This window comes from Calidris pugnax, unplaced genomic scaffold, assembly GCF_001431845.1.
Source record: "Calidris pugnax isolate Ruff unplaced genomic scaffold, ASM143184v1 scaffold42, whole genome shotgun sequence".
Classification (NCBI taxonomy): domain Eukaryota; kingdom Metazoa; phylum Chordata; class Aves; order Charadriiformes; family Scolopacidae; genus Calidris; species Calidris pugnax.
Window position 1 is genome coordinate 3,849,247 of NW_015090920.1, and position 72,089 is coordinate 3,921,335.

A 72,089-nucleotide genomic window follows, 5' to 3' on the forward strand; every position below is an offset into this window, starting at 1 on the left:
AATTACCCTTGAATAACTGAAACTGATTCAAGAAAGGGAAAGAAATAGGTTAACCCAAATATGAGGGAAAAACAACATGGGAGGGTCAACTCCATGTTCACCACCTCTCCTTCACGGTATCAGGTTCTGCTGCAAAAGTGTGCTTCCTTCTGATTAGTACTGCCACAGCAAGAAGCAGATGTTCAGCAGGCAAATGGTAGAATAGAATAGAATAGATTAGATTAAAAATCGATTTCAGCTGGAAGGGGTTTACCACGATCTTCTAGTCCAGTTGCCTGACAACTTCAGGGCTGATCAGATTTCTTACTGAGAAGATATACATTATAAATATGATAATATCAGAGAGTGAGAAATAAGCTGAAAGGGTTTGCACAATGCAAAATTGTGAACTTACCTGGGGAAAAATATCTTCAAGATTTTCCATATAGGCATCCCATATTTGACAGCTTTCCCCTAAGAAGTCACTTGAAAGTCTCTAAATGGGGCTGTTGCAAAATTTTAACATAGTTAAGTAGCATTTTATTTCCATTTTCTGTTGATTGCTACCTGCTGTAACAAACAGCTATTTGGTTGTGCTGCATACTTGACTGGCAAAAAAAATCACATTAAAATGTTGTAATAGATACATTTTTGATGACTAAATTTATAGTTTTATTGACTAACTAAGTACTTAATAGTTTGTATAGCCCTTTACTCATATTTCCCAGGTAAAGCTGCTCAGATGAAACTGAAGGAAAAACAGAGATGTTGTTTTTTCCTATTGGGAAAAAAATAACCCAAAAGGACAAACTGCACTACTGTTCATTGTATGTTCTGCCTAAAAACAGCTAAAATGGTGCATATTTAGAAGCATGTTCTTGCTTAAAATATACATAGAACCAGTTTTAAAATCTTCAGTGGTTCTGAATTACTTCAGCTTTATTAATTCACGCCTCCTTCCAAAATCCCAACTTAATTCTTTGTTGTTCCATAAAGGAAAAGAAGAAAAGTGCAAGATAAAAGTGCAGGATACCAGAAAAGTATTTATTCTGCTATGACCGAGGTATTGCGTAAACCAAATCCTGTAGAACGGTGTGAGTAACCACTAGGATGTGCTGTCGGCCTAAAATTGAAGCCCTGGTATTTGCGAGACTGAAGTTTCAAAATTCTCAAGTCTGGTGTAAACATAACCCCCTAGTATTCTCATTTCAAGATTTCAGAAAAGAAGTACAAAATATAGGTTTATTTAAGGGAAGGAATGGGCTATTTGAATGATAGGAAAATTTTCCAATCGTGCAAATATCCTTAGCAGGCATACTTGAAGTGAGAGTTTACTAAAGGAATATCACAGCCATGACCATATTCAATGTATTGAATATCTAACATTAGAACTTTTATTGCTGAATATTTTGTGTATTGTTGCAAAGTGTGGTCTCTGTGGTAAGACCTCATGTGCATATCGTACGTGCGATACATGCAACATCTTTACACAAAAAAAAATATTGTGCTCTAACAAAATTGTATTCGTGGTCTTCTGTTACTTGTTGTAAACGTAAACATATCTCAAACAGTGTTTAACTAAGATTTGTGGATTTAAACTGAGAATTACTAGTTGTAAAACTATGTTTATGAAGATGTAGAGTTTTGAAAATTGTTTTGATGGAAATATTTGAAGCATGGTTGTTAAAGCTTGCCAGTTGGCATTTCAGTAATAGTGATCTGTTTTATCAGTTTTGGTACTTTAACCTACAAATTGATTCATACGTTAGGATTTTCCAGCACTTGCCACTTTATAGTGGCTAACATACTCTTTAAGTTGTGTATGTAGAAAGTGGATTGATAAGCCATGCAAGAGAACAAGAGAACTTATGGAAGGATCTGTTTCAACCATTCAAGCCAAGAATATGATGTGAAGGGGTTGGTAGCTGGCAATCCTTTCAAGCCAGCAACAATTCTTGTAGGCATCCAGAATCACAGAATTCCTTCAGCAAGGAAGGGAGAAAGCATCCTACTTCTGTTATTTTTTTGGTTCATTTCTTCTGGATTTTCCGTCTTGAAAAATATAGCAGGAGCATAAAAAGTTAAAGATTCCTAAAATACTTAAGTATTTGCGTAGTATAGACAATGCTGTTTGTTATTGTTATGTTGAGGCGAATCAATCCAGGATGAACTTAACTAAATTTTATTAAGGTAAGAAAGCAAAAGCAGTGTGCTGGGCAGCTCCACCAAGACTTGCGAGTTTAAGTCAGCGGTTCTGTCCCTTTTATCCTCATAGGGTTTGGTTTTCGAGCTCTTTCAGTGTGTTTCCATTCCTCTATTTCTTCCGCTATTGTGGTGCTGGCTTCAGGCGGGTTTTATGAGTGGTGGTGGCATTATCAGCTTGTGCTATCTTTTCTATGTATTACTTTTCTATGTATTCGGTTAGAACAAGAGTAGAACATTATAACAGAAGATTGTAACAGAACATTGTGATTAAACATTTGCTTGCAGAGGCGCATCCTGGTAGCATTGCGGTTTGTACAAGACAGGACGTAAAATTTTGTCTTTTTTCTTTCCTCTGAAAGGCATGAGCTGAGTTCTAGTCTGAGAGCCAGGAATTTCTCCATTCTAATTCTGATACTGACTCACTTGTAGCCTATGGCAATTTATCACACATTTTTATATATGTAAAATGAAAATATTTGTCCAGGGGCAATCTGAAGATTAATTACTTAATATTTATAAATCGTTCTGAAAATCAGCATTATGCAGATATTATGATTATTTCTGAACAGTTGATTCTAATCTGGGATGAGGTCCAGAAAAGGACATAAGCACCTGATGCTGAAGTAGGTGGAATTTAGATGCCCTGGGTCAAAATTGCAGTCCTAAAAGTGTTTATGCATCTACCACATAACCCTGGAGGTACCTACATTTGATTGGAAGCCCAAGGATTTTTTTATTATGAGGTGCATAAAGTACTCCAGCAGTGCTTATTCATGTTCTCAGAGGTACGTAAGCCTTAATAGGACTGAGCAGCCTAGTAATTAACTCAGACTAATGCCCAGTAGGTGTCCAGAAATGAAGCATTCCTCTGCATGTTTCCCTGGAGAGCTCAATCCAGTAGGTGAGCTTTGAAAATGCTTACTAGGCCAGGACCTTGCAGCAACAGCTGGCCCCACAGTGGAAAAATCTGTTTCCCTTCAGACTGCAGCTCAGTGCTTAGAACAGACAGAAATGTGGATGAGATCCAGGTTCAATTCCCTTGTCTGTCTGAAAGGACTCAACCCCTCCTTTGGACTGTGCTTTAGTCAGCAGGCAGCAGCCTTTTTAGAATGTAGGAAGGATTCTCCCATCTCCAATTTCACTTTCCAAAGGAGATACTCACTATTCACCGTCAGCTTTTAAGTCTTGCAGTTATGGCACATTGGTGAGAAAGAAAGAAGATCTGCTGTCAAATTTTACAGAAAATAGAGAAATAGTCAGTCCTGGATAAGTATGGAAATAATTGTAGGAGTTGGGACTAGAACTTAGGCAGAGAGCTCTTCAGTGAGTGCCTGCTTCCATTAGTCTGCTCCCTGTACAACATGATGACTTTTGTGGGTGTACCGAATCCAGAAACTTTCCTCCATGCACTGTAAAAAGACTAAACTCTGGATTCGTTTATGCAAGCAAAGAAAATGAAAATCAGATGGTGTGACAATTAGGAGTGCAGTGCTTTGTCTTTTTCTAGATCTGTCCTATGTTCAGAAACGGGGATCTGTCAGATACGATACAATGAACAGAATCTCCCTTTCTCTTTTGCTTGCTTTATTCTCTCCATACTTGTGGTCAGTTCTTCAAATGACCAGATAAGAAACATAGTCTGACCCAGATCTTTTTCTTCAGTGGTCAAAAGGAAAAGTCCTTGTAATGTTAATGAAATCAGAATTGGGCTCCAACTATTAATGGAAGGACTATTTTTTTACAAGCTTCTTGCACACTACCTATCATACCTAAATCTCATGCATTTCTGCTGTGATTTTGTCAAAGTTGCTATTTCTGCCAAGTCAGTACCTGTCTCAAAACTTTAAAACAAATTAATTAAAAGGAATTTTATAGTGATTTAAATTCAAATGCTCGGAGATGTGGTCTGTTAAGTGGGTGAAAAGACTGCTAAAAAGAAAAAAGATGAGTAAATAGGCTTTTCTTTCCTAAATACATGCATGATTTTGCTAAAGATGAGTAAATAGGCCTTTCTTTCCTAAATACATGCATGATTTTGCTTTTATCCTTGCATGGATATGTTTAGCAAAAATATTTCTAACAGCTTGTGCATTGACTAGGCAGTCATCATGGAACAAAATTTTCACTTTTTGAGGAATGTTGGTATATAGAAACATGAAGAGCTGTGAAGACGAAAATAGACTTTGATCCCCACCAACACGTAAACAGTAATGTGACTGGAAGATAATCTTCACACTAAATACATTTCTACATATCTGCAAATAGATAGCTATTAGCTATTAGTGAGGGGAAAAAAAGAGGTTTTCAATAACCATGAAAAATGATAAAAGCAAACCCTTTCCTTTTCTAAAGCAGCACTGTTGTTTAAACATGATAATGTTAGAGGGGGTTTGGGTGGCTGTAACAAATTGCTTGGTTTTGTGCTGCAGCTTAAAAAAATCCATGAAACAGACTCAAACCCCCTGAACTGGGCCTCTGGAAAAAAAAAAAAAAAAAAAAGCTTTTCCATATTTTAAAGTGGCTTTTTAGGCCTCCCGAGTCTTCCTGGCACATCATTCTCAGACCCTTATGGACTGGGATGCTGCCAAACATCTTTTTTCCCACAAAACTTTAATAAACTCTGAGTGCTGGACAGAGGAGTAGTGCAATTCCCAAAGAGAGATTTCTCTACAGGATTCCAAAATACCTACAATATAGAAACTAGCCTCTGAGTGAACCCAGCAATATTTTTCCTTCATTTTCTTACAAACACAAGAAATTCAGTTCTGTGTATTACACTGGTTTAGCACTTTGCTTTTCTCTGTTTAAGGAATTGTTTTCCTTTAGCAGCAATATGATTCCTAATATTTTATAAATTAGACGTGCTTATTCTAATGCAAGTATAATTTGATTTTGCCAGGCATTAAAACCTACTGACATTTACTTACAACCACATCAAAATATTTTGTAACTACAAAGTTTAGACGCACATTTCCCAGAAGGGGAACACACTGGAGGAGTCATGGGCCAAATTCAGCCCTTAGTTACGATGGTTAGAGGAAGTGAATCTGAGCAATTTCTTTGTAGCATGTAGCATTTCTTTGGACCGTAATCCACTGCTAGACCTTCTTAAACTTTAGCATTCTCTAACATTAGAAACAAAAATATCAGCTGCCATTGAAAATGGAGCTCTTCTATATAATTGCTTTTTTTTCTCCTACTCTTGCCTTTAACGCCTGTGCTACTTGGAGTTTGGCATAAGCTCATTTCCTGTTGCAGGTAGGAATATTGTTTGTTCTGTGTGTGCTTGAAGTAGTTCAAAGCTAAAGTAACAGCTAATTTCTACTGATGGATTTTGAAGAAAGTCGACAGGAGGTGGCAAAGAGAGAACTACAGCAAAAAGGTTCACATTAGTCATCTCAGACTCCTAGTCAGAGGGCTACAGCTGGTATTCCAGTCATGGGCCTGGAATACCAGACTTGATTTTTTCAGTTAATTTGTAGAGTGTTTATACTTCAATAAATACAGAGCTTTTATACATCAGGGGATCATTATCACAACAGGCTTGGTCCTGTTCTCTAAGCCAGCACTCCCAGGTGCGTGTAAGCACTCCCATGGATTTGGCTGGGAGTTGTTTTCACAACTTGGTGATCTTGAAGGTCTCTTCCAACCAAAACGATTCTATGATTCTATTCTCAGATGCTATGAATACCAAAGGATTGCATAGGTTCTAAGATGCTATGAATACCAAAGGATTGCATAGGGTCAAAAAGATAAATTCATAGAGGAATACCCATCATTTACCCCAAATGTACTGGTTCTCACATCAGTTTGGTGAAGACTTGGACAGTCTATCAGTGAAGTGTAACTGTATACTTATATTGTCCTTACAGCCTTCCCTAGACATCTGCTATTGATCATCCTGGGTGACAGGAAGCTCTGACTCAGTATAACTGCTTTAGATTTTTAGATTCTCATGATCATTAATACAGAGAGACTGCTCATACGTATACAAAATAGAGCTGACTCTTCCACTGGGCAGGAATGTGTTAATTTTACATAGAAAATTCTACAGTAATCTATTTTTATAGCATCAATTTTTTCTTATACCATTTTTTAAAAATTACTTTTACTTCTGAAGGATCTCTCAAGAAATTGGCATGTCCACTCCGTAAACTATATGCTACCAAAACTGAATGGTTTAGATCATGATTGTATATTCTGAATGCAATTATTCCACATATAATCACACTACAGTCACATATTAAATCCTACCTTGTGACACTAAATGTCTCTATGTACTCATTCCAAACTGCATTTCTCTTTTTTGCTGCAGTTTCTAGGGAACACTTCCACTTGAACAATTTCTCAGGGGAACCCAGTCCAGTGTCTCACCACACTCACAGTAAAGAATTTCTTCCTAGTTTGAAGAAATTCCCTCTTCCAGTTTGAAGCCATCACTCCTTGTCTTATCAATTTATTCCATTGCAAATTAGACTTCAGAATCTTCTATAACATGTATATCTAGAAGGTAAAAATTTTATTTATAACTCTTAGTTTAGTACAAGGATTGCATAAAACCTTTAGCTGCCTTGATGTGAGACAGAAGCATTCATCTTTTTATTGATTGTGATTCTGAAGAGGCTTTGAGAGTAAAGTTGTGGAAAATTGATAGCAAAGCCTTTCCTAAAGATGGGAAACTTATTTCAGTACCAATATTTAATTGCTTTTTTCCCCATTAATTTTGTTCTGTTTCCAATAATCACTTGCCCTACAACTGTTACATTTTAATTACTTTGTCTTCAGGAACTACCATGAAAATTCAAGGTATGTTCACATTGAAACTGTTGGTATACAGCTTTAGCCTGGATAACGTTAACATTTGAAGTAGTGGAAGTAGTCTTTGTCTTCAGGAACTACCATGAATATTCAAGGTATGTTCACATTGAAACTGTTGGTATACAGCTTTAGTCTGGATAATGTTAACATTTGAAGTAGTGGAAGTAGTCAAAAGTTCAACATAACTTAATTCATACTGCTTATTTGTAGTGATAAGACAAGAATAATAAAGGATCTCAGAGAGAACAAGATAATAAGAGAGATGCAAGGACAAACTGTAAGCACTGAGTCAGAGAAATTGGAATTCAACACACAATTTCCAATTTCTCTAACTTGTGTATGAGACTATTTAGAGAAAGTTTCTGTTATCTTTTGAATTTGCAGAGTTCTCAGGTTTCTGCGGAGTTTGGCTAACAAAAAATAGTTATCACTCAAAATTTCTTGCAGATCACTACTCATCAAACTTTTAGCATTAAATATTTTAAAGTTTCATCTTTAATGTTTTGTAAAATTGTTATGCAGCCTAGGCTTGCAGAGCATAGTTTTGGAAAAAAAATTATTGGAGTATTTATACAACCCGTAGTTGAAGCAGCACTTGGAATAGGTTTTCAGCTCCCTGGTGAGCTCAGAATTGTTCTTGAATTGCATTGTCTGTTTATTTGGGTTGGTCAATCCTTTCCATTTTCCATCTTGGCACCCGCTGTAACAAACTGGTGCTAACACGTCTGGAACTGTTAACCCGCTCCAGGCAAAGCATGGCAGTTTGGGTTACAAACTAGTGGTGAAGTTATCTTACCTGAATTAAGACATAAACAGTATATAATTAATTACATGTGTTCAATTTTGAGACTTTACAAGGAAAAAGTTAACCAATTATGCAATAAATTAAGCATTGTGTGGTGTTCTTATTTTCAATTCAAGGGAAGGATTAATGAAATTTACTAGCAGATTACCTAAAAAGTAGTTACTATTACCAAGTGGAGCAAGTATGGCAGGTTGGCTTAGTTATAGAGAGCTCCTTTTCTTGTGATTTCTAATTCCTTTTAACTTCATACATTTTCCATATTATTTTACTTGATTATTTTATTTGCATAGAGAACAACATTTATGAAATCACATGGCAAAAGCTGCAAAGTGGGAATGACTGTACATGACAGTTCTCATGCAGTGTTCAGTTAGTGCAAACTGTGTTTTCCCAAAGCCTAGAAAATACATCCTTAGAACAGCTAAATATGTAATCAACTACAGAAGATGAAATTTTCTGAAAGGGGGCAGATCCCAGAGGTCTGTATATGAGGAGAATTGTAAGGGTTTTCAGCTTGACTCAGCAGGGTAAACCCCCACAGAGATACTTTTCTCTCATATATATCAACTTCTTCAGGAATACAGCATACTACATCCCCTGCAGTAATAAATATTGATTCTATGATTCCTCTGACATAGCATTGCTATATTTCTGAGAGATATGTGCTCACACTGTAATATGTCCACATTGATTTCAGTGTAGACCAGAATTGTTTCAGTAAAACTGATCTGCATAATTGCAGTAGGCATGTCAGGGACACGGAATGTTAGGATATTCCCGCCAACTGTACATTTCCAGTATCTGCCTGAACAGTGGACACATGCAATAATATCCAGCACGTTGACAGTCCCACCCAACTTGGTGTCATCTGCAAACTGACTGAGGGTGCACTCAGTCCCCTTGTCCAAATCATGGATAAAGATGTTAAAGAGAACTGGCCCCAATACTGAGCCCTGGGGGACACCACTCGTGACCGGCTTCCAATTGGATTTAAATCCATTCCCCACCACCCTCTGGGCCTGGTCCTCCAGACAGATTTTTGCCCAGTGTAGAGTACTCCCCTCCAAGACATGGGCAGCCAGTTTCTCCAGGAGAAAAACTTGAAATTATTTTAATGGCTGGTTTTAACTTTGATTGAGGTAATACCTTCAGCTGGTGAATGTAGATGCATTCAATTCTTGTGTGAACAAATTATAATCTCGGCTGAATAAAGCTAGCCTGGCTAAATCTTCATGCCATTTTCATACTTTTCAAGCAGATTATTAAAAAAAAAAAACCCCAAACCCACAAAAACCCCCAAACTCCAAAATTGATAAAATGTACAAAAGGCCTTAATTGGAAACATACATTAGTTACAAAACACAGAACTGGGATACAGTTCACATGTAAGACCACTTCTAGTCTGAAAAATTTGGAAATATTAGAAGTGAATTTGATCTTTCTTTAGCTGCTTTTTTATACTGAAGTTGTAGCTAATAATTTTCTTTGTCAATTAACCTCATGCCTTTACCTCAGTGGCATTTCAGACATAGGCTTAAACAAATTTGGGTGTCCAGGCCAAATTCTTGTGTTTGTCATCAAGTGAATTTACCCAATTTTTAAATTTACTAATGTGCTAGTCTCTTTTCTAGAGTATTGAAAGAAACTTTGATTGTGATTAATGTATTTGTTCTTTTCTATTTCTCAACAAGCACTTTTAGGTTAAAATATATTGGTCTCTGATTGCCCAGTGGGCTATTCACATCTTTGGTTATCATAGTGTACAGTCGTGTGTGGTATGAAAGTGCTCATTGTTAAATGACACAGTATTTTTTTCTGCTTTCTCTCGAAATGGCTCACACTTTTTAAGCAAATGCAAGAGAAGATCAGGGTGGGGGTTTTTTAATATAAATTCACTTTATATGGAAGAACAACCACTGCTTAAAGTTCTGTACAAGCAAATTCTCATATATACATATGATCATAAGTATTTTATTCCTTGATTTTTGAGAAGTCCTTGGCATTGGAGTTGCTGCAGTTCATTTGTGATATAGGAAATCCACAAGATGCTGATATAACAAAAAATATTAGTCAAAAGACTTTTTTGCAGTGCAAGAAGGCAATGTTAGTTAACACTCAGTAAGCCATCTCCCTTTCTTCAGAATTATCTCTGAATTCTCTTGGAGAGTAATACTTTAGAGAAACATTGCAGGGAAATCAAAGAATCTTGCATTGGGTAGTTATGTCTTCCTAATTCCCAGAATTTAGACTTATTTTATATACCAGAGCCTAATGATTTATAGCCCTTACAGTATTTTATTCCAGCTCATGTAACCATGGAAATTTCCATTATTCATGTAAACATCTACTCTTTTAATTAGAATTTTAATTCTGGCTGAATTTGCAGAAGTAATACAGGGTTGTGTTGGGTTTTTTTCTGTAAAAAAATCAATACATTTTCCACTGGTAGTACCGAACTGTAGTATTCACTTGTCCTAAGAGTAAGATGTTAATTTTTTGCTAAAACTTGACCCTAAAAATTTTTTACATTTCTGGTAGTGTGGTTCAATTGTGCTTCTGTATTGGAACATATCATGTATCCGGGGATGGATGCTTTATTAATACTGTGTAGATATTTGAAAGAAAGCTAATCCAAATGTATACTTTATTCAGAGGCAATACCAAGGAGGCCACTGTACAAAAATTTTGGAGGGGAAAAAAACAAACTTTAGACACAGAGATTTCAATAAATATGAAGTGTGGATACAGGATGGCACAGTGGTGTCTAGTAATGATGGATTTCTAATCTTCCCCTATGTTTAAAATATATAGCAGAATGCATGTTCTCTTGGATGGCTTCTCATTAATCATTTTGGATGCTTGATCCTGTAACTTGTAGGCTCAGTCTTTTTACTCCCAAGGATTAAGGCAGCATGAGACTAAAGTAAAAGCCTTTTTCTGAGATGCACCAAGTATTTCCGAATCATTGATTTCAGAGCGGTTTGCAGATACTCAGTTACTCTGAAGAATGTGGGCAGAGTGCTGCTGAGGAATGGAATAAATTAGTTTTTCTTATCAGTTGTTTGAGCTTTATTGTAATAATAAGCTACTGTAACTAATGAGACTGCAGAACTGGGACTCCAGCAACAGTTTGTTTCAGAAGCAGTGGTATCTGTACAGGGCAAAAGCTGATTCTAGATGAGATACTAGAGGTCATTTAATTTCATCTTCCTTTAGAGAAACTAGAGATGACCTAAATTTTTTTATTTAGTTAGTTCTTATCTTCCTTTCCCAGACTTAAGACTAATGATAAGCTGTTTCTTTTAGAGCCATATTTTAAACATGCCTGGGTTTGATTGGCGTTTTTTTCCTATGCAATTTGGAAATTGTTTCTGTTCTGTAAACATTTAATGTGTCTTCTCTTACTCTGATTTTGGAGGTAATTGCCTTTATTTCATCTTTGCAAGGGTGAGAAGTGTAAATTAGGGAGACTTTGCTGAGCCAAGCTTTCCACAACTGATTGTCTGGAAGAAATTTTGCAAGGCAATGTTAGCATGCAGTCCGAGTGTGTTTCTTCTAATGAAAATGCATGCTTTGCCTCGGGGACACTTGAGCAGAAATCCGTTCATACAAATGTAGCAGAATTTGAATTGAATGCACCATGTCTTCTCACAAACTGAAACCCATAAGGCTTCACAGAATCAAATGATACAGTAACAAGATTGTGGTAAATATGTAAATGATGAAAGAGAAACAGCAAAATAGCAAGTAATTCCACACTCAATGGAACTTACAAATACTGGCTTCCAAGAATTTGTGTGTTGTGGTTTGATTCTCAGATGTCTTACAAGTTGCAAGCCCTGATCAAAGCTTTTTCTGCATCTGTAATGCTTGTAACACCTATCATGTGAATTTGTTGAGTACATATAAACTCCATTTCAGCGATTTTCTGCATAGAGCACGAGTAGGATCTTGTTCTCCTACCCATCCTGCAGTTTTTTTAAAATTCTCTGTAATTTCATAATGATGATAACTCTGCTCTGTAAAATTTATTGAAATTGGGTAGGGGGTTTATAGTTGTTTTTGAAAGATGGAGGAACAGACAGGTAAACACTTTAAACTGGCCATATTAAAAGCGAAAATAAGCATATTCGGACATGAGGGTTGCATAAGCCTCCTTTTACAGAACCAAGCTAACAGTTCAGTCAGGTGACATTCATGATGAACTACTACATAGGCACTTATTACCAAAGCACAGGAACTGGCTAGGTCAGGTCTGAAGCACAGTTTCATATGTAAATACATAAATGCAAACATGAATATAAGTGAAAACATATGCATGCTGTATCTTTGAAGCAAACAAGTATAAAACATACCAAAGAGAAAATGTTTAGTGAGGTAGTTTGAAAAAAAAATGCATATTGAAAACAAGGAGGATAACTGGGTTCTAAAATTAAAGAAAACTCTGCAAATTGTTTGAAGTTGAGATGTGAGGCTGTATATAACAGGAAACAGTTAAATTTTACACTGACTGGACTGGAAAGAGTTGTGAATCGTGAAGTCCACAAAAAAGATGATAGTGATAGTTAAATGGATTTTGGTTATCATAAACAGATGTTACAAAAAGTGTAAAAAATTAATCTGAAACTTGTGGAATAGAGATCCTGTCAGCTGCAGAGAAAAGCTAGACTTGGTTCAGCTGAGAGGAATGCAAACAGCAGACATAAAAACGTCTATAAAATAAGGGGAAGAGATACTTCTTGTCATTCTGATGTACAAGAGAAAGCTGTGCAACAGCAAAGGAAAATCCCAACTAAACCTACACTGCTTTTGATTCACAAGGAGAAATGCTAGAGCACTTTTTTGCAGAAATTGGCAGAAAAAGGTAAAGATTAAAATTAAATATGGTTAAATTTCAGAATCGTGGAAGACTTTTGTTGGTTCTTTTGGAAAGGTAGCTTTTTCAGAATTGAGGGAAGATGCAACACTAGAAGGAGTATTTACAATTATCAGTGGGAAGAATAGGAGAGAACTTAAAAAAATTAAATACATTAGTAAGTTTTACAGAAAAAGTTCCACCTTCACCATAATTGTCACATCATAACACCCTTTGTCCTTATGATTGGTTTACGAGTGGAAGCAGCAGCCGCAGTGAAAATACAAAATATCACGTATGGCGAAAAAGAGTCTGAGATCTTTGGGACCTCACTTGTCACTGCTATTTACTGTCTGTCCTTCCACTGGCTGGAAGATACAGATTGAGGATCACAAATTAGTATTTGCAGGCTTTGATCCCCAAGTAAGCTTCCAAAAATCCTTCTAAAGCATTCTAAAAAAACACCTCTCACATCTGTTAAATACTTTACCCTCTTTTTTTTATTCAGTTAAAAGGTTTTGTATTTTATAATGCTGCCCCTAAGGTCAGTCAGCTCTTTGGGGTGTGGGAAGATGTTTTTTTCCATGTAGGCTGAACTAGTTTAAAGCATGCTTTGTGTGTCCACATACATGTGTCTTTGCCATGTAACGGAGCCAACTATTAGTTTGAAAGCAATAGATGTCTGAAGTGTTAATGCTGAAAGGAAAATTGTTCTCTTTTCATGACTTGTGGTTGGTATCAGTGCTGGTGAAGCCTAAAAATGGTCCATTTGAGGGTCTGAAACTTTTGCAAGTAGATGCTTTTTTTTGGTAGAAGTTAAGAGTCCTAAAGTTTCTGTCCCGATTGTCTCTACTTCTCACTGGCTTATGTAGACTGGTAGAAAAGATTGTCTGTGAACAATCAGATTATTGATTTGCTGGTATAGTATGAATTTTTTTATTCATCTAACCATCACATAAATAACAGAAGAGGGGAACGCACACAAAGCTTTTTCATGCCTTGAAATAAAGAAGGGGCAATTTGTAACTTAAATCCAGTCTTTACATCTGTTTTCTGTTTACCTTTATCATCTGCTCAATACATTCTGTCAATGGAACAGTGAAGGTGTCAGGATGTAAAGAGACAGTAATTCAACCTTCTCAAAGGAAAGCATTTTTAGTCATTTACTATGGTTTTTGATACAGTTTAAGGATGAAATGTTTTGCATAAAATTCAGCCAAATCTTACTCAATACCATGCTCCCAAGCACTACTACAGAGCACTGTCAGAAGACTGTATATAGGTTTATAACATATGAAGATAAATTTGTATGTATTTATACACGCATATGTGTCACAGAGACAAAAGCACACAAAAATACATAAACCAATTTCAAGAACTTTTTTTTTTTAATATACTTTAGAAGATTTCTGTGAATGTAAACATTTGGGAAACTTGTGCAGCAGAAGTCACTATAGGCACTAGCATTTTGACCTCGTAAATAAAAATATGCAGGATTATGTCTTTTACTTGAAATGTAACGGATGTTTTAAAATTTGTGGAATTTTAATTACCGTTGCTTAGACTGGCACAATACATGCTATAAATTTCCTAGCAGATTTGTGCATGAGGCATATTATATATGACACCACATGATTGAATTCCACTATTTAATTAAAAATTTTTATAACCAAACAAGGAATCCCTTGCCATGTAACCATAATGGATGGAAATAATAAGTAAATCACCAGTTTACATGTATGCAAGCAGTATGTTCTATATATTATTCATAGCATTTGTATGGTTAACAATTCTAATAAACTATCAAACCCCATTAAAATCTTGAACGTTGTGAGAGTAAGACAAAGAACTCTGTATGCATAAGGCACAAAATATCCTTGTGCACATCCAGCTGTTATGGACTTCCATAGTTCTGCACCCACTATGGCTATCATCTCATGCTTACAAGGTGCAAGTAGTGTTGTGTATAGTTGCTATGATAATAACCATATTCTCAGAACTCTTTGGACAGCTTTAATAATGTTTCACTGTGTTCCAATGATCGTTTCGACTTCGAGATTTAATGCAGCTATAATCTAAATAGATTAATAGGTTCATATAGTTTAAGAATTAACATGGCAGGTTAATTAAAAACACATTGTAAGGTGCCCCTCTGTGGGCATCTTTCATTCTTTTTGCAGATATAGATTACATTTATTATGTTCATTTTGTACAGAGCATTAGAATAAATAACACAGTATAGTACTGTATTATTAATACCTCTTTTTTGGTATTAATCTGTGCTTAAGTGCCAAATGTTGACGCTACTTTAAATGGTCTCTTCCTATTTTTGAGTACTGAAGTGCTACAAATGTGAACTGCCCAGCTAACGTCCTGACCCATGGTAACGTCAGTAAATAAAATATTGGTGTGGACCAAAACATTTTCCAACATAAACCTGATAAGCAACAACAACAACATGCAAAACATACTGGTGCATGGAATATATCCACCACACAAATAAAAGTAAAAAGACAAATGGGCAGAGAGAAAATAAAGTCACAGACAGATTCTATTTTGATATCCTCTGGAAAATTCTGGAGTGATTAATTCTAGGTGACAATCAGGTAAAAAGACTGTATTGTACCAGTCACAGACACTGGACAGTTCCTGCTTGGTTTAGAAGAGCAAACCACCTCTGTAGTTCAAGACAGTTTTTTCATTTTTATCATTTTCAGAGACACAATTACCATCCAGTGGATCTCAGTTCACAGAACATCACAGTTGAAGTCAGTCAATCTACTCGGTCACCTCTAGAATTAGGTACAAGTGTGCACGTCTGAATTGATTATGGAAGAGTCACTGGGCTTCCTGTTGAAATAGCTTTGTTGTGACTTTTTTTTTCCTGTTTGATGCTGAAGTGGTATCAGAGTCCTTACTTTTCAGTTTATGCTGTCTTTATGGCTGCTTCGATCTGTATTGTGATTGTTTAGTTCTTGATTTTTCCACTGAATGCTTGTTCCATTCATGGGCACTGAAGTCACTAAGCTTTTAGATTGGGAGCAGCAACAGCAAAGACAGGACTGGAAATTAAAAAAACCAAACAGTTTACATGTTTATATATGAGGACTATGTGAAACTTACTGGCTTAGCATTTTAGTTAAGTGGATTGTTCCACTTCTAGTTTGGTATGTGTGCTATGCAAGCTGCTAGCAGGTAAACTAGACAATTTATAATCACAGAATCATAGAATAGTCTAGGTTGGAAGGGACCGTAAAGATCATCTAGTCCAACCATCAACCTAACTCTGAGAAAAAAATAAATAAGAAATAAGCAATTAAAAATCACTAAACCATATTCCTTCCATAATCTTTCATTCTTCTGCATGCCTCTTCTCCCAGCTGCTAAAAATAGATAATAACTATGTGGTTTAATACAGTTCATTAACTGGACAAAAATCTTATCAAAAAGATCTTACCTGGAAACAGTTTTTGAACTTCTTGCTCACAAAATACAGAGCTATTGGGTTTATACAAGAGTTCATGGTTGCCAGGTTGATGCTGATATAATCCAATGGCAGCAAGAAACTAGGCAACAAAAGAGAATGGAAAACATTTAAGCTGTTCATATACTGTAGCAGCATTTGTGCTCCTTGTGGTTACAATCTCTTCTGTCACAGAAACGAATTCTCTCTTACCTAGCTCTAATCTTGTACCATGTATATAATAACCTGTCTCACAGGAGTTCACAAAAGCCAGAGGAAAGTGATTGCAATGGTAACAGGCAACATTTAGTGAAATTATGCTACCCCTTTAAAACTGAAACTCCTGAAAGTGAATGCAGCTGAAAAGTCATAAAATACAGTGTTTGCTCTTCTAACATCACAGTCGCATGCACGAACACACTTCTCACATAAAACTCCAAGTGTGCAGCATTATATATCTTCAGTTGTAAATAAATCAAAATGTAAATAAATCAATTATAAATCATTTTTTTATACAATTGATTGACATTGAAAATGAAATACCTTAGCAGTTCACATCTGCCGGGATCTCTTTCATTGTATACCATTTTCTTCAAAATTCGGCTCAAATGGAGAGGGAACCAGCAAAGAGCAAAAATCACCACTAAACAGAAAACCGTCTTTGCAACTTCTCGACGCTAGAAAAAGAAAGATAACTATGACTGAGTGCCTAATTCATGTTGGTAAGTGATTGTAGCGTAGTGATATTGGCAGCAAAGTAATCCAGATAAAGCATGCAAGGATTCCCAAAGTGGAGCTTCCAGACTACCTCTTGTGCCTGAACTGGTTTTTGTGGGGCTTGTCGTGTTCTTGATCCTGGCCATCCATAAAAGTTCCATTCAATCATGTACCTAGTCAGGATGTCAAATTCTGTCTGCTGTATTATTTTATATTTAGTATGCATAATGTTACATAAAGGGACACTGCATAGTATATTAATTTTGCTTTGTGATCCTTGCTATGTGATCTTGATGGTCTTAAGTAAATAGTTCCTCTACAAGCAAAGTTCTAGAAACGTCTGTATTACAGCTTAATCTCGTAATACTTACTCAGGAAATAATTTAAATTTAATGGATATTTTATATGGCACTAGAGAATTACAGTTATTTTACTGGATTTTTGACAATGCATACCAGTGGTGTTTGGTAGGCGTACATCAGTACTGCAAAAACAGCAAAGTGAAATCTGACAGTTCTGTGAGTGACTACTCTTATGATCATTTGTTTGTACTATTCTCCTGTTGCTCTTTTCAAAGCAGCTACAGTCCTGGTACTGCAGCAGTGCAATAACCCTGGAATAAAAAATCCCCTCTATCCTAAACCGGGTTATTTTACAGTTGCTTTTCGTATGAAACTACAGTTGCATATCAAAGCGTGCCAAAAGTAGGGAGGACCCATGGAGTCATATCTTTATGAATAAAAAGAGGTTATCCTAAACCAGTTGCTTTTGGTATGAAACTAAAGTTGCATATCAAAGTGTGCCAAAAGTAGGGAGGACCCATGGAGTCATATCTTTATGAATAAAAAGAAACATTTTTTTTTTGTCAAATCTTTGTAGTTAAATTTCAAAGCTAGTGATTTGGGGTTAAAGAGCAGGCGAGCACAACTGTCGTACATAGGTAAGAAAAGAAACAGGCTAGTTTCCTGAACATCCTGTCTTCGGTAGCTCCTTCAAACTATGACTTAGTCTTGTGTTCCAGGTTTGAAACAGGCTAGTTTCCTGAGCATGCTGTCTTCGGTAGCTCCCTAAAACTATGACTTAGTCTTGTGTTCCAGGTTTAACTGAATACCTTAACGTCAGAAATAACCTACATCCTCACTTTCTATTTCTGTAATTTACTGTATTTAAGTACACTTGGAAACATTTCTAAGCTAACCCAAAGAGAAAAGAACACTATTTTCAAACAATGGTGTTCTTAATATTTACCTGCTTAAGGTGTTCACTGAGAGCGATTCTCAAGTTGCTGTTTCTTCTGTTTAACATTTCACAAGTCATTAGTGTATAAAAGATGGCAGTACACGCCAGTGGCATGCAGAAATAGAAACCAAACAGCCACCAATCCTTTGCGTCTTTGTAGAACTGTAGAGAAGGTAAAGCAAAGAGAAGATATTTTCTTGTGATTCAATGGAAGGTACCACAGAAATGTCTTGGAAAGCATGCAGCTGTTACGTTCATATTACCAACAGGTAAACTGCACCAGTTATGTAAATTTTCTTATTATTGATCCATTTTGGGCTAAAATAAAAATGGGAATTGTGGCAGTGTAAACATCTGTTTTACCTTACGGATGGCCTGCCTGTGCATTTGTTGCAATCTGTCTTGAATTGCAATTAATTTTTTTTAGTTGTGTTTTCTGAATATTCACTTTCATTCATGAAAACTGGCATCCAGTTTCATGAAAAAGACATGCCAAAATGTAGACAGTGTCAGTTTGAGATAACAAATCTTACTAAAAGCTTGTGTCAGGAAATGCCATTTACCTCTATGGCTTCTGTCCTGATTCCAAAAAAGGAAAATTCAAAATGTCTTCTAAGTTTAATCACCTTTTGTTATCAGTGAAAAGATTGGTAGTTGGTTTACTTATGCACTGGGCAGATAGGAGCCACTTCCTAAGTGTTTGTCTGATATATGTAAAGCTTAGGGATGCCTTCTAGTAGTACAGTTATTTTTAACCCTTTGGCTGCCGTTCATACCATTTGCCTTTTGTGAGAGAACACTGAGGGACTTGATGAAGTAGCAGTACTTTGCTGTGTAATTTTAAGTGTTAGCTGTGATTTAAGCTGTGGTTTATATTAATACATTTTTGTATTATGGGAAACACTACATTTGACAAAACATTTAAAATCAGTCTTTTCTGTAGATAATATTTTCAGACTTGAGAAAATATTGTGTCTTGTTTTTTAACTTTTATGCTCAGCAAAAATGGTGCACTGAAATATGACATTTTAAATACTTCCTGTCTCTATGTTATTAGTCACTGAGATGGATGTGTGTAAAAGGGAACCTTCTTTCTCATAATCTTTCCCCCAGCTTGTTTATTCCTAGCGGATGTGCTCTTGTAACATCACAGTTCCCACACCAAATGTCAAAATGCTAATAACTGGGGATTATATTAATCCTGTTTGAAAAAGTCAAACTTTTGACATCTTGTTTACATTTGAAACTGAATGCTACTAAACTTTGAAAGATGAAAAAAAAGGATGCAGTTAATAGACTAATAATGTTCATTTTTACATCTGCTTTAGTTACACCAGAAAGTCGATTTACTAAGAAAAAGGGAATGCTTTTAATTTTTCTCCCTCTGTCCCAACACAGTTAGCTGCTTACAGAGCTTGCTAATTTAGAATATGTGGCTGGTATCTAGGCCACAACCCCACCTCGGAGAACGTTTTGAATTCTGTTGATTAACTTGTTTCCTCCTCCTCATTAGCCTCATCCCTGTGTGAGGAGGGGCCTCGGTCTGCTGCATAGTTGCACTCCCCTTGGGGGCAGAAATTCCCCCACTGGGAACTGAGCTTCTGCCAGTAGAAAACCAGAAAACAATATGCCTCATATTTGAAGAGTTTGGACTGAGGGGAAATCTAATTACCACTCCTTCTGCAGAGAAAAGGATTACAAATACATGGAGACAATTATCTTTTTCCATGGCAAACTCCTCCAAGTCAGACTAGAATTCATATTGGTTAGGCAGCACAACAAAATGTGTCCTGGCTGAATCCATGCCACGTTTACAAGGAAAACACCCTGTCATATCAGTCTACCAGCTTTTGTGTGCATTGCCTGTCAAGAAAACACACGTGTAAGTGTTCTGTGTCACAACCCTGACCAACACATCAATTCTGTGTGAGGACCTGGCTTTGCGAAGTTACAAAACCTACATGAAATGTCTGTAAATGATTACTTGTGGAATCTGAGTTTCACAAAGCTTACATCAAAGCACAAAATTGGGTTGATTTAAGAGAAGTTGACATTCTTTTGTTTGTCTTGAAGGCCCACATGGAACTGGTTTTCTACAGGAAACGCGCATTTTAAACAAGTTTCCTTAGTGCACTCAGCCTCTTGGGAATCATGGTCTAGCATGAATCTTTTAAGTCTTTCAAGGGTAGCTTTAAACATGAATAAAGCTCCTATTAAAAACAAAAGTTGATTATAAATCCTTCCCAAAGTTTAGTAATTGTTTATTGTGATGTTTGTGGTAGTAAATACTATAGTTAAGGTTAAAATGGTATTTCCATTTTAATCTCATGTTTCTACTTGCTTGCAACACATTGAAACACAACACTCTTCTTTTTGACTGACACGTCCAACATTTATTCTCAGCTTGGACATAAATGCTGGTTTGTTTCCTTGAAAATCAAGCAGGCGTGGGGAGATTTGGAGCTTTTGAATTATGCTGAGCAAGTAAAAGATACTAATTCCTGCTAATAAAACAAAAACAAAACAAGCTATTCCACTTACTCCACCTTAAGAACAGAACAATAATCATGAAAGTTAGTGTGCTTATGGAAGACTTGAACTGCAGTGGTTTTGAGAAGAGGGAAGAGAAAATTATTCTTTTTCTTAGGGAGAGGGGGAGATTGTGCAGGCACATTTGTGGAGTAAAACAGCCATTACAAAAGGGAAATTTGCTGAAGTGTGCATTTCATAAATCTTATTCTTAACTACAGTATCTACAGTTACATAGTCTGTAGAGTTTAGAAACAAAGATATAGTCGGTCCTGGGCAATTTCACTCCATCTTCACCTGCATTAATTATTTCCATTAGGGAATTCCTTTTGTGTCCTCTTGCATTTGTCTCTTGCTCTTTCTGCCATCCCTGCAGTTTGTGTAATCTTGCCAAAGTCAGGGATGTTCCTTGAAAAACACTAATCATTCACTCTTTTTCTAAATTTCCTTGCTCCATTTTGACCTATCCTTCCCAATTTTAGCCCAAGCCAAGTTCTGATCCAATAAAAGGAGAAATTCCAGAGATCAAAAAAATAGAAACTTGCACTCTCATGAAAAATTCTAGTCCAGAAAAAAATAGGGAGTTTCCTTCCAGGTGTTGCACTATCTGCCTTCTCTGAGATAAAGCAAAATATTACTCTTTTTAAAATTATTATTACTAGGTGAATGGTGGCTGGCCCTTCTTTGGGTTCAAAGAGAAAAAATTAAGATAACACTTTCCCATTTTTTCATTGTAAGGCCAGGTAAAAAATCACTATCCCCCTATGCAGTAAAGATCTATTAATTCTGTAGTGACTACTGACCTGACTTGCTTTGAGCAAGCTAATGTGGGTACTAGCACAGAAGATGAGGGCTATAAAATTTGCCTGGTGTGTCTCCGGCACTTCTCTTGATCTTGAGTTGCTGTGTCTAGATGACAGCTAACAGTGCCCAAGCTACCTAGGTTGGAGATGTGAGTCTGTCAGATTTGTAGTCAGGATTTCTTGTAAATGGAAGGTATTATTCTCCGTTTGACTGTGAGTGCATGTAGACTGGGAGAAGTTATGTTAGAGCATGGCCCCACCCTTTTCTTTATCTGCCAAAAGAGCTGGCTACTGCATGCAAAATGATGACTAATCATGGTAAAACATGGGTTTTGACAGTTACAAGCTCCAAGGTATTGTACCTAGGAACACAATACCTTCCAAGGCTCTGGCTATCCTAATACCTTCCTTCATTGAACCTTAAGCAGGCCAGAATTGCAAATTTCTGTATTAAGAATCCTCAGCAGCGAAGAAATGAGAATGTTAAGTCCCATTTAGTATCTGGCTGAAAGTAGACAGAGGTCACTCTAAATGAAGGAACCTTTTTGCACCAGTACACATTAGAATACATCTTCTATATATAATGGATTATAAAATAATCCAATAATAGATTGATAAAACATAAATTAGCCATTAATTGGCTAACCTATAGACTGTGGATTCCCAAAAGAGAAGAAAGGGTGTTACTTACCAACATGAAGTTATTGGTAGGATTGAGCATGCAGGTAACATAACCTTCATCCTTGTATCTGAAAGGTACCACAGCAAAACCAATTGCTTCTGGAATAGCCAGTATGAAGGATAGAAGCCAAATGGAGAAAATTTCAATAGCAGTGATCATAGGAATTCCAATTCCCTGAACACGGCTCCAGGAGGCAACTGCTCTGTACCTGAAAGAGACAGTCATTAGTTTCCAACCTTCAGTTTCTTCCTAAAATTCAAGGATCTTGATTCAGTTTTATTTATTAAGTAAAATCCTAAAGCTGACACCTTAAGATATGTATTGCTTGCTTTTCTTCTGCCTGTTCTAGGGCTCTGCCAGCTGTGGAGCCACCTCAGACACGGCAGAGCACATCAAGGGGTGGATAGCAGAGAGCTGGCTGCAACTGTTCTGCTTAGGCACAGGATTGCATGGAATTTTGCTATGTGGACTACACTATGATTTCTAATTAAATTAGGCAAGGTTTGTGAGTGTAAGATATAGTGTAAGACTGTTTCTTACACTAGATCAGCTAACAGAACAAGAAGAAAAATAGCTTCCAGGCACGCAAGCCGTTCTAATAGATACAAAACAGCTATCACCAGTTGTAATAGCTGTGCTATCTGAAGTGAAGTTGTCAGCTTCCATGCAATGAAATACTGTGAAAATAATCTTCATGGAGTTAAAATGCATTTTTTCTATTTATGCTATTCAGTGTTAAAAATACTGCGTTTGTCCGCATATTCTGTATTTGCCTTAGACTACAACTTACTGCTCGTTAAGACTGATAGCTATCTCAGCCTCTGCATCACCTTTCTGATGAGAAACTGAAGTGCAGAGCTGAAAAGTCTATACATGCCAAAACCAGCATATTTTCCCACTTCTTTATCCCTTGGATAGCAGATTTCTCTGGAAAAAGTGGAGTTATTGAAACCTACTTTCCTATGTATGCATCTCATAACTAATCTTGGTAAAAGGTGAGAACTCTTAAGGAGGTTTCAAATAAAGCCCATGCATTTCTCCCTTTTCCTCTCTTCCCTGTCTCTCCAATACTGGAGGATTCTTGTTACCAAGGTGCAGACTTTCCCCCAGTCAGAGAACTGGGAGGGTCTTTTTCCTCTACTTGCCTGCCTGTTTTCAATTCTATAAATTTCAATTTGTAGAAATTTATTAGCTCTGAGACCTCAACCTCTCTGTCAAATCTGGTCAAAAGGTTCGAAAATTATTTGGGGAAAACTGATAGGCATACAATACAAAGTACAAAGCAGTCTATAAATAATATCTTCAGTAGAAGAGTTAATTGTTGTCTAGCAATAACTGCAGTGAAGGAGTTACGTATTATTTCCAACAATTTAGCTATCTAAAAATTATGGAAAGAACATATATTATTTTTCATCTTATATTAATCTGAAATGCACACTGGAGAGCTTTCTGTCATTGGTGATATAGCAGTTTCTAAACTGCTTATTTTACTGCTCCAAAATAACAGCTCCTTCTCATTTGGAATTACAGTGCTACATGGCATGCACTGATGAAGTAGTGCTCCTAGTTAAGGAGGAAAAAAGTCAAGAGAGGTTATTCATCTGCTTTAAAAAATGTCAGAATAATAACTCACTGAAGCAGATTATAAATTGTAAGGAGCTGTGTCATTTTACTGTCGTGACTACGATAAGTATTCTTTTTCTTCCTCAGACATGCCCTCATTTTTTGCCGCCTTGAATCCTGGCAGATACATTTGGATATGTGCAGCTGCCACCTCTATTCTTAACACTGTTCCAAGGCACAAGCCAAAGTTAAGCTGCTGGGTTGCAGGGATGAGTGAGTTTTGGCAAGGGAAGGAAAGAAGAAGGACATTTAGATCAGAAAGCTTTGGGTTGAAGAATTAGGTTGTGGGAGGGTGGGATGGCAGAGAGGTGATTGGAAGGAATACAGAATTTTGGCATGGGCATGAAGGCTCAGGGCTAACGAGGGTTTCAGGAAAAGAGTAGTTGAGAACTCTCATTAGCGTGCTTTGAGTGTACTGGGAAGTACTGGATTTTGAATTTCTGAGATGGAAGGAATGAAGAGCTTCTGATCGGGAAAAGCATTAGTTAAGGGATAGAGGAACTAGGCTACAGCGTTTAGTAAAATTTAGAGTTTTTAAGGCATCTTCAATGTATTTTCAAGGCATCCTCACTCTTCCTCTAACAAGACACTCATTTGGGATTTACACATGCAGCATTTCTCCTGATTTCCTGTATCACACCCCCTTTTTTGTTTGGAATTGTGCTTATTAACAGGATGCAAAACTTGTAAACTAAATCCCCTGTAGCCTTAATGTTAGAGGAATGAAGATGTATGAATGCAAGATCAGGCTGTGACCGCTTACAAACTCTTCAGAAAGTATTATTACACAACATCACTGGAAGATCAAAGCCTTGTATGCCATCATTCTCGCAGTAAACAGACTAGAAACTTTTGCTTTGATATCTCTAGCCAATATCATACACAGCGTAGTCACAGGTGTACTACGGACAGGTTCCCAGAACATCACTCTAACAAATGTATGAACAAAGATTTTGAACATACTAAAGCAAGCTACATTTTGGACTTGCAGATGAAAGATAAAAACATCTTCTAAAGGCATCCTTCAAAAAACATCAGAAAGGAGGGAGGCAATGCTTCACTCGCGGAGAGGAGGTCTATGAGCTTGGAATTCTGAGCATTGAAACAAATATACTATACTGAGATAATTGAGAAAGTAACATTCAGCATAATATCTTCTCAAGCATATTTATTCATGATAAAATTAAATTTTAATTTTAAATAATTTGTGATCCTTTTACTTATTTTACCAAATACCAACTTTTGGCTTTAATGACTAAATGGAATATTGATAGAAACATAACCTTTCACACAAAGACTCAAATATTTGTACACTCTGAAAAGCTAACAATTCAAATTTTACTCTCTGTTGACTGGCAATTTAACCATTGGTCCCATCAGCTAGACAAGGTACACGATACTATCTCATTCTTGACTGAATGATGTTCTTAGCAAACGGGGGCCTGTAGACTGTATATACTTTTCAAGTCAGAAATGTAAAGTTTTTGTTGTGTTACCTGTGTAACTATGTAATTGACAACAAATGGGTTGAATACAGTTATTTCCTTTCGTGGTTTTGTGTACCTGTTCTGCTTGAGTTAAATCTGTTTTGTGCATGAGAAGATTAGTATGCAGAACAGTAAGGATTTGGGTCCTGTATGTATTAGCAATTTTTTTTTCAGTTCACAATTCAAGTAACTATCAAATAAGGTATTATTGGTTGAGGAATTTTATGAATGGTTTCAGCTGAAGCATAAGAAACTCAGTAATTAGATCAGAATTTGCTGAATGCATATTAACCTGCTATTACTTGGTCTCTTTACTCATTGCTTTAAGGGTGATTTGAAAAATAGTAGTAGTATAATTTTTCAAGTGGGTGTTCTGTGAGTTATGTAATATATAGGGTATTTGTCTCACCACAAACCTTCCATAATTAGGAGTGGTAAAATACTGCAGGGTTTATTTCTCTCATACATAGAAAATATAGGATGTCTGCCAGGGAACTGACATAAAATACACGCATCATGCATTACGTTTAAATTCCCAATCTAAAATCTACGTGTGCTTTGTCTTAATTTTCTTTTTTCTGTTTGTTTCCCTTTTGTCTCCAACCTTGTGTAAAATATTCAGTTCTTTTCTAGGTAATTTCTGTTCAGTATCGTGGCTCCTCTCTCCCCTTTTCATTTTCTACTGCTTGTGCACATGCTGTCAACTTCAGTATATTGTGCTCTTCAGTTGCGCTCTCTCCCAGTTTTTTCTCCCCCTTTTTCTCCCATTCTTGGCTGTTTATTCCAACTTGCTTTTCATGGACTCTGCAATCCCTCCTGCTATTTATATTTAGAGATGCACGGTATTTAAGGACAAGGGATCATTACATCATGAAGTATACATACATACGATAAAATATTTTGCACTCTGATCTAGTTATAACTTGTTTAAAGTATTTCTTTCAGAAGGACATCCTGCCTTGATCTGAGAATGTTAAAAGCAGGACACTTTCACCTTGTCCTGGTGGTTTGTTCTTCTAGTTTATCACCCTCATTGTTAAAAATATGTGACATCCTGCCTTGATCTGAGAATATTAAAAGCAGGACACTGTCACCTTGTCCTGGTGGTTTGTTCTTGTAGTTTATCACCCTCATTGTTAAAAATATGTACCTTATTTTCATTTGGAATTTGTCTGGCTGAAACATTGTTCTATAAGTTCTTGCTATATCTGTCTTTGCTAAGCTAAAGACCCCATGGATATCTGATACATCATCTGTATTGCAGTACTTGGATATTATATTGAAGTGGCTTCTTAAGGTACCTTATTTTCATTTGGAATTTGTCTGGCTGAAACAGTGTTCTATAAGTTCTTACTGTATCTTTCTTCTGATACATCATCTGTATTGCAGTACTTGGATATTATATTGAAGTGGCTTCTTAAGTATCATTTTTGATAAGCAACAAATGGAGAACTCTAAGTCCACTGGTTCATTTCTGATGCTTTTCTAACCCCTGTACGTGATTTCATCATTCTTTGGTAAATAATAATTGTAGACCTCAAGTTAGCCTTCGGTATTGGCCTCATTAATGCAGCATAGTTGTAGTTTTTGCTGTGGCCCGAATTAGTTTTTGGAACAATTTGGATGAATTTTACCATAGTGGTATCGAATTAGGATTTTAAAAAAATTGTGGGCCTTATGAAATGAAATCAAGTATATGAAAATTAAATTATGGGCTATAGCTTGTCTGAGGACTACCACTCCGCTATGCCTGCTGTCTTATGGACTTATATTGTCTTATATTGACTACATGGAAAAATTAGTTATTCAGGTGGGCCAGCAGTATAACATATTTCTGTTCTGTGAGTGTCAGCCCTTTATAAGAGGGAAAAGCAATACAGAAACAATAAGAGTTTTGATCAAGGATCTAAGAAGCAGTAACTGTCAAAATTAGTGTCAGGATAGTTCCTAAATGACACTAGCATTGCTGATATTGGCCTATTCTTCTCAGTTGTGAAAGATCACACTGTTCTTCATTTTAAAGATAGCCAGCATTGTATTGATTTCAAAGCTCTTAATACAATAAAGCTCTTGGAACTTGTGTTATTGGTAAAATCTTGACTTATCTAATACACTTACTGGAAGTTGGGCCAGATGAAAGTATCTACCCTGAGATTACTGTTCTATGCAATTTGGTATACAGAGGAACAAGAAGAGGGTGTATATGTATTAAATGAGATCTGTATCTTCACTCTTCGTACAACCATTTCTTCATTAAAATTATTATGCCTTAGACATAAGCAAGAGTAAAGGCTCAGGAAGGGAAATATCCTTCCTCTTAGTCACAGTCAGGCACTGTTTAGAAAAAGAGTCAGGCTATCCTCACCATCATGACCTAAAGTTTAAAGATGCCTGAGGGGCATTTGAAACAAGTGTGAGCTTCCTCTGAAGGGTGAATGGCTGGTTTGGTGCTTTCTGTCAGCCTCTTAAAACCCTCTCCACATGTGAGTGGTCATTGTTCCCCTTGGGCATGCACGGTTAAACCTTAATACACTGTCAGTGCAAGTCGCTTTGTGTGAGAGCAGTAGTAATGAGTAGACTGGGGCCCTTGTAGGAAAAACAAATAGTCTTGTTCTAAATTAAAGCTGTAGTCTGTAAGAGGGACAGAGAGTCAACAATTATCATAGAATCATAGAATCATCTAGGTTGGAAGGGACCATTAAGATTATCTAGTCCAACCATCAACCTAGCTGATAAAAAAACAAAAGAAAACCATACAAAAGAACCCCCCCATCACTAAACTATGTCTCTAAGCACTATGTCAACCTGACTTTTGAACGCCTCCAGGGATGGTGCCTCAACCCCTTCCCTGGGCAGCCCATTCCAAGGCTTAATAACCCTTTCCGTGTAAAATTTTTTCCTAATATCCAATCTGAACCTCCCCTGGGGCAACTTGAGGCCGTTTCCTCTTGTCCCATTGCCTGTGACTTGGGAGAAGAGACCAATCCCCGCCTCTCAAAGCTATTGAGCTCTGAATTCATTATAGCAATTGGCTCTTTTTCTACCTTGTAGAATGTTATTCCATATATAGACACACTAAATAACTATAAATGAGATCGTTTTCAGGAGCTTTTAAAAGAAAATAGTAACTCGCCTGTAGACCAGAAACAGTCTGGCTGTGACAGCACACAATTCTATATTTATTCATTTTCCATAGTAAAAAGCAAACATTAGCTGATGTATAATTTTGTATTAATGTGACTATGCCACTTCCAGTGTCCAACCTGAGTTGTTGAAGGTGCTTTCAAATCCTGATTTTATGGTGATTTAACCTAGATTCACTTTGTGTTAGCCAATATCAGAATCTGGCTGTATACATCTGCTTTCAAACACACATTCTCTGCAATCATTTACTAGAGTAGCTCCAGTTAATACAGAGTATGTCCTTGGCAAAGCATGTAAACTGGGGGAGGAAATTAAATAGTCTGAATATGATCTCATGCAAGACTTTATACTCAAATGGAAACAGCATTTGGTTGTTGTGAGGCTTAGGAAATCAGTGCTTGTGAAAAAAAACACAACATATATAAAAAGGTAGCTTCAGCTGAGTTACTTCCAATTTATGAAAGTGTATGTAACAGTAGGACTAAATCTAGTGAAACTGCATTGGTCAGAACTTATCTAACAAGTTCTCTGTTTCATATGTGCTTGATCTATGATTTATTCCTTAGAGCAATCCATGGGATTGTATTTTATGCTGGACAGATACTGGTTGATAAATAGAATGCTTTTCATAGTTCTCAGATGGAAAAATGGAAATAGAACACTTGCCTGTGTTACATTTTTTTTGTTTCTGGCTTCAGCTAATGAGTTACTAATATAATAAGGAACTGTATTTCAGGTATGGATGCTAGTAAGTTACTCATCCATTGCAAACCTTTTTATGCAAAACCACCAAACCAAGGTTAATTTCAAAGTTTCTTTTAACTTTGCATCGCTGTACTAATACAAATAATGTGGTTTTTTAATCAATATTTTCTGTATTGGAATTATGGATATTTTGGACTGGAACATGATCAAGTAAAGTCAAGAGCAATAAAAATAGCTTTGACAGAAGTGAAGTCTTCATCTGCTATTGCCTTAAATGGATGAAGAAGAAAACCATAAAATAATAATGTTCAAAAGCATCTTAGCTGTTGTTCTATTAAAAAGTTTATGTGTCTCCCTGAGCGCTTCTAACAGAGACATTAATTTTCAAACTATCAACATCAAGCTACCAAAGCAAGTTTCCATCATGTTCTTCAACAAAAGTCAATTAGTTATAAAAATTATAAAAATAAACACTTGTCCATGGGCAGTGAGTAGAAAAAAACTATTTTTAAGATGATCCTGTTCAAATACAAAACAAACATTCGGTCATATGAAAGAAATATGTCTGAATACTGAGGTAAATCCCCAAAAATTTTTTGTCTGGTAAAGGAAATTGAGATAATGTTTTACTAGAACTTTTAAATATCTTTTTAAAAAAAGAAAAAAGTAAAGTTAAGTAGTTCAATGACTTAATATTACACTTTGAATCACAGATGTGGTGCTTTGTTTTAGCCAGTATATCAAAAACCAGAATGTAAGTTACATCTCTACTGTAGTCTGCCTGTAGTCTCCCTTTTTTAGGAAAACTGCAAGGGCAAGACTGAGAAAACCATACTGAGTATTCCCTTTTTTAGGAAAACTGCAAGGGCAAGAATGGTGTCTGTCAAAAGAGTAAAACATGCTGTACCTGTCCACACTAAGGGCACAGAGGTTAAGGACTGTGATTCCCACCGATGCCTTCTGTATAAAGGGAAGGAATTTGCAAAGAAACTGTCCAAATTCAGAATCTCCAAAAGGCCACTTCTGAGCAAGGAGCTAAAGAGAAGATAAACAATAATCAGAATATTTAAACAGTAACTTAGCACGTATATAACAATTGTAATTATTTCTTGTTTTAGACACAGCTATTGTAACCCTGAATTCTCCATACCTCAAGGGTTTCCCTTAGTACTGAGTCAATCTGGAAAATAACAGCGACTATAGAAGCACAGAGGGCGAAAGCTCAAACTTAGTTGTTGACCTTGTACTGTTGTAATAGTAACTTGCTTTGTTAAAAGATTTTTTATTATTGTGCTTCAGCCACCAGTACTGAATAATGAAAATATAACTCAACCCTGTCATATATGGTTGCAATTACCATGTCCCAGAACCAAGCAGTCAAAGCGTAGCTCATAGTTCATAATGAAATACCTCAGAGCCAAATTCTCATGCTGCACGCAAGTAGATTCTTGTCATTATAAACGTCCCACTATGTAATTCATGACAATATTCACTGCCAGATTCTTAAGTGTGCAGAGAAAATATTATGTGTGTGTAATTTGTTCCATATTATGTTTTAAAGGACTACCATCATACGTACATGTGGGCTGTACTACAAGGCAACAGAAAAGCATCCATTTGGAAAGACGTGAATGAGTTTAGATTGGTATTTCTAAGGAGGCATTTACATAACAGATATGAATACATTGATTTATGTGAATAGTTGTGAATAATTGGCATGTAAACAGTAATATTTCTAGCTGTAACTATTAAGGCTTTGAACAAGTACACATACATAATACAGGATGCAAAATTATTCAGGGTAGTCAAATCTGCAACTGTCAGCAGATTCACAAAAGATCTCCCTTTACTGACTTCCTGGCAGCAAAATGGCAGATTACATTCAGTTATTTAGATAATATGTGTAATAAGTGAAAAATTGTGAAGTCCATACAAAGTAGTGAGCTCTAACTTAATTGAATCCACTCAAGAAAGGGATCTTACAGTCACCATGAATAGTTCTTTTGAAAAATGAAGTCACTAAACTTTCTCACCAGAAGACTAAACATCACCCTTGCACTACTGTGTTTTTTAATCTTCTTCTTAAGTCTCTACTGCTGAGCCTTTGTCAGGGGTAGGATAGTGAATAAGAAGTAAGATGAGTTTGTTGTGTGATGTAGCCCAGCAGTTCTTATACTTTTATCAGCTTCTGTTAAAGGGGTTGTGTAATAGAAAGCATTACATTTGAAATTAAAATATCAAGTGCTTGAGTCAGATATGTAACTTTGTCAACATCCCAGTGGATCTTGTATCCCCTAAACAAGGGGCACATTTGTAAAGGCAATAATAATAATTGTCTTACTGGATAATTAGATAATTATTACTACCGTGCAATCATTGGTTTTATATTAAGCCTTACTGAACAAAGTCTAGAACACAGAATATTTTGATGGTACCAGCTAAATTTGGAGATATTTTATTCGGTTCAGAGGAAGACAGCAAATGATACATCATGGAGTAACAATTATAACCTAACCCAAGCTTCTGAAAGCTTCTAAAAGCTTCTAAAACCTAATTTTGCTGAATTTTTGAAGATAGTCAGATCCAGACCTGGAGCAGTTTTATGGAACTAAAATAGATTTAAACTTCACAACAGTTTTATTATCAAGTGTATGAGATGAAGATAAACTGGTGGCAGAACAAGCATTTCCAAATACATACATGATGTATGATGTGCCACAGTCTAGCAGTTCCTGGGAAAGAGTGCAGAATGGGAAACAGGGAACAAGGAAGCATACTTTCATCTGCACAAACGTGCAAAGACTGATGCCTTTGCATTCTGCATGCAAAAATTAGTTTTGTTCTTTCAATGATAAGCACAACCTATGAATAATATATTTTTAACATTTACAGTTAAAACTGAACAAAGATTATACCGTTTGGAATATAATTAATCGATAAAAAATTGAGTTGTTGTTTTCAGAGTTTATTTTCTTGCAGACCTGTTCTGCCAGGCCATCTTCATACTTGGGCAGACTTTGCTTATACTCACTTCATGTTTTGAGAGTTATCTTTGCACCCACAAGGACTAGAATTATTTTTTTTTAAGTAAAAGCTTAGGCTCTGGAACACACTCATCTAGTAAAAGTGGGTGGATTCTGTCTGTAGGATTAGAAAAACAATTTTTGGTTTTGGCTGAGAACTGTAGTATTCAAAGTAAACATTTTATTTCTATCTTAACTACTGTTACATTGAAACATACTAGTAATCACTACCTTTAACAATATAAATGTTAACTATGGGGAATTAAAACTCACATCTGCCTTTGCCTCAGTTAAGTCTCATGGCATGAGTTTTTCAGAGCACTTTGCTGTAGAGTACAGGATGGTCATCACTGAATGTCAGGCTTGTAAGAATTCATCTTTTCTTCACCAGTCCTGATCTGGCTTGTGTACACCCCCCTTTTTTTTATAGCCATTTATCACAATGCTGAATTACTTGTGCTTTTTTCCCCCCAAATAATACCTCAAAAAAACTGGAAGCAGCTATGTACTACATACTGCCTGTGTCTTTCTAGGACCATATTCATATTGATTACTTGTATTTCAAGATAGATTTTAGCAACTCATAGCTTTCAGCCAACTGGTTGTTAATACTGTGAAACAAACCTATGTGTATGACTGCTTATTAAATAGGAATCTAGTTATCTTTTAGGCATTATATTTTTTACTGGATTATTTTTTTCTCTTCTGCTGAATATTAACATCAGATTTCTCAACGTAACCTATAGGATCAATCCAAGTTTGAATATTCCCTAGTTTTTGAGAGTGTTAGAATATCATATAAAAGTTGTTATGTTTGCTATTTACCATCAAGACCACAGCAGAGAAAATGTGAGCACCTTTGCAATGGTATTCCAGTTTAGGACAATCATATTTGATGAAAGCCAGTCCCCCTTGTGCCAGAAGGCTAGGGAATGGATCACCTGTATTGGTGATTTAACTATTGTCAGTACCTTCAGTAAAAAAGGTAATGAGATTATACCTGCAAGCTGTTGATTATTCCTCCAATTTTATCTGTACTTATATACTGAATGAAATACATTGAAATCTCTGGCAGAATTATTTTCTAGATAGATTTGCAATATAGTAACAAATCTTTGCAGGGCATATTTTTGCCTTTTGCCTACAACTCTTGCATGAGGCTTTAGTTTATGTCAGGGCTGCAGAAAAAATTTTTGAAAAAGAAGGGGTAATCTAAATCCATGGTAATTCTCCAGCCAGTTGTAGTAACGTGGAATTTCAGCTCCAAACTCCTGTCTGGGTTTGGGTGAAATCTGAATAGTTTTCAGGCATCACTGAGTGAAGGCTAAATTATAAATGGCACTGCCAGGGAAAAGAGGCCCTACCAGACTTTTGTCAATCCCCTGTGCCAAACAGAGCCCCAAAACTGATTTATCATTATAGATCACACTTTAAAAGGCATCTGAAAGATAGCCACCTATTCATTTCTGTGCACTGACTGTGGCTGTAGCGCATACCCAGCAATGGAAATGAAGCACTTTGTAGTGACTGTGAAACTGTGTTACTACAAGGCAAATATTAGCTTCAAAAAGAAAAGTGTTGTACTTGAAAAAGGTTCACTAACTCATTACTCCTCACAGAGAATCTTTATCGTGGTTCCAGCATGTACACATCTTCCTCACACCCCAGGAAGCTCTCCTTTTTTAAGATTAAAAGTATTTTATTCCTTTTGTTTCTTACACTTTTCCACTAATTGAAGTAACATCAGTATCAAATCATTAGACATTCTTTTCAAGTTGATCTTAATCAAAATCACCGGGATCAGAATTATTTGATTTTTTTAGATTAACTTTGCAATCATTTCCATGGGTATACTCCATTATCATTCCGCATCAGCTATGCATTCATTACTTCCTCTTGGATCAGGTGCCAGTTTTTTCTTCTGTAGATATTTTTAGTTGGCAAATCTGATCCTGTCTTTGGTTTTACTAATTTTACATCAAAACAAGTCCATTGGCCTGTGTTCTGCCCTAGCAGGGTAGAGAAACTTCAGAGGGAAAGAACACATTTATTTTGTATTAAAAAAAACTGGGCCCAGGAATTTAATTGAATTAGCCTTGATTTACTTACATACAATATAAGGACTGAGAATACCGGCTCTGCTCTCCTAGTGGTTTTGCATTCTTTAATATCCAAACAAAATGAGTATAAAATTATAGTACATTACAGTTTCTCTCAAGGCACAAAGATAGGAGGAATCAGACTGATTATCCCAACTTGTATCCCAGTTCTCCATGAGTTGGTGAAATGGATTGTGTTTTTGCAAACCCACTCACAAAATCTCTGAGATTTCAAAAGAAGACATACGGCAGAGGAAATGCACTTTTCTCCATGTGCAGTTTACAACTTAGGAAAAAACAAACTTTTCTCCATGTGCAGTTTACAACTTAGGAGTATTTCATACAGTTCAACTGTGGTGCAATTCCTGAGTGAGAAAAGAGCGTAGTCAACAGCATATTTTTACACTGAAATCAGAAACCAAGATTTCAAAGTTCTGCTGTTGGTCTTAAAAAAATCTCAGCAAAGTGACCAGACAGCCACAGCTTCCTTGAGCATCCCCCTTTCTCTGCTGCTTTATATGGCCTCTCTGCCCTGACGTTGCAGCTAGAAACAAACAAGACAGCAGGGCTGAGAACATTCCTTCGCAATGATTTTTAAATGTCACTCCGTTGATTTTATTCTACTGCTGTTGCTATTTTCTAACCCCCATTAGTATGCTAGCTGATGTACAAAACATAGATAAAGTCCCACTGTGCATCCCAAGCAATTTATATATAGTCTAAAAGAGAGAATGTTATAATCCAACCACATGAGTATTCACCAGTACATGCTCATGTGCATCCACAGTGTTTATCTAATACTGGGCTGATACTGTGTGTTTACAGGCAGATGATGACCCTGGAGCTCAGCCCAAAATAGATGGACTAGGTTAGGTGCTGGATATGAACCGCCTCTAAGCTGCTCTCTAAAAACTGCCTCGGTAAACAACTACATATCAGGAGGTCCCCTCTCTCTGCCACGTGGCATTGAGGAGGAAAGCAAAGGTCTCATACCTGCCCTTTCCTACTCTGATCTCAGCCTAGTGCTCCAGAGCCTTTCTCTTCCTATATCCACTTGGGACCATCGTTGTGGACAGATCTGTTTCCCAGAAACTGGACTGTGTTTCATACATACTGTCCTTGTCCCTCATGCCACTTTCATGAGGGTACTCTCCTGAGTTTCATGGCATTTCAGTGTTCAGTTATACTGATGCAACAACTCTGGCAACAGCCATGGTAGTCAGGGTTTCTGCTCTGTCTTCAGCAGGACAAATAGAAATACCTTCTTAATTTCATGACTTCTGTTACACTTGTGCAGTAATGGAGAAACAGACCAAACCAGATTTCTGTTTGTATAGATAACATCTACTTGTATAAGTGACCAGCATCTTCTCACTGTGGAGTAAGAGTTACAAAACTAGTGTATTCTGGGGTGATTTCCTTTTCTTGAAACATAGCCCAGAATGAAAGACAAGAGAAATTCCTCTGGTTTTGTTAAATCAGCAGATTTGGTGGGTTTTTATAGTTTATTTTCTAAAGGCTAGTTTCCTGTAGGAGACATTATGCTGTCCTAGTAAAGCTCTGTCTTACATTGTGTTCTGCAATTGTGCATGCTCTTGTGTGCTTCAAGGCATGAGCCAAATATGGTACCTGGTGTTTCAGCTGGAATCCAGGTGAAATCTGACTGAACACAGAAGTGTCCAAGGTCTAGACCAGTGAGCTGGCTGCATTACGTGACAAAAGATGATGGTTCTGACTGAAGCGTTCCTCCTGTCTCTGAGCTGTAAGACTGGTTAGTTAGGAAGATGGGTGTATTGAGTCTCCTGTTTGTGATGTTTTGATTGTGGTATTTTGATTCAGTGACTCAACTGGGACCCTTCTGTCCCCATGAAAATTCATAGGACAAGAATTCACTGCATGTTGAAGTGCCTCTCTCTCTCAAGACAGAGAGAGAAATGCCTCTCTCTCTTGAGGCCAACAAAAGCCTTTCTCTTCTTCCTACAACGTGTACATCCAAGACAGAATTGCATTGCAGGACAACCCTCATCTGTTTCTTGCTTGGGACCCACAGACTGTTGCTCATCCCACATATGTAACTCAGCTGTGCTCTGCCACTTTGCTGGAAAGATGGAGAGCTGTAAGGGTGAAGGAGATAGAGCACAGCCTGTCTCCAGGTATTCTTTCCCTTCCGACTGCTGGAGTGAAAAGCCTCAACTTTGGGAAGGGCAATGAGTAGAGGAAAGCAAAGAACAAGGCTAACATTTATAATGCAGGGCACAAGCCCAATATTGAGTATATCATGGTTATATCACAGTTCGGGCTTCTGCTGACTTCAGTATCACTTCTTTTTTCTTTATACTTATTCGTGATACTGCCATGGTAGAGAAGGCACTCTGCATCTCTTCAACTCTAATTTGCAGGAAATACATTCCTAATTTTGCAACTTTGGGTGGATAAAAGACTGACTGTGTTTTTTTTTCTGGAAGGAAGAAAGGTTATGTGGGGATGCATGAGAACCATCAAAGACATTTTTTCCTCTGGTTTGCCATACCACAGCTTTTTTTGCTATTTTGTTTGTCTTTGCTCAGCTGAGTAAAGTGGAGGTAGCAGATGGTCTCATGCCATTTCGTGAATGCCTACAGTCTATTTCTCCTGCTTAGGCAGCTATGGAAGGGAATGTATAGTTTTTGCACAAGAGAAAATAGATTATACTTCAAGAGATCATGAAAGGTAAGAAGAAAAACGCCCTCTTTTTGAAGCAGAACATTGTCTCAACTAACTAGTAAAAAAAATAAATCCCAAGTTTTACAGTCTTGTTAAAATGTTTATATTTATTACAAAAATCTACTTAGTGGTAAAGCATTCCTAACAACTCTAGACATCTCCCCTGTGGTATTTTTGCTGTTTACAAAGTAGGATTAGTTTCTTTTTTGTTGTTCTGTGCTGTTGGCTAACTTCCCATCCTTTTAGGTAGACTATTTCTCAAGCTGTACTGCTCTTCTTCAGGGCAATGAGCTGCAAGGTGTACTTATGTGATTTGTTCAAAAGACTTTTTTCAATCCCTGGGCAAAATATTGCTTTTGTTATTCTTCCAGCTGTGTTGTCTTTTGTGTGTTGCTAAAGAGAGTGACAGGATTGCTAAGAAATTACTGCAGAACTGGTAAACCCTGGGTATGCACAATCAAAACAATTCCTTGTTATCTGTAGAGTTCAGCTGATTGAAAAATAAAGAGAGCAAACACACTAAAATACTCTGTTAAACTTAGAGTCTCTAGGCACTACACAGTACTACAAATCCACAGAAAGCAAGGCAGGCATGAGATGTGAAACCGAAGATGAGGGAGGAGATGCCTGTGCATTTGAAGGGAACATATATCCCACCTCCCCAAAGTACAGCCATTAGTTAAATGCAGACAGGATCTTTAACTAAGAACAAGAATATAAAATCTCTTCCTTAACTCCTACCTCATTATGCATATTAAACACTTTCTGCTAGGAAGCTGTAGTTGGTAAATGGAGAGAACAGATTCCTGATGGACTTCCCTTCCCTGTTCCATTTTGCATAACTTCTGCCTTCAGGATTCAGCAATCTATTCCCATGCTACCTCTAGATTTTTTATGTATGAGCACTGCATGGAGTCATACACCCAAATAATAGGTCATGTTCTGAACAAGTTATATGAATTTCTGCATCACACTGGACTTCAAATGTGTTGCTTCTTGGAATCACTGATAAGCTTCAGTGAAAGCCAATATGCAGTTGTTAAACTGGTGGCCTCAGAATTTCCTACTAGTGTTAGTACTTCGTTGAGAAATATAGGCTCCACACGTGACAAATTTTGCTTTTAAAGGGGGGTTTCTTTTCTAAATACACTTAACTTTATGTGTGCTGTGGGCTTGGCCTTGTAATCCTTTGGGACAAAAGTATAACTACTGTGGATATCACTTGTTATATTAGCCTACAGGATCAGTCTGAAAGTGTTTAATTATCCCTGCTTATGTGTAACATAATTCTGTCAGCAAAGGTAATCAGATATGCCAAGTAATTTGTGATTAAGAAGGAATTGGCTAACACGCATTTGCTCTGATGTTGAAAAATGCCCATGGCTAGAAATGCCTCAGCTGAGTCTTCCTTTACTGAAGACAAAATGGCTGAAGATGTTTGTGTACTGCCAGTACCTTTTCTATTTAGACTCATAACGTGCTAGGTGGGCTACTCCGATTTAGATGGTGGCACAACTGAGGTAAGCAACAAAAAAGCTTAGTTCATTAAAGAAAACATCATCTTCTTGAGCTGTTTGAGCAGTGGACACTCTTCTTGTTTTCTTTCACTTTATATCAGTAAAATAATTAGGAAAATGTTTTTATTCACATTTAAAGAAACAGGTTAGAAGCTGGCTAATTTGCTTAGTCTACTTCTTTATAAACTAATGGTTTAAGGAGTTAAGCATATTAAGATGTAAGACAGGATTGACATAAATTATACTATGTCAGTCATTTTTAAATAAATAGAACTAATGTAAACATTTTTTCTCTAAATTGCATAGAAGTGGAAGCAGAGAAAGCTCAGGACTTCCCAATAACATATTAGAACTGAACTTTGCCATTCTAAAAGTGAGAGCCTTGGCCTTGAGTGTTTCTAAGTCCTGGAGCTCAGGAAGGCTGAGCTCCTGGAAAGTCTTATGAAGAGCGGCTGAGGAAGCTGGGATTGCTTAGCCTGGAGAAAAGGAGGCTGAGGGGAGACCTGAAAGGAGGTTGTAGAAGAGGTGGGGGTCAGTCTCTTCTCCTGAGTAACAGGCAATAGGACAAGAGGAAACATCCTCAAGTTGTGCCAGGGAAGGTGTAGACTGGATATTAGGAAAAATTGGGAAGTGGTAGAATCATCATCCCTGGAGGTATTTAAAAGATGGGTGAACATGGTGCTCAGCGACATGGTTTAGTGATGCGTTTTGTCAGTGTTAGGTTGATGGTTGGACTAGATGATCTGAAAGGTCTCTTCCAATCTTGAAAATTCTATGATTCTATGAAAGAGCTATGGACTGTTTTTTCTGTGGAGCAAACAAGTTGTTCTTGCTGTTGCTCTGCTAAACTTTAGCTAGTGACAGCAGCAGCAGCAGTTGTAAGGGCTTTCCAGAGCTTTAGCACAGCTAAGGCAATAGTAATGCTATGGTTATTCTGCTGCTGCCTATGTATAGCCTTAGAAAATTGTCTAGTTTCTGTATGGAAGGCAGTCCTCTAAAGAAATTTTTATACATTGCATTCAAACTTAGCTTATTTGCTGCAAAGACATATGGCCGTGATAGGTAGTGCAGGTGATGTAGCAGATTTCGGCTATGTGCTACGCCACCTGATAAGATGGTATGAAAAAAAGGAAGTATGATAAAGGAGATGTGAAACCCATCTTTTCTTCAGTGCCTTAATCCCACCTTTACAGCAGCATAAAACATAAAAATTCTATTTCCCAATCTTCTTTTTCACTGCAATGAAGTAATTCTTACTGATTTGGAGGCTTTAGGCTTTGGCATCTTGAATGTCTGATATGGGTATGTTTTGAGTAAAAAGGAAACTGTTTGGGTCCAGGTTGTATAAACATGTGATTGAAAATGAAATTGTCTTAGTTTGGTCTATTAAAGCTGGATTTAAAATTGGCACCCTTCCTGTAAAACTCAATTTGTTACGATTTTTAATATTGATTTGATACTACAAGTGGATATGCTAGTGATAATTAAGTGTAATGGGGCTTTAATACATCCAGAATATCTTCAAAGGAGGCTTATGAATATTACTCACATCTCAATCCATTTAACAAATTGCTAGGGGAAATCCACTATACAATTACAATAATTGGAGAAATTAAGGGGGAATTTTTGGACCTACTGTACTGTGAAGAAAGAATAAAAATGTCAAATGCCTGTGACTATATCTTTAGCTGACATAAATTACATAATTTCTTTTTTTTTCCCCCAGCATCACATCTCTGTTAATAGTATAAACACATAACAGAATGATGGACACAATTCTCCCGGGAACTTACATTTTCAGTTACTATATATATATCTTATAGCCACTTCTTTCTAAGGATTTGTAAAATGGATTTGAACATCAGTAACATTACTTCTCTTTTGAAAGTAGTTTCAAAATAGTTAACTCTACCTTATGTTTCAGGAAAATAATTATACCTATTTCTGGCATTACATTATAATTACATAGTATTGCATATTTTGTTCTATAAGATAGGACCATCTTAATATTGTACTATTGGGTATTTTAATATGCAGATGAATGCTTGTTTACTCTAATTCTGACTTCAGAGCCATTTTATCCTCCTAAAAATGAAGATCTGACCTGTAAGGTATTAAGTGTTTGACACCATTTGTTTATATAGGATGCTAATACATCGTTCAGCATGAGGCTGACTGAAGCTACAAGAATCTTTAAAATAAAGTTCAAAACCAAGTGTATAAAGTACTTTAAACTTTAAAGCAAAAATAAAACTGCTGTATTTTTTTTTCCTTAAAAAACTTAAAGGACCACTTTCAAATTGCGATATTTCTAGTGGTCACCCCTTCATACTGTCACTGAACAAGAGGAGCTAAATGGTGTGACAGATTTTAGGATCCCTAGTGATACAAACAGGAGTGCTATTTAACAAAATGTAAAATCAACTCCTAATGTAAGCAGACATATTACTGAATTGTTTATATGAAAAATGGACTATAAATAATAACAGAATTTCTTATCAGAAATACTAAAACTCCCTTATAAATGCTATAAATGCTTCCCTGTATGAGAATACAGGCAGCTAACCTTACACAAGATGATTGTATATGGTAATTTTTAAGTAATTTATTTTGGAGGTTCAAGCATTCAAAATATTACTAAAAGCTGGAATGCTTGTAAATGTGATTTTCATTCTGCCTTCTTGCATGTGGGAATTGACATACATTGATGTCAAGGGGCTGCAGTTTAATTCGCGTCCTTTATTTATCAAACACTTCTCTGCAGTACAGAAGTAACTTTTCATATAGCCTAAGGTAATTTCATTTGGGACCACAGTTTAGCTTATCATATAAGATAGAGCAAGGCAAGCAAACCTATAGAATACCAAAGAAGTGTCAGAAAATTAATAGAAAAAAATGTATTGCAAAGTAAGAAAGGGAGTGTAAAAAATATTGTTACTTTTAACTAGAAGATGTTTCAGAAGACCATCAAAAGGCAATTCTGAAAGGCAAAATTAATTCCAGATTTCTATTCCTCTTTGTAAAAAAGCAGCAGAGTTCTTGAAAGGTTAAAATTGTGTAATAAACAAAGTTCTTGAAAGGTTAAAATTGTGTAATAAAAATACCTGTTCTTTCCCAAACTCAGCTCTGAAAAAAACACATGCCATTTTTCCTTAAAATTTCTTATCAGAAATACAGTAAGAAGTAAGAACAGTGCCTTAGCAATTATCCATAAAGACATCAGGATAAATTACCAGTGAGGAAACTGTAATGCATCATGGGAGATGCAGTCCAGGACACAAGTCCAGTTCATCAAGAATAATGAAGACATGCAGAACCCCAGTGCCATGTCCCCTTAGGCATCCACACAGCTACAGAAGACAGGTGAATCTCAAATCAGGCTAATCTTTCTCATCAGCTTGTTAATCCAAAATACTCTACATATGTCTGCTATCTTGTCAACAATTTGATTATTTTATTTTCCAGGTGGAATCTTGAAAAGTGGAAACTAGAATTTACATTAAATCATGTGCATTATTATTAGCAGTCTTTATCCTAGCTTCAAATTGATATTATATTAAAACCAGATGAAGTTAAAAGACTTATGTGTAATTTATACTACTGGAGGATCAGAGACAGATAGTGTATTTTACAGTGGGTAATATGCCTTGGCACAAATGTAGTGTATGCACATTCACATATTTTTAATCCTTTAATGAATTCAAACTTTTATGATCTTGTCCGTACACACAATATATACACAAAGTGTATGCACATTCATGTATTTTTAATCCATTAATGAATTCAAACTTTTATGATCTTGTCCTGTCAATACCTGTGTTATAAATGCAGGTCAATAGTTATGATGTCTATAGTTATCTAGATACAAAAGAACTCTTTTCGATTAACTGCTTCTTTAATTTTAAAATCCAATTTGAAACTACAGGACACTATTTATTATAAGGTTATGCGTTAGTCTTTCAATTAACTGTTTCTTTAATTTTAAAATCCAATTTGAAACTACAGGACACTATTTATTATAAGGTTATGCGTTAAAACGGTTTGTTTAAAACACATGTAAATAAAAGCTAAGTCTCTAAAATCTTTAATGGCCAAAATTGTGAGGAATGGGTTTTTTCATTATGTCAGTGTTTTGTTTACTAACAGAAACACCTTAAGCTTTTACTGAGAAATGAAAGAAAAATTGTAATATACTGTCAGCTATGCACCTGTGTACAATCCACAAAGGTATAGATAGAAGCTTACAAAATTCTTTGACAATTTTTCAAGATAAGTTAATATCATATTAATTCTATGATTCTATAATTCTATGAGTATCAGCAAGATATATTAAAAGAGGATTTAGTTTTGTTCATTCAAGCCTGTTCTGGGATCATGCAAGTTACATAAGTAAACATATATGGCATCAGGAAAGGCACTGCTTTAAGGCTTTGTTTAATTAAAATGGAAAATTAAAAAAAACTGGTCAGGATAACTTAATACCAGATTAAAGAATTGCTGAGGATACTTTTTACACTTTAACAAATCCAGGTGAAATTTAATACTTCAAAAATGTTCTGTGATATAATTGGTTTTGCTAACTCTGAAATAATTTTGACAATCTGCTATTAATGAATATTAAATTAAAACCTTATTGCTGAGCTTAACTGACATAATCTCTCTCTGCAAAGTCATAACGTGAAGCCTACAGATCACAGAGTATTTTCTGTAAAAACATAAAATCGGGATATTCCAAAAATAGCAACTAGTCCAATGCTGTGTGTCCATCAAGGAGAACAGTTTATAAAATGTCTTCCCTCATAAATTCTTTTGCTAGCTATAGTAGCTGTAATAAATGAAGAGTTCCTGTGAAAAGCCCAAGGCAGTGCTTTGGTTCAGAGTTAAGAACTACATCATCTTTAAAAGGAGATACACTTTTTCTTTATGGAAGTGAGACCTGGAAGCAAGGTTTCTGTTGTAGAACGAAAAGGAGTTGTATTTAGGTGGACTATTCATTGACAAAAGAGCATTCCTTAGACAAAGGAGTAACCACAGAGAACAGACAGTGTACTTGTAAGGAAATTGCAATTAGAATGTATTGTTGTTGCATCCTACCTTGTACACAATGATAGGAATATCAATGACGATATAGATAAGGTCTCCTAGTGCCAGGCTGGCTATCAGTGCGTTGGGGCCATTCCTCATACACTTGTTCTGGTAAATGATCCTCAGCAGAGTTGCATTCCCAACCATTCCAACAATGAAAATAGCACAAGATACCACCGTGTTAATGTATTTGAAAGTTTCAGCGATCTTAGTCTGCTGGGAGCATTTGACAGTTTGGTTGGACACCAGGGGCTGCCTGGTGGTGAGCAGTATGCTGGATTCGATCCCTGAGAAAGTGGAAAGGTAGCTTCCCAAGTCACTCCGATTGGCAGCGGATCTGTCAGAGCTGTCACTGAGGACAAATCCCGGAACCAGCAGCAGCAAGGAAACTCTTAAACACAAGGCTTCCATCCTGAAGTCCCAAAAGAGCAAATTCAGTGAGACGGGGGGGTTTTTTTCAGTATTTCAGTGAGATAATTCTCACTTCTTCACCTGCACAGAAAAACAATGAACAAAAACAAAAAAGAAGAAAGGACCACAGAATCAATACAACAGATAGACAACACACCATGTTTCTCACTTAGGAATAGTAATTGAATGTACAGTCTCTACAGCACATACATATAAACACCTGCTTATAATCACAGTGCTACTCTGATATCTGGATTACCCCCATTTACTGTCTGAAAAATGGAAACAAAAAAAATCCATAAGTAACTGATATCTTACACAAATGAGATCTGGCAAAAGTTTGGGATATGTATATGAATGGAAAAAATATGGTAGATGAAGTTCTTTTGTAAAATACAGTCTTGCAAGAAAAGTGTACCAGCAAAGAGAGGCCTCGGAGGCTGCTGAATGATATTTTAGATTAAATAAAAAGTTACTATATTTTCTTTTAAAAAGTAAGGCAGCAGCACTGCACTAATAATGAAAGGTAGTCAATTTGTTAATTTTCTGAGTATTTTTGATATGTTGCAACAATGAGACTTTATATTATTTTTCTCTGATTTTATAATTACCTGGATTTCAAATCAAAACTGGGACCAGATCCAAAATCCCTAAATATTAGGAGGAAGACTTGTATAGTCTCAGGGTAGACCTCAGGCCAGGAAAATCTCTTTGAACTTTGTGTCATTTGGTTACTGAATGTCATTGCCACTCACGTTCAGAAGTTAATTATAAAAAATTAAGTTCTTTTAAAGATAAAAAATACTTGGTTTAGTATTCAAAGCAACAATTCATGACATTTCCAGATAGAAAAGGATGTAGCATTCTGTCCCAATAAGTAAGCCTGCCTATGTGTAACCACCAGAGCTGGCTCCCTGCCACAGGGGGTATAGACCCTACACCTCCAGTGAAACCAAGGAGGCCACTCAAGTCCATTTCCTTGAAGCATCAGTTAAATTTATGATAAAGATATTTTTTTTTACATGGCTCGTAACTGCAAAACAAGAGGAAGTGCTGCAGTGTTGCCAAAAAAAGAGTGGAAAGTAAAGTATTTATAACTTTCTGATTTCTAGGGATTAACATGAAGGATTTAGGAGGATCTTCTAAATAAATGAATCCTAATTTAATTCCCTATGGGGCTATTAATTCAGAGTTTATGGCAAGAAATTTACCAGAGAAAGAATGTGGGAGACAATTTACTGATAGGAGCCACAGTATAAATATTTACTACTATTACCCTGTTCCGTTGTGTGTGGTCTGTAGAAGTGTGTATGTACCTACATACAGCAGCAAACGCAATGTTAACCTGAGCAGTCCTGTCTGGTGTGTAGAGTGCCCATCCCTCACAGCAGGGATCCACGTTCACAGTCTTTTATATTGGTATATTTGAGAGGAGGATCTGACTGACTGTCAGTTCCTATGCACTGGATTTTAAAGTGGAATATACTAAATAGTAAATCCTTCCTTATTCAGTGCTGGTTACGATGGTATCTCAGGGCAGTTAGAAACAGTTTGCATGACGTAAATGCTTTCACTTCAGGTTTCTAAATCACACATATTTGACTGTGACTCTTTTCAGGCAAGTATTCATAAAACATTTTAATAGTTTACTGTGACTATGGTTCCCCAATTTACAAACGGAAAAACGGAATCACTAATGATTTAAATGACTTTCCTAAGTTCATACTTGCCCAAGTAAATGTGATACAGCTATGAACAGAACCCACAGCCCTATGCTTTAGTGGTTTTATTAGGATCCTCTTTATTTAATGACCTTTTCATGTGAAAATTTGATATGTATATCATATGAATGTGGTGGTATCACGGAAATCATGCCGCCAGCATGCAAAGCTAGAAACAAAATCGCCAATTACCATCTCTTCCCTCTCCTGGAAGAAACTTTTCCATCAGAAGCAAGACTAGAAAATGTTTAATATCATCATTTCAAAGGAAATTTTCTTATGGATTCCTGACAGTCCTTCATTCCTCTGTGCGTATTTTCAAAGTGATTATATTCGTACAGAATGTAACAGGCAAACCGTCTCATATAAGTAACGTGCTAGCATCTGTAATAACTTTTTTTGTAATAACGTCATCTACCATTCTCCTTCGCGTATAATCTGAACACCTGGAGTGTGTGAGAGGCTGTTGTGTGACCGGAGGGCACACGCGTGTGCTCCTGCAGCACCGCAGGGGCAGAGAACAAAACTCCTAACTTGCCTGGGGTGTCAAAGCCAGAAAAATTCCCATGCCGAGATTCACCAGAAGAGACCCTGCTATTGGAAATGAAATCGTTCAAAGTGCATAAAGACGAGGCAAAACCTTAACAGTGATTAAGCTGGCCAAAAGGCAGCTAATAAACTCAACCAGGGCAGGAAAGCACTGAAAGAAATACCGCCGCCAGGACGAATTTCTCTTGGTTGTCTCCCATTCCGGCAGAGACAGTGAGAGCTCTCTGCTGCTGGGACCATTGCCTTGTGTTTCTGCCTCTTAACACAGAAGAAAACATTCTCTCCTTGTACCATTAGCAAAAGATCGATTCCAACAAGCACTTGGTAAATCAGTACCACCTCCCCCGCAGCCTATATAGAGCATCTGACAAGATCTGTAAATTGTTAAACTTTATTTAATAACAGTTAGCCCAAGCTGCCTTGTGCCTGTCTTCCCTTCTTTCTCTCCCTCTCTCCCTCTCTCCCTCTCACACACACAAACACACACAGAGGTGCACCATCGCCACCTAATCGCTATCCGGAGCCTTATTCAAAGTGTTCAAAGTGTCCCGATGCTGGGTGTCCCCAGGGCCGGGCAGCGGCTCCCCCCCGGCCCCGGCACACACTCACCCCCGCCGGGCTGGGGCTCCCGCTCATGCTGGGGCTGCTGCTGCCGCCGCCGAGAATTTCCTCCGAGTGCCTTTTCCTGGGATAGTCTTACCGGATCCTCCTGCCTGCGTCTGACTGGGTGGGATTGAAAATCTCCACCTCCGCTAGATCAGTAAAAAGAAAAGAAGGCAGACCGAAGAAGAAGTCGGAGCGTCCCCTCTTTTCTGCCCCCTCCCCCAATTAAAACAAACCTCCAGCCCAAACTGAGCCCCTGCCAATGTTAAACACAAAGGCTGCCTCCCGGGCACAGGGGAACACTGAGCTCTTTAACTGTTTCCTCGCTGAAATTGAGCTGAACCACTTTGCTGAATTCATCTAAGCAACAGCCTTGGGAATCCACTACTAATAGCACATGGGCTCCTCAGAAAGGTGGTGAGTCTGATCAAACCAGACGACACAGGAGCCAAGAGCAGAGCAGGGAAAAAAAAAATAAATCTCATGATGAAATATACAGCTTCTGCTTTGCATTTCCCCCGGGTTTGGCCAGGACTAGAATATGTTTCCAAGACAATCAGTAAAACTCGATGTGTAAGAGTTTCCAAAAAGCTGGATCCGTAAACAGTGACTGTTCCTGGGTGAATAGTTCTGTGGTCCATCCAGGACACACCTTGTTAATACCTCTTAGTTTTCATGACCAAAAATGCTTTCACAAAGTTAATAAAGTGTAACATTTTCTGGCATTCCTATGTTTCCTAATACTGTTCTTCTGTCAAGGGAGTGGTACAAAAAAACTTGTGCAGAAAACCCACGAAGTTCTCTTATGCCCCTTTTTCTCATGATGAAAAAATACTAGTGTATCAGAGGGACAGCTTGTAGCGGAAACAGTTTCAAAATCCCTTCATGCTGGCAAGTTCAGGGAATGTTGAGTCCCTTGTTGAATCATTTCAGGATCCTCATTTCATGGCAAGTTTCCATCTGTCCATAGCACAGAAATTATTTTCTGAACACATATGGACTCCTTTTGGATACATAAAGGCAGGCTTCCTAAATATGATATAAAAATACGTGATCCTAAAAGAATAAAAACAGGCTGAAAAGGACAATAGAAAATGTGATGCAAGTGGCCTGCAGAATTAAAATATCTGGCACTAGATCATGCAAGAATTGTTTTCAACTCCATGAATTTTGCATAGTTAAAAGAATGTTTCGGTAGACATTATTTTAAATCATCTGATAAATCTTCAACAGGAAAAACCAGCATCTGGATGGACTGGAACAGCAGTACTTCTTCTAGAAAGTAATCTCAGTTAAATGATGTGTCTGAACACAAGATCTTTGAAGAACGTAAGTCTTCAGGCTGAGAATCACATGAAGCCTACTGTTTGCAAATGAGGTAGAAAAGTTTAATTCAAAATCTCAAGTTGCCCTGAACTTGAATAAATGCTTGTAAACCACTGAATTTTCCATATACTACTAAAAGTTACTTTATATTCTTTGCAGTTTGGTGATAGATGTGTAGTATTAATGATTCGCTTTGTCAAGAATCCTCTGTATGATGGCTTATTGGAAAAAGTATTGAAGAGCTAGAAAGGATGTTCTTAAATGTCCTGCAAACTCTATCGAGTGCTTTATTGAACACAATTCTTAAATTTCTTATATGTTCTCTAAATGTGCTTAACACCCTATTTCTTTCCTAGGATCATGTGACCTTTATATCTAAACAACTAGAGTTGTTACCAAAAAAAGAGAAATTTCTATTTCTGGTCTCGTTCAAACACACATTTGTCCTTCCAATTCCTCATTTAATTAATTTGGAAGGTTTACATCATATATACAGATACTGCCATGCATACCTGTGTTTAGTATTAAATGAAATATAATTACTAATGCTATAAAAGGTGTGTTTCAAAATATGAAAAAAGAGAGGTCTTTATTCCTGTTGTGAATACCTCTATTATTGCCAACCCACATAAGTAGTATTAATTATTAGAAATTACTGAATTGCTAAATTCTGTGTTCTTTGTTCTTATTATTGTTGCTTATTTATTAATTGGACCCTGTCTTTAATCTTTGAGGTGTCTAAAACTGAGTTGAATTCTTGTCTTAAACTAAGTTAAATTGAAAAGTTACGTTTAATTGTTCCTGCTAGGTTTTTTTGTACTGTGTTCAGGCAAGTAACACGGAAGAGGAAGTTATCATATATGAATTATCCAAAACCAGTTGCAAATGCAGTTGACCTCAGCTACTAAGAAAAAGTTATAAAAGATAGTTTTTTACACCAAGATATTTTCAAGTATTTGAGACACTTTCACCATCATTGTAGGGCTGCTATCCTGTGCATGCATTCTTTTATGGAAGAGTTCTTGTCTCAGGGCTCTCTTCCAGATTCAGTGCAGTGAAAGTTTCCTCTGACCTCTTCTGTATCATATCTTCAACAAACTATTTAGCTTGTCTTACACAACTACAGAGTTGTTCAAGAGTAAGGGTAACATATTCGTCTCATTACAAAATAACCCATTATAGTTTGGTTTTAAGGATACCTGGGCTTTGCAGCTGGAATCATGCTTCAAGAAGACTCTCATTTTGTAAAGCTATTAATTTTCCTGAAGCCTTCAGGTATTAGAAAGGAATACTTTATTCCAAGTGTTACTAGCCTAGTAAAAATAAAGCTTTTATACAAGCTTTTATACTACTACCTCAGAGGCAATAAAAAAGGATCTTTAGCTATCTTTGGAGGAACTAATGTTACTGATTGAAATGAATATTTACTGAATGTATTACCTATTAAGCCACTTATCTCCTCAGATTTGGTATGAAATAGGAACATAGGACATGGAGTCCTAAATTGCATTCCTGAGATTCAAAGGACTAAAATCAAAACCAGATATTGTCTATAATTGGCACTTTCATAATCACTCAGTTGATATGTTTATAATCTGTAGCATTTTCAGAAAATCATAAGAGTTATTCATGGCAAAGTATGTAAATATCTAATTATTTTGCTTTCTTCCACTTGATTTCTGATATAATTTTTGTTCCCTCAAGAAACAATACCAAATATGTTAGGAGCCACTTGGGAAAAATGAACCTAGATACTTTGGTTAAAATATTGGATGACTGTTTCACTTTGAATTCTGTATGTAGATCTAGGGAATAATTTTGGTTTGTATTTTTTGAAATAAAAAGGAACTCAGCAAATCCAAAAGTTTTAATAGAAACATGCTAGTTTGAAAAATATTTGGTAGGACCCTGGTTGAGTCAAAAGTTGCATCTCATTGGAAAAAACAAACAAAAAGAATCCAAACCATAGACGGTATTTCCATCTCGTTTAGGTTTTCTGTTCTTTGACAAGAGATGCCTGTATACAGCAGCTTTAGAATAAGTCAGTTAAAATGAGTATTTACCAGAAAATGTAAATTCATTAAAACTCAGGGCCCATTATTTCAAGTGATCATTGAAGTATTTATTTGCTTCTATTACAGAACATTTCTATTTCCCAGTAGCTGCTTTATTTAAATTGTATCTCTGGTAATGGCATATCTGTAACTCTCTTTATGTGCTTAGCACAAATAAATCCTCGTTCTGGCAAGACTCTCTTGCTCCTCCCTCCCTCCTTCCTCTCTCCTTTCCTCCCTCCATCTCTCTTCCCCTCTTTCTCTGTTTCTCTTTTGCTTCCTTCATGTTGCTAGAAATTTTTGGCAATTACAACATGAATTTGTAATTCAAAGAGAATTATAGGGAAAGTACTTTTATATTAGTTTATTCTAATAATTGGAAAGGTATTTGCTTTAGAACCACTGACATTTTCCTGCCCTAGGCTATAAGAATTTGAAACCTGCAGCTGTGATGGAATCAATAGGGGAAAAAGATTGAAGTTTAAAAGACAAAACCGACCACAGTGCCAAACAATTAATATAGTGACAACTATAGGAGCTGTTGCACCCCAAATGGGAATATGAGTCAGGAACTGTGGATTGGGTGTATATACATTTTGCAGAATCATAGTAGAAAAGTTTTAGTAGGAAGTGAGGCTGCTGGACCTTTAGTGTGCATATTGGAGAAGTAGTAACATGTATTGTTAATTGCCTTCAATTACTGAGCATTTTAGATTCTCCTGGGGAGTATTTTTCTACTGTGTTCAATGAAACAGACTAAAAACATTTCAGGAAAGGTTTACTGGGAGAGGTAATGTGGTTGGTCTCCATTTTCGTAGTTGGAAAGCCTAATTTTCAAGCTCTTGTTTCATAGAACCTGATGGAATTGCACCCATGAGGGCTGAGGGGTTTGGCCAATGTCATTGAGAGCTACTCATGAAAAGGCTACAGGAGCCAGCAATGGGCCCTCACGGCAAAGGAGCCCAATGGGATCTGCAGCTACATTAAGCAGAGTATCAGTAGCAGGTCACGGGAGGTGAACCCACACCTCTACTCAGCACTGATGAGACACATCTGGAGTGCTGGGTCAAGATAGATATGGACTTACTGGGGTGAGTGGAGCAAGGGGCTACATAGATGATCCACGTACTGGAACATCTGTCCTATGAGGAAAGGCTGAGAGTTCAGCCTTGAGAAGAGAAGGCGCAGGAAGGATCTTATTAATGTGTATGAATACCTCCTGGAAGGCAGTAAAGAAGGCAGAACCAGATTCTTCTCAGCAGCGCTCAGTGACAGGAAAGAAGGCAATGGGCACAAGCTGAAATACAAGAAATTTGATTTAAATGTAAGAAAAAGCATTTTCACTATAAGGATGATCAATAGGTTGCCCAGAGAGGTTGGAGGGTCTCCATCCTTGGAGATATTCAAAACCCAACTGGAGACAGTCCTGAGCAATCTGCTCTAGGTGACCCTTGCTCTGATGATTTCCAAAGGTCCCTGCCCATCTCAGCGGCTCTGCAATTCTGGGATTTTGTGATTCAGATGAAACTTGCGTTATTTCAAGAGTATTTTCACACGAGCTTTAGAACTGAGTTGGACTTTCTCTATTGGAAAATGGTATGGCATTGAATTGAGCATGAACTACACTAAAAAGAGTACTTGTAAATTAATATTCTGTGGCAAGTTAGATATTGTCCAAAAGAACAATGTGTGATGTTTATTGAAATATTTAGCAAAGAGTGTATTTTTTTAACATTAGTTCTATAAAGAAATTATTTTCTTCTCTTCTGAGGCCGAGCAATTGACTGTAGAGAGCATTTGGGATCTTCAGCTGTTCTCATTTTTTGTCCCTATTTTATCAGACAACCCTGAAACTAACTTTGCTGAGGGAGTTCAAGGAACCTGCTCCAAAAAGACTAGTCTTTAATGGTAATAGATAAAAAGATTTTTACATAATACCCTAAATATGCAGTAAAAATGTATATAAAGACCAACAAAATAGAAATATGTCACAGAAGATGCCTGTTACACAATTGTGTAAAGAGTGAATTCATGCAATGAGTGTTTATATGCATACTAAAGGAGAAAATGGAAGAAGGAAGAATAAATATATAGAAAAAAATAAAATTTTATTTAAAGAACACTAAAAGGAAGATAATATATTAGATTAGAAAATATTTCATAATTTATGTTAGTTCACAAAAGTAAGTTTCAATCTGCGTTTGCAGATGGGAGCCTGTGCAGAACACACACTCTGTGATAGAGGAATGCTGTTCTGCTGCCAGATGCTTCTTTTATATCTTATGCACTACTAAAATTATCTAGATAAGATAGTGAGATATTAGAATGCCATTTTATCTTAATCTAAATAAGGTTAAAATTATTTCCATTGGCTATGCTGCAGTGAAGCATTTCCACTTCATGGAAAACCCTGACTCATCTCATTTATTTCTAATGTTTCTAAGTTACCTAATTTTTTGTCAGCCTAACTTGACTTAAGTTGAAATATGCTGCTTGTACGCTTACTTTGATACAGTAAACTTCTGTTCTTATATTATTCAATGTCTAATGATTAGTATATACTATTCCACATATTACTGTAGGTGATACAGACAGGCCTATTTACAGACTTATCATTAAGTGATAGATCTACAAACTTCTGAATGTTTTTTTTTTGATGTGAGGAATGCTGTGCAACTCAATTTTAGGACAAAGACTTTTCTAACGATCAAGGTTTCTGGAAAAGGTTGCATGATTCCTTTCTGCTATCTAGAAAAACATTCTTTATTGGAAATCAAAGCACAAATTTAGGTAGGTAGGATAGCATTAAGACACTGTAAATAGAAAAAACTAGGTTTGTAATATTTGAGAAAGAAGGGGCAGACAGCTCTGTAGATATTGGTGATAAAACTCTTCTAACCATCCAAGAATGAACCTTCTATTTTGTATTTATGCATATGGACTATTCTGTTTGTTTTAACAGTATAGCTGGCTCTGTCCCAACCATCCAAGAATGAACCTTCTATTTTTGTATTTATGCATGTGGAGTATTCCGTTTGTTTTAACAGTATAGCTGGCTCTGTCCCATGGTTAGAGGGGCTGGGTTAAGATATGAGTGGATCCACGGGTATAGGATTGGTATGATATGCTGTCATGTGCTGCCACAGCCTTTGTATGAGCATCACCTAAATTGTGATACTTCTAACTGCTTAAAGGAGATAGCAATAGTTTTTATTAAGGAAGTTACCTCTGTTACCTTGCTGTGACATGGACTTCCATTGCAATGACTTTCACCCTCTTTTACCTCCATGAGAAAAACCAAGCATGATCCTTATTATGTCAAGAGACAAACGAAAGTCCCAGTCTAATCCTATCTACCTAAATAGTTGTTTTGTGGGTTGTTTTTTTTTTACTTCATTCAATAAAGGACTATCAGTAATCTCATTAAAAAAAACCAGGATACTGTCAAACTAAACCTTTTTATTTGACCAAATCCAGCATTTTCTGCATGACTGATATAAAACTACCATGATCCAGGAATTTCTTAACAGTCATATATAGATCCATGAATAAGAACATATTGATGTTAAGAATCTGTTTTGAAATCCTGTGTTTTGATTAGAGAGATAATTCAGGATTATATTTTGGGTGTTTTCCATAAAAATACCGTAGATTGATTCAACAGAATCCAATCTCACAAATATCTCTCTCACAATAAAGTGCCGTGGGACCTGTTTTATCATTGGGAATTGCTCTGTGTTTCTTGAAGTTAGACACTATGTGGAAGAAGCGCTTTTACTGGTGCTTGGCTGTGTAAATACAATTCAGCAGTACTAAGTTTTCAGAATTGTCAAGAAAGCTGAATTTGTCTTGAGGATTCAGAGGGTCGGGAGCCAACTAACCTGGGCTCCTTTCATTCCTCTTCCATCCCAGCTTGTTCATAGAGAGCCTTATCTCTTTGGTGTTTTGTTTCTAATGAGAACTACTCCTATCTTCTTCATCAGCCATCTTCCTTCTGCTGATCCTTGATCTACCCACTGTTGATGATCTACTGTACGTTCTCAGAGTTGTGAGTGTGCACGTTTTGTTATACACTAAACTATAAATGGATGAATTTTGCTAGTTTAGCTTTAATCCCAGTCACAGTGCTGGGGTTTGGTGTGGTGAGGACAGACAAGCAAACCAGGAGAACGTTAAGCCTCTGGCTGATGAGGCCCCTGCCTGGCTGCCCATGGTATGTCCCCCTTGGCTGCTGGCTCCCCAGCTCTGAAGGAGCAGCTGGCCTTGGCTGCTCCCTGACAGAGGGAGGGCCTGCTGGAAAGAAATCAGGGGGTGATTTTAGTCCAAGTATCCTAGACAAAAGATCCAACTCAGTTCTGCTATCTTTTGACAGAAATATTTCTTTCTCTGGTGATAGCGATCTTACTGTTGTGGTTTAGGCTGGTTACTTTGCCTTATAAAATAACTTCCTATGTGTTGAGCCACTGTGAATTAACCTGTGTCCTCTCAAACAAAGGGAAATTATGGAAAGATAAATTAATAATGCTATTAAAATATACAGGCATATTAATACTATATGTGTATTGTTTGGTTTTGTTTTTATTATTGTCACAGTTAGTACTTTCAGATTCTTAAGAATGTGAAATGAAAATGAACAAGAGATATTTTTCCCTTTCCTGTCTGATATTCCACTACAGTTATAAGGATTTCATTTTATAATATTGGGGTTATGTCATGTTAAAATCCTGTGTAATAAGAACATAAATAACATACAGAAGAAAGTCCAACAAGAAGTCCTTTGTATCCAGCTGTAACACAAGACTATTCTGTTTATATAGACAGAAAAAAAAAAGGTAATTTGAGACCTATGCAATTCCTGGGCACAGTAGGGTAAATAATGATATTAGCTTTCTGTGATAATTCTTATGAATATAGCCAAAAGTGAATTATTGTTAGTAATTGAATAAAATGATGTATTTTAGGTAACAAGAAGCAGTGTAGCTCAGTTTTTAAATTTTTAACTAGTTCTTATCCTAGTCACAAACTTTCATCAACTCTTAATTGATTTAATGTGCTATTCGATTTAACTATTCAGGGAGTAGGCTAAATAACAAGAATCAGTGTAGCTTAGTTTTTAAATTTTTAGCTACTTCTTATCCTAGTCATGAACTTACATCAGCTCTTAATTGATTTAATGTGCTATTCGATTTAACTATTCAGGGAGTAGGCTAAAACATACAACTAATAAATGTATGCAAATATTATTTGATGTACTCTTTGAACTAGTGAGTTTATAATTTGCATCATACTTTCCTTGAGAGGAACATCTGGAAAAACACTTTCCACTTCCTTATGAATGTGAAACTCCTTTTTTCTAATCCATAAGTAAATGGTATAATGGAAAATCTTAACTAGGTCAGATTTAAGCTGGTGGGAATATAATGTTCTGTTTTGCAGGATGAAAGGTCTGTAGTTATTTAGAATAGTGTATTATGAGTATAGTAAAAAAACATTAATATTGTTGTGAAACAGGTGCTGAAAACATGCTTATCAATATTGTGATCAAATGTTATTTACTTCAGACCCACAGAAGTAAAGAATATGTTGTGGGACACTTACAACACTGTTGGATCAGATTCTCAGCTGGCATAAGTGAGTGTAAATCTCTTGATAGAAATAGAAAGACATGTATTTGCATTGTCAGGGAGTGATCATAAATGATATATTTATATCTGACTCATATTAATATACTTTGTAGGGAACATGTATCTCAAAACATATCTGAAACTGGGCAGTTGCTGCAATTTTCTGCAAAAGTTCTTTCTGCTTGTTAAGAATTTTGATTCATTTTCATAACTTTTTTTAGTACGTCCTGACTTTTCTATGATTATTAATTCACTAGTGGCTATAATAATCTAAATCTGTACATTTTTATTAAGTGTTGAAAAATAGTTGAAAAAATCAAATTTTGATTCTGAAATCCTCTGTAATATGAAACATTCTTACTGGAAGTGAGGTTCCTGGGAGTGACAATATTTAAAGAAATCTGCCCACTCTGTGAATGGGCCTTACTCAAAGCTTGAGTAAGTCTAATTTATTTTTAATAATTACAAATAATGTATATGTCTAAAATTATATTGTTGACATTAAGTTGATAATCAAATATAAAGTTATTTTTAAAATTTAAACAAATTATTTATACAGCCATATGAAGTAGGCAAAGCTGAATTCTTGCAAATGCAATAGTTTAGCTGTTTGGAATACACTCATAACAAAATATCTGGATCAAACCATCATCTTCTGCCTGTGATTGATTTATAGTATAGAAATAGCTATACTGTTTTTTTTTCAGTTGGTGCTATTTAAATCTCATTTGTACTATTACTTTTGAAATAATGGCCAAGAACAATAGAAGATTTACAAGAATTGTGAACAACATAGGAAATAAATGCCTTTTGGATGTAAATTTAGAATGTTGTAGTGGTCTAGCAAAACACAAGATGGACAAAACCAACTTCTTCCAGCTTAGCTTAGAACCTGTACTTTATACCTTACATTGAACTTTCTTTGGATCAGGATCTGTGGGCTGACTTTTTCTCTTCAATTTATATAAAAAGTAGAAAAATGGGGAAAGCTATACCAAAAGCCTCAATGTTATTTTCTAAAATTTTGTAATGCTGACTTGGAATTTTGTAATATACTGAAATACCTGAGGGATTTGCTTGTGTAAAACTTCTGCTGAGATATTTTGGTCTCTGCAACTGTTTTTAGTTCAAGTTAAAGAACAAATCTATTAAAACTGTCCTACCTCTGAGGAATGTTTGTTAGCTTCACTAACTGCACCTTTATTTCTAGATAAATGTCCTCAGATTAAAGAAATTCACCCACCTTTGCAGTTCTTTGAATACACATGCCTGTACATATATATCAGATACAGAACGCTAGAAGATCTTGTTTATTGTCAAAATTCATATATGCAAAAAAGTCTTTAAAGTTATGCAGAAGTGGGAAAAAAGTCTGTATGATTTTCGCTGCTAGCATTTGGCGAGACTAAAGGGAAATGAAACAAACAGATGTCCTATAAGCTGTCAAGACCTAATAAGTCTGGTATTAATAAACATGTCTGGGCCAAGTACTCTCTAGAGATAGTAACAATAATTGTTGCCTCCAGATAGTCACATGCTTAGTCTCTGCAATTTTCTAAAGGGTTCAAATTCTCAATTGTTGTGTTTTTAAAATGTTTTAATTAATCATTACTTATTATAATGCTGTCTGTAGATTAAGTACCCACCCCTAATGAGGTGTCTCAACATGAAACAAAGTTTAAGGGTTTTTTTAGTGGTGAATAGGAACTGATAGTTTAATTCCTTCTGCCCTGGAGGGCCGGTATGACTTGGTATATTAAGAAATGCTAGTTTGAACAGGTATCTTTGGCCACTTATATCAAAACGATGAGACTCACATTCAGGCTATTTCCTTGTATAAGGTTGTTGTATTATAGTACACCTTGCCCTCCATTGTCACCTGGTGGTTCTGTCAGCTAACACTGTACTTGACTGAGCATCTCAAGGGCTCAGGAAGGTGGATGAATGATACTTTCAGAGACATTCTTTTTTTTTCACTTAGGACTTCGGATATGAAGTGATATTAACTAATCAGCTGTTTATTTCTTCTGGTAGAGTACAGCAATTGTTGGTCTCTTATTTAACCACCATCAAACCATGTATGTGAAAACCCATAGGCCTAGGTGGGGACTTAAAGAAATCACAACACACCTTTATGGAAAGCATGGTTGGAACAGTTGTAAACACAGGTAGATAAAGGGAGTGTCATAGAGCATTATTCTGTTCTACTATTTACCCTAGCTGAGGTTAACACCATTTGCTTGCTAAACAAGTCATCACAGCAGTCAGTCACCATCTTAGGAAGGATCTTCTTCAAAGAAAGCAATTCTCCCCTGCTTTTTTTATCCTCCAATTTGCTTGTGCGTATTTATGTATAGACTATTTTCCTTACTTCACTTATATACTCTTATCATGACCTGCAGTATTCTACAGACTAGACACTGTTTTTTAAGATTTAATGTCTAATGTAAACCTACCCTGTTGTAGTTTAAAGCCATTGCCCCATGTCCTATCGCTACATGCCCTTGCAAACAGTCTCTCCCCAGCTTTCTTGTAGGCCCTCTTCAGGTACTGGAAGGCTGCTCTAGGGTCTCCCCGGAGCCATCTCTTCTCCAGGCTGAACAACCCCAGCTCCCTCAGCCTGTTGTTGGAAGAGAGGTGCTCCATCCCCCTGATTGTCTTTGTGTCCCTCCTCTGGACCCACTCCAATAGATTCATGTCCTTGTGCTGAGGGCTCCAGAGCTGGACACAGTGCTCCAGCTGGGGTCTCATGAGAGCAGAGTAGAGGGGCAGAATCACCTCTCTTGATCTGCTGGATACACTTCTTTTGATGGAACCCAGGATGCAGTTGGCCTTCTGGGCTGCGAGTACACATCGTTGGCTCATGTCCAGCTTTTCACCCACCAGTACCCCCAAGTACTTTTCTGCAGGGCTGCTCTCTATCACATCATCCCCCAGCCTGTATTGATAATGAGGATTGTCCCCATCCAAGAGCACTTGGCCCTGTTGAACTTCATGAGGTTTGCACAGGCCCACCTCTCTAGCTTGTCCAGGTCCCTCTGATTGTCATGCCATGACTCTGGCATGTTGACCACACCACTCAGTTTGGTGTCATCTGCAAACTTGCTGAGGGTGCCCTTGATCCCACTGTCTGTATCATTGATGAAGATATTAAACAGCACTGGTCCCAGTACGCATCCCTGAGGGACACCACTTGTCACCCGTCTCCATCTGGACAGTGAGACATTGACCATTGCACTAAATGACATTGCTTCAGTGAAACATTGACCATTGCACTAAATGACATTGCTTTGTTTAAGTCTACGCTTCTTAGAGGTCATGTAATTCTGAGAAAAAAAAAAAGTTATATTACTGTATTCATTACAGACAGTCTTTTTAACTTATTTACAGTATCTTGCTTTGGCCACCTATTTCTAGAGCAGTATATTTATTGCTACAGTTTTAAGCCTCATTTTTCCTACTAGAGTTTCAGAAAACTAAATTAACTTTGAATAATGAAGAGCTGAAATAGATCCAAAATTCTGTTTGGAAGACACTGTTTTGTTTGGAAGACAACACGTATCATGATATGTACGCATTTATCTGAAGGGTTGGGGGTCCTTTGCCATTTTCTTTATTTATGCATATGTGGTAAACGATACTCGGAGAAACACTCATGAGCTGTGTTTATACTGGAAAGCATTCAAAAGACTGAATTGACATTTTAACCAGATCTTTCATTAAACATTTACATTTTCAGATATATCTGATTACTGTTTGTGTACTCACAAACATCCAGAGGAATTATAACTATCAATATTTAAAAAAAAAATACACTCTTTGTATGTAACATCATTGTAGATACATATGAAATTCTCAGTGGCAGTGCTGTGGCTTTTTTAAAGAAAGAAAAGACGTTAGGGTTTTTTTCTTTTAGAATGCTTGAGTCAAATGTTTTCAACCACTTAATAAAAACAAGCTGGTACTAAGCTTTTAAAATAAGACTCAAAATGGCTGGCACTAGAAAAAAAATCTTTGGACAGAAACTGGAACATTTTTGCAAGTTTGTGGTATTCTTTTCGGTTTTCAGTAGGAGGAACTGGTATACAAAATCTGCTCTCTGATTGCTTTGAAGTAAAATAGCTCTTCTCTCCTAGTTCAAAGCAGGCCATAAACAGGCATCTTCTGAATTTAATTGCCAAATTTGAGATGGTGCTACCCATCCATTGTTTGTCATCAACAAGAAGCTGAACATAGCCCTTCCCTAAAGCTCTGTCAGGAGAAGAAATACTGTATGTGTTTCTAATTCAGCTCATGCCAAGTCCACCTGATAATACTCACTTGTACCTAATGGGTTAAACTGGAGCACCTGAGTTGGTCTGAAACAAATGAAGGGATCCTTGGGTAGGCTGCCTTTGTAGAGAGAAGTTGCTGGTGATGAAAGGTAAGGGAGTTCTCAAAGATAAAACTTCTTGGAAAATAGACAGCAGTTGGTGTTTATGACTCTAAGTGCTACAAGGCTCAGAAAAGTTTTTTTTACTATTTTATTGTCAAAACTACAGGGTCCTTCTGATTTGTTAAGTGGCTGATACAATTAACTAGCATCTGCTGGCAGTTCTACTGCTTAGGCTTTATAGAAAGGAAAAAAATAATAAATAAACTGATGTTTTAGTTAAATGTTTTGAGCTTCCTGTTTTGTACAGTTTGACTTTTCCTTATATATTTTTTTCTTATTCTGTTGTCAGAGTATTGTTCTGATTAGCCTGAATTCCATACAGTGTATACTTTGCTGCACAGTATGTGAGTGTGCTGACAGTTCTCAGCTTGGCCATTTACTTTGGAATCCATTGATTGAAAAAGTCCTTCAAATGTGGAAGACTGTCTTCTAAATAGAGGGAGAAAATTTAGCTTTTCCTTGTGCTATTTTTTATTTCATGTTATTTATATTTGTTGTTTTCTATTAAGCTTTCTTAATAGCATTATATTAAGCTTTTTAATGCTTTTCTTAGTTTCTATTGATTTGTCAATATGCTTTCTGAATAGACACTGAAGTAGAATCACTGATTCATGCCTAATCACCATGCCTGATTTTCAGCTGTTAACTCTGACTGTAAAGTACTACATTTATTTTATTTATGACTGTAGAGAATGTGAGTCTTTGGTGAAAGGCAAGTTTTGTTCAAAGTGTGTCTCTTGAAAGGAACACACTATTTGCTCAGCCAAAAGTCCTTCTGATTTGTTAAGTGGCTGATACAATTAACTAGCATCTGCTGGCAGTTCTACTGCTTAAGCTTTATAGAAAGGAAAAAAAAATAAACTGATGTTCTAGTTAAATGTTTTGAGCTTCCCATTTTGTATGGTTTGACTTTTCCTTATATTTTTTTTCTTATTCTGTTGTCAGAGCATTGTTCTGATTAGCCTGAATTCCATACAGTGTATACTTTGCTGCACAGTATGTGAGTGTGCTGACACAGTTCTCAGCTTGGCCATTTACTTTGGAATCCATTGATTGAAAAAGTCCTTCAAATGTGGAAGACTGTCTTCTAAATAGAGGGAGAAAATTTAGCTTTTCCTTGTGCTATTTTTTATTTCATGTTATTTATATTTGTTGTTTTCTATTAAGCTTTCTTAATAGCATTATATTAAGCTTTTTAATGCTTTTCTTAGTTTCTATTGATTTGTCAATATGCTTTCTGAATAGACACTGAAGTAGAATCACTGATTCATGCCTAATCACCATGCCTGATTTTCAGCTGTTAACTCTGACTGTAAAGTACTACATTTATTTTATTTATGACTGTAGAGAATGTGAGTCTTTGGTGAAAGGCAAGTTTTGTTCAAAGTGTGTCTCTTGAAAGGAACACACTATTTGCTCAGCCAAAATCCATTAGTACAAAGCTATCCAACAAATATGAAAAAAAAATTACCCCAATCCCAAATCACACAGATAGTTTATAAAAACTTCAGAAATTGCAGGTTTAAAGTCTGCCTAGACTAAAACGTCTAACTGGTTTGATTGGGGAGCAAAGAGATAATCTTTCACTCATTGCATGTGTATTTTACCAAGTAAAACCTATTTTGAATCAGATTGGAAAGATTTTTCTCTTTCCACCGATCTCTGCCAGAATCCAATTATAGAACACATCCCAGTAATGGCAATAAATAATAGTTATAAGAGGAGAATGAGGAATGGGAGGGCATGCTACAATTTGTTGTTGCCAAATAAGACCCTTTAATAAGAAGCCTGCTTATTCTCTTTAAAGTGACATTTCAAAGGTTTTCTTCCCACTTTACAACTTTAAAAATTGGTATACTTCCAGCATCTTGGTACATTTGAAAATTAACTAAAGCAAGCGTATTTTTTAAACTTCAACAGCTTATTCCTCCTCTGAATAAAATATCTCAAGCGTATAAGGAATGAAATCCTGACCACTTTTGAAGTCGCTTGGAAAATTCTTTCTTTCTCAGGGAAGCTAGAATTTCCCCAAGTGACTTAAATTTTACACTATTCTAAATGGCACTTTAGAGACTGGTCTTTTTGTGTAGGAAGTCAGACTGCCATTTTACATCATTATCCTCTTTTAAACTTTAAAATAAATTCCAACTGGCATCTTGCTCAAACTCATTAAAGAACAGACTATTCTCTTCAGCTTCTCTACCTAGTCATGGAGGCCTGAGAGCCAATTTGGAGTTTCAAAATTTTCACAATATAAAATGGAAGGTCACATAAGAGTCCAGGATCCTGTGACTGCACAGTAAAGACTACGTACAGCTTATTTTTCCTGTGGAGGATTAAGAATGCTGGCTGCATCAACAGAAAATCAGCAAGTCCGACAGTCAGGATTTCTAAAGAGTCATAGTGGCAATTTTGCCGACATTACATTAGAAGCATTAGGGTTTCTCACTGCTGATCACAACCCTATTGCAGAATAGGGATGGGGCACATCATCTCTGTGTGTTTCCAGTGGTGATTAGTTTCTCTCCATTTATTTGCTACCAATTCATTTTCAATCAAGGAAATATCTGTGCTTGTTTTCTGATGGTAATCACCCCCAGTGTTCAAGATCTGTGGGTGTTGACGCTAGCTCTACAGACATAATGAGCTCCATGTTGGAAGGGACACAAGTGAAGTCACAGCCATCAAAGTGATGACTTTGGAGACCTGCTGTTACTAAGACTTAAAAATCTCAGCAATTTTCATGAAGCTTTTGGTGTGTTTTAGATTAGTTGGTTCTAAACTTCTTTCCCCTTCCTGTGTCTGACTTAGAAAGTACTGTGGATACAGAACTGGTAGCTCCTCTTGAAGAGATGTAAGGGAATCCAGCCAAGTTTGTGTTACAAACAAGATTTTTTTTTTCTTTACCATGGAAGTAAGTTGTAGCACTTTGAAAGTGCACAGAATAAAATATTGAACTGAATACAGATGTTAAGACAAAAGATAGTAGAGACACCCAGAAAGAGGGTGAAAATCACAGGGCATATCTTGCCAAGAAAAAATTTTTATATTTCCAGAACTACACAAAGGATAATATGTTCTCTATTATACATGCAATAGAGGTTTTATTAGCAATAATTTGCATCTCTCTGTGCAAAACCAGGAATTTTCACTTTGCCACTCCTGATGCAGTATTTTAATAATGTATGATTTCACTTTCTGCCTGTCATCTTAATGTTCATAGTTTATTAAGTCCCTATATGTCTTTAATATTTGGACTCTCAAACAGGGACCTCTTCAAACTAACTCTCAAATTATTATTTGAGAATTAATTGTTAAATTCTCAAACAAAATAGGTACTTGTATATCTTCTTCTGTGCACAGAGATTCACAGAACTACAGAATCACGGAATGATTGAGGTTGGAAGGTAAGTCTGGAGGTCATCTCGTCCAACCTGATGCTTAAGCAGGGCCACCTGGAGCTGGTTGCTCAGGACCATGTCAGCACAGTCATAGGTTGTTTATTAGGTCTATTTTCTGAAAACTTATAGCATTCATATTTCAAATTATATTTGTAGTGAATAGTGCTTGCAACTTTAAACAGCAGCTTGTTATTGCAAAACCTTTGTATTTTGAATCTGTATTGCTGAAAGAACCACATAACCACACTTGGGAATATTAAAAATATCCTATTCTCACTTATTTACTAGATTTTAATTTATTTAATCTAGAACAAATGTGTTTGAAGTATTCAACTCTTAAACATAAGCTGAAAGGACTAGAAAAAACAGCTGGCAATAGTGGACAGCTGGCAATACTTATTAAATAATCACTTCCATCTCACTAAAGTCTCTATATTAGTAATAGTTTCTGTAAGATACCCCCAGCTCAAGCTTAGAAAAACTGCAATAACTTAGATCCTGTCCCTGTCTTCAGGAATCGGCCTGTGGTTGGCTGTCCCATGTAAATATTCCAGTTTCAGGACATCCTTTTTCCCTCACAGCACTGTATTCTCTGTATTCTGTTTCACATATTCTCTGAAAAGGGGATACACGAAAGAAATCAAATTGTAGGCATGCTCTGCATAAAGTTAAAAGAGATATTGTGAAATTTTGCATTGATTCATCTGTGGCTTCTTTTTCCGGAGAAATATGAGTAAAAGCTGCAAATAGAAAACAAAAGACTTGTGAACTCAAATTGGCGTATGTCCCCAAGCTTGTGTTCTTTCTCACTTTGGCAGTTTTAAATCGGGCAACCAAAATGTACTTGATTGGTGGTGTGTGTAAGCCAGAGGGAAACTCAGGGTATGCTTGTCCTAAAAGTTTAATGGTAACATGAACAAAGCTTACCAGTAAAAACAAAAATGGGCTTTTCTCAGTGCTCCATGCTTTGCTCACAATTTATGTAGTTAAGGGTCCTTGGAAGAGGGTTGCACTTCAGGTATATCTCTCCAAGATAGTCTCAGTTATTCTAGTTCCTTGCTCACAATTTATGTAGTTAAGAGTCCTTGGAAGCGGGTTGCACTTTAGGTATACTCTCCAAGATAGTCTCAGTTATTCTAGTTCACCCACAGTAGCTTTAAGCAGTAAAAACTCTGTTGGAGTCTTCAAAATAAGCATAGCAAAGTGAATATGTGTGCAAACTCCACACTTGCTGGCTATGTAATTGCTGCTTTCCCTGTATATAAAAAGTTAGTTGAAGCTAACCAAACTGCCTAATTTAAATCCGTCTGAAATGAAATAGATTCTAGTCACCAGCATAAACTTTGGATGATGCTCTGTCATTTTCTACCTTCAGTAGCCTTTGAGCTTCCATTGTATTTATAAGGCGAATTATGTGCTATGGGAAAATGTTGCTATAATTCATTGCTTTCTCAGTTGCCTTCCTTATTGAATAAATCCAGTGTTAGGAATGTTCATAGCTGTATGAGACAATGCAATAGAAATGTGTAAATAATACATATTAGTGTGTGTATAATACATAGGAATGTCCTTATGGCTGACAAGTGGAAACTGAAGTAATACTTGGAGCAGAACAGTACATCTCTAAATGCAATCCATATGTTAAATTCTAGTTGCAGCCTCATTGGTGCAGATTACGTGAAGTAGTGCTACTTCAGGATTTACAGTGATATCAAATAGATTTTAATTGAAGCCAAAATGATTTAAGTCAAAATTTCAGAGAGCGTAAATTAAAATTGAACTTGAAAGTTAACATTAGGCATCTTGATTAAATGACCTAATAACAGATGGGATGAACTTTTCAGAATTACTTTGGAGGTAATGTAAAACTCATCTCTAAAGCTTGGGCCATCCTGTCATGATTCTTAGACTGCCTTGGAGAACATAACATGAGGAAAAATAACTATGAACACTTCAGGTCAGTACCTTAGAGGTCAGCAACATCAGCAACATGCTATTCTGATCAATAGCATGAAATCAAGAACTGCGAATACATTTGATTTACTAACTTAAAGTAAACTGGTTCTACCAAAGTCATGTTTTCTGTAGTTTATTTCTTTATTTCTGTATTAGTACAACAGGTAGCAGAATGGAGTCTTTTCCTTAAAAGAAGCTCATAGGTATTACAGTAATAAAATGGTATATGTCAGGTGCCGTTAAGACGTTGTTTAGCTCCAAGTCCTCTAAATGTAAACAGAGATATATATGAAACATGTATTTATCTTCTTGATTTTATTTTAAAAAAATCCTAAGAGGCTTGGCAAGTGTAAAGTATAATTAGTTGAGGTGTGTTACAAACACCCTATTGTGTGCACTTCTGAAATTCCCCCCTCCTACATCCTCTTCTCCAGACAATATTGATTTTTGCTTTGTATATTTCCTTGGTTTGAGACCTGCCATTTTCCTCACTTGTACAGTAAAAATCCCAGTTTCTAAAATTGCTGATGTGTATTGATAACATTATCTGGCAATTCTAGTACTGAGACTGCAAAGCAAACACTGCGTACAGCATGCATGCATAGCTATATAAATAGTAAACTACATGTTTAGTACAAATGGTAAGGTTTTCACTCTTTCTGTAGTTGGGTGGGGTTTTTGTTTGTTGTTTTTTGTATCCAAGATTGTTCTAGCTTTTGGTTTTCATCCCATTCCCCTCTGATCAGGCTACACCAAAACCCACTGGGAAATGTATGTGTTTCTGTGAATACTTCACAATACCTTTGGTTACAAAGAAATAGGGCACTTGGGATCAAAAGATGTCAAGGCTGAATCAGCTTTGGATAGATATCCAGACGTTTTTGTCCTGGAAATTGAGCAAGAACAGGCTTCTTATGAATTTTTATTACCTCTCTGTGTCAGCCAGATCAAAAGTGCTATGAGAGTAACCTCTCTCACGATCTTTCTGTCTCACATTCTTTTTTTCTCATGTTTCTTTCACTTCATCTTTTGCATATCCTTTAAAGGGGAAGGTTCAGAGAGAACAGTATATTATTTTGAAATGTGTATAATGTATGCTTTTGGCTTTCCTTAAGGAGATGTTGGAGCTTGTGCGAAGTAATTTTCCTGATTATGAAATTATTTCCTGCTGTCACGAAGTGGACTTGAGTCAAGACTATGTAACTGATCTTTTGTGGCATCCTTCAGAAGCCATGCTTTGAGAAACGTGTTTTTGCAGAAGGTTCTGAGGACCATTAATGGGTCCCCAGATGACAATGGGTTCCTAATGACCTTTGTGGAAGTGTGTAGGTGTCGGAATTTCAATGGGATGTAGGCATCTCGCCTGCTTGTCTTTCTGAAAACTGGGTTTCTGTGAATACTTCACAATACCTTTGGTTACAAAGAAATAGGGCACTTGGGATCAAAAGATGTCAAGGCTGAATCAGCTTTGGATAGATATCCAGACGTTTTTGTCCTGGAAATTGAGCAAGAACAGGCTTCTTATGAATTTTTATTACCTCTCTGTGTCAGCCAGATCAAAAGTGCTATGAGAGTAACCTCTCTCACGATCTTTCTGTCTCACATTCTTTTTTTCTCATGTTTCTTTCACTTCATCTTTTGCATATCCTTTAAAGGGGAAGGTTCAGAGAGAACAGTATATTATTTTGAAATGTGTATAATGTATGCTTTTGGCTTTCCTTAAGGAGATGTTGGAGCTTGTGCGAAGTAATTTTCCTGATTATGAAATTATTTCCTGCTGTCACGAAGTGGACTTGAGTCAAGACTATGTAACTGATCTTTTGTGGCATCCTTCAGAAGCCATGCTTTGAGAAACGTGTTTTTGCAGAAGGTTCTGAGGACCATTAATGGGTCCCCAGATGACAATGGGTTCCTAATGACCTTTGTGGAAGTGTGTAGGTGTTGGAATTTCAATGGGATGTAGGCATCTCGCCTGCTCGTCTTTCTGAAAACTGACCTTGATGGTTCCCTGCTGCAGCTCCCTTTTTTTTTTTTTTAATTGAGCTTATTGTGAAATACTATATTGCTATGAACTGTAGTGAGAACTTAGTGTCAGCTTGTGCTGTGCAGTATACAAATTACAAAAGGTAATTTAAAGTTTGTAATGTCAGGACACAGAAGAAGGAAAGCAGGTAATAAGAGATAAGGAGCCTAAAAGAACAATAAACCAGCATGGCTAACATGATACTCTGGCAGCAGGGCACGAGAGCTTAATAGTTAGCAGCACTAATAATTTTATGGCAGCATAGCAAAAGAGAGCCTTGGGGATGGTTGTGAGATAACTTTGTCAGTGTTTATGGGGAGCTCTATGCAAGTGTGAAGAGCAGCTTCACACTGATAAAAAGCCCCGTGATGATTTCTTAAAATGTAAGAAGTATCAGAAGATCTCCATGGCTAATCAGAAGTGGAAACTGACATTTGGGTAATGAATGAGAGATAATCGGTATGGAATAAGTCACGGATAGCAGAGTCATAAAAAGTGAAGGATCTGATTGTTGGTGAAGAACAAGGACAGTAGTGGTTCTAAGATTTCCTGGGATTTTCACCAACAGTCACTAGGGGTTTTAATGACTGCAGATTCACTGGTCATTCAGATGTAGGAGCAAGATACAGGACAGATTGAAAAAGGACAGCTCAAAACAGCAGCCTTAGGTAGTGAGACTAGTGATAAAACAGAGAAGGGGTATAGAGACATTGTTGAAAGACCAATAAAGACAAAGCCTTTTCTGTTTGCTTTTAGAGCAGTTAGATACTAAGGAACATTTGTGTTGTGAAGAGTAGAGCTGGAGAACACTATGGAAATTAAAGAAAAGGCAAATAACTCTTATAAAACTTTGAGCTAGAAAATTAATTGTTCTGCAGAAGCTGAAACAGGTTTTTAAAATATTCTTGTACAACTGTTTCTCCCTGAAATCAGCACACTTCTTTGAAATATTTGAGCTTTTATTTTTCCAGTGAATAAAAATTTTGCCAAAATTTTCTGACCTGATCTAGCTCAAGCATCATTTTTGAACACAGAAGAATTTTCCCTTACTACACTGATATCAGCTAAGTTGCCACTTCAGCCTCTTTATATCCATGCCATCTGGATGAAGGACAGTATCTTTCATGATAACTCCTTTCAGTTCAGAAAGTGTTCACTGAGTTACCAACACATAAAAAATAAAAGTAATGCCAGACTTCATGTTAACTGCTAATCTCGGCTCATCCTTGTGGTTAGAAGCTTATTTAAGACAAAGCTGTTTTAAAATTCCTGTTACTTGTGGTAACTTCAGCTCTGCACTTTTGATTAAGAAACATGAATTATGTCTCCCAGTTTTCAGATGAGGTTTATCCTTTTATATTACAGTAGTTTTGAACCAATCTTATATAAAGTCTACTGTTAGGCAATAATATAAATATATATATTTATATATATATATATAAATAATATAATCCAAAATCCTACATCATTAACTGAAGTTCTGTAACAGAATTTCTGGTTCTCCAGTCCTATGTCTTTCTCTCCCCTTCTCCTTATGTTTTAAAAGAAACTTCATATCGAGTATCCATTTAGAAAAAGTAACTAATTTACCTTTTGGGAAAAGTAGAACAGGGTGAATGAGTTACTAGTTACTTGCAGATATGTTAGTCATAAAACAACAGTTTTAAAGAGATGTTTTTAAGACAGCTGTATTCATGATCAAGAGAAAAATTAACTGCACTTTACTGGAATGATCACTGCCAGTTTCCAAACTTTATTACTTTTTTTATTTTTATTATTATTTGCCAGAACAAACATCTTCATACCTACTGGGATATTCCTAAGAATGGAATTCTGTCATCTCCTTTTCTGATGGATACTGGCAAAGGCTTCCAAGACTCAGTGAATCATGAGACTTAGCTGATTTATTCTTGATGTTCCCATGGAGAGCAGTGTCCAGGATCAGGCCCAGTTTCTGCAGTTCAGGAAGCTTTTACGTTGTAAACAAGGCATTAGAGTGAAAAGACTTTGCTTCTTTTCTTCCTAAATAACTAGATGTGGATGCATTTTCCTCTTCCATGCAATTGCTTATGAATTTAATGAAGAAAAGTAGTTCCAGTGCAAATTAAGTCTCCGTTTTTTCAGCAGCATTTCCCAACTGTCATTTGTTCTCATACTGTGTGTGTTACAATACCCACAATGTTCTCTTAAGAGCTGGGTTCAAACCTCCCTTGCAATAAGAGCACTGATAAATCATTAGGAACTCTGGATGAAAAAGCAAGCAGGGACATTGTGTGACTGTATTCCAAATGCAACCCCATTTTGACAGAGGTGCCACATGGACAGGGTGATTAAGTGTGTGTGGTTACACAGAAGACCAGCTACTGGAATTTTCCTTTGGAGATGCTCACGTAGTAGTTATTGCTGCAATAATGTGCTGTGATTAGCCATCAGTGAGTCATACTGCAATTCCTCCTCATGCAGAAGAGTTATTTGGCTAGTTTGTAAACGTATAGGTCATGGGAGTCATTTGACTAGCACGTTCCTGTCCTTCTGTGTAGGTGGTACAGGACATGGAGAAAAGCACAGGAGAGAGGAGAACCTGTGTTCTCCCTTCATCCTCCACAAACTTATTTGAACATATAAAGACAAATTTCAAGGTTCCTGACTGCACTTGAGAAAGAGGGTACTTTTGATGCCTCAGGGGAAAAAAAGTAAGGATTGGTGGTGTTCTGGGCTGGTAAGAAGACCTTTTCTATTGATCCTGTCCTGTCTTTATAACCCAAAACACTGAAAAAGAAACCAGATCTCAGTCTTTGTAGACACATTTGAGAGTTTCCAACAAAAGGGTAGGATGAGGGCTGTTCTGTGGTTTCTCAGTCAAAAACCCAGTGCATAATCTGAGTGTATGTGTAACTGAACCATGGCAGTGATCCAGGACATGGGCTTTTAAGTATGTTGCTTGTTATAAGAGTGATGTTTGCTGCTATGGCTTGTTGTCAGATCGCTTCCTCATGCTGTTGCCATGGCACTCTGCTGGCAGCAAAACCACATGTGAGGGCTATCACTAGGAGAAACCCTCAAATGTCCCGTATCAGGGAAGGAAGAGAAGCAGTAACCAAAAGTGGGAGGATTGCTTTTGGTCTGTCAGATTTGTGCTTTTGCTTTGTTATATCAAAGTAGTGGTATGGGAGCCATACAGCATGAGAGACCTGATGGATTATCTCAGAAGTACTGCGAGGGGGGAGACACACTTGGTATGTCTCATGCCCCTGTTGTATGTACTATCTAGATTCTTGTCCAGTTTAGCTTCTGCTCCATGCCTGTTACTAAGTTCAGTTCAATTCACAGTGAATGTGATTATGAATCTGTCTTAGTACTAATGACTGGGAGGGAAATAGGGTCCCAGAATGAAACAGAGAACAAAACAAATGCAGAGGCACCTTAAATACATTGAAGTCCCCCATCTTAGATGCTTTCTTTCTCCCTGCCTTCAGCCTTCTTTAATTTCCTAGAAGCTGGTGAGTGTGTATGCAGACCATTTAAGCCTTTCCAAATATTCTAAATTAAGAAGCACTTCAATAAATAATCATCTATAGTTCATCTTGTAATGCTGGCAGGTCCTGGGAGAAGTGTGTGCTGGTGCTCACAGTCTGGGGAAGGGTGGTTGTTCATTTTTAGACCGGGCAAACTGAAGGAGTTCACCACTTCTTATTGCACTTACAGCAGAAGCCTAAGGAAATGAAAACCAAAATATGCACAGAACTGACTTTCTCATGTTCTCAGCCAAATCATTTCAATAACATTAGAAAATGTAGGGCAAAGTGGATGAAGTGTCTGACCACATAATAGTCCCGTCATCAAGGATGAGAAGTATCACATTTGCGGGAATGCAGACATGGGGGAATCATCCGGCAGAGGGGAAGAAAGTGACTTCAGCCTGCCTCTTCTCTGGGTCTTCCCTTTTGTACATCCTGCTGAAATCTGTGATAATCTTCAGCCTCAGTGATGGGACTGTCTTGCGTGATCAGTGCTGGGTAGAGTTTCATGCCCTGTGTGTGAGCCTAGAAGTGCACACTGGACTTTTATTTATTATAGACCTTGTGGATTTTTTTTAAGCTGTTAACTGTCCACTTCTAGTTTGTCCTTCAGATTTCTGACTTGCTTTGCTTTAAATTCAGATTCCAATAGTTTGGGGTTTTGTTTTTTTTTTATAAATTCTTCATGGTTTTGTGTCAAAGTTTTAAACACGTCTTTGAAGAATTACATAAGCTGTAGTTCATTCTTCGTGCATTGCCACTAGTGGTTGTTTTATTTTAGAAGAACCTGCCTTTATGTTGTTTTTTAGAATGACCTTTCTGTGATATTTTTCCTGTAATAAAAACAGAGTGCAAAATTTCACTTCCCTGCATCCAGAAATCAGTCAGGTATTACAAATGTAACCGAGTGCAGAATTTGGCCTAGGTTGTGTAAAGCCCCTGAGAAATCCTATAGCTGTGTGGGAAACATCGAACTTTTCTTCTATT

The 72,089-nt window shown here is 36.7% G+C and overlaps 1 protein-coding gene across 1 annotated transcript; it reads right to left on the reverse strand.

Annotated features, from left to right (window-relative positions):
• Nucleotides 1–13,801: 13,801 nt before the first annotated feature.
• On the reverse strand, nt 13,802–47,016 carry EDNRA (endothelin receptor type A). Its single transcript, XM_014950002.1, has 8 exons — nt 46,772–47,016; nt 43,491–43,973; nt 29,962–30,089; nt 22,105–22,303; nt 18,091–18,243; nt 16,669–16,802; nt 16,120–16,228; nt 13,802–15,724 (listed from the first exon to the last, which is right to left on the reverse strand). Exons 2-8 carry the CDS (start codon nt 43,890–43,892, stop codon nt 15,584–15,586), a joined length of 1,266 nt encoding a protein of 421 aa, XP_014805488.1. The 5' UTR covers nt 43,893–43,973; nt 46,772–47,016; the 3' UTR covers nt 13,802–15,583.
• Between the last annotated feature and the right edge of the window lie 25,073 nt (nt 47,017–72,089).

Coding starts and splice junctions, on each gene's coding strand:
- EDNRA (XM_014950002.1), bottom strand. CDS start 43,892: ATGGAAGCCTTGTGTTTAAGAGTTTCCTTGCTGCTGCTGGTTCCGGGA. Junction 22,304..29,961: donor TGTGCCCTTAGTGTGGACAG/GTACAGCATGTT, acceptor TGTCTCTTTCAG/GTACAGAGCAGTTGCCTCCT. Junction 16,229..16,668: donor GGCAGATGTGAACTGCTAAG/GTATTTCATTTT, acceptor TTTGTTGCCTAG/TTTCTTGCTGCCATTGGATT.